Source organism: Lactuca virosa, chromosome 4, assembly GCF_052849685.1.
Source record: "Lactuca virosa cultivar CGN04683 chromosome 4, Lactuca_virosa_CGN04683_v6, whole genome shotgun sequence".
Lineage (NCBI taxonomy): Eukaryota > Viridiplantae > Streptophyta > Magnoliopsida > Asterales > Asteraceae > Lactuca > Lactuca virosa.
Window position 1 is genome coordinate 267,018,520 of NC_136429.1, and position 72,089 is coordinate 267,090,608.

The 72,089-nt window shown below is 38.4% G+C and overlaps 2 protein-coding genes and 1 long non-coding RNA gene across 9 annotated transcripts; 1 reads left to right on the forward strand and 2 right to left on the reverse strand.

Moving 5' to 3' along the window:
• Positions 1 to 34,166: 34,166 nt before the first annotated feature.
• Positions 34,167 to 36,128, forward strand: LOC145108271 (putative UDP-arabinopyranose mutase 2). Its single transcript, XM_079045303.1, has 3 exons — positions 34,167 to 34,543; positions 35,107 to 35,357; positions 35,437 to 36,128. Exons 1-3 carry the CDS (start codon positions 34,223 to 34,225, stop codon positions 35,930 to 35,932), a joined length of 1,068 nt encoding a protein of 355 aa, XP_078901429.1. The 5' UTR covers positions 34,167 to 34,222; the 3' UTR covers positions 35,933 to 36,128.
• A 695-nt stretch (positions 36,129 to 36,823) lies between these two features.
• On the reverse strand, positions 36,824 to 38,516 carry LOC145168827 (squamosa promoter-binding-like protein 6). Of its 3 annotated transcripts, none has more exons than XM_079087506.1 (4): positions 37,890 to 38,503; positions 37,646 to 37,767; positions 37,410 to 37,556; positions 36,824 to 37,331 (listed from the first exon to the last, which is right to left on the reverse strand). In XM_079087506.1, the coding sequence occupies exons 1-4, from the start codon at positions 38,360 to 38,362 to the stop codon at positions 37,045 to 37,047; spliced, it is 1,029 nt and encodes a 342-aa protein (XP_078943632.1). In that variant the 5' UTR covers positions 38,363 to 38,503; the 3' UTR covers positions 36,824 to 37,044. The 3 variants fall into 3 exon arrangements, with proteins under 3 accessions (XP_078943632.1, XP_078943630.1, XP_078943629.1); XM_079087504.1 differs by having other exon boundaries at positions 36,825 to 37,322; positions 37,410 to 37,565; positions 37,890 to 38,516; XM_079087503.1 differs by having other exon boundaries at positions 36,827 to 37,331; positions 37,410 to 37,565; positions 37,890 to 38,516.
• Positions 38,517 to 63,005: 24,489 nt separating this feature from the next.
• Positions 63,006 to 65,191, reverse strand: LOC145108272 (uncharacterized). Of its 5 annotated transcripts, none has more exons than XR_013708156.1 (4): positions 64,717 to 65,191; positions 63,974 to 64,514; positions 63,392 to 63,502; positions 63,006 to 63,282 (listed from the first exon to the last, which is right to left on the reverse strand). It is a non-coding gene; the product is annotated as an uncharacterized LOC145108272 (long non-coding RNA). The 5 variants fall into 5 exon arrangements; XR_013708155.1 differs by having other exon boundaries at positions 64,656 to 65,191; XR_013708157.1 differs by having other exon boundaries at positions 63,974 to 64,103; positions 64,215 to 65,191.
• Positions 65,192 to 72,089: the final 6,898 nt, after the last annotated feature.

Genomic DNA, 72,089 nt, shown 5'->3' on the forward strand with positions numbered 1-72,089 from the left:
ACTGTAGTGTTGTATTAAGTAACTACTGTCGTACTAATTACTTTAAACCAATTGTTATTTAAAGTACCATGTGATCGGCCTGTATCCTGCTACCGACTCTATAGAAAAACGACGATGTAAGACGTCGTAAGAAATGGCGTTTGGCACCCGTAGACTTGCAAGTCCCACTGTAGCGAGCAGCAAGGTGTAGGATAGTCAATCCAGTATAGATCTATACACAAAATCATACGCTCCCCAATAAAGGAGATTCTGGATACAAAACGGGTCATGACAGGTAGTGTCATGCCCCCGTTAAGTGGCTCACATAACTGTAAGTAATGTATATGTATATGTATATGTATCTGCTAGCTGTATTGTGTGTTCTTTCTCTGTCTAGCCTGTATGTTTTGTTTCTCATCACTGTGTATTATGTTTGTTTCTCATCACTATGTATTATGTTTGTTTCTCATCACTATGTATTATGTTTGTTTCTCATCACTATGTATTATGTTTGTTTCTCATCACTATGTATTACCCATGAATGAACTGACTCATTGTATGTTTCATTGTTCTAGTAATAGTATCTTCCAAAACTATACCTATTATAGTTTACTAGTAATGTTGTTTGTGTATATGAACATGTTTGTACACCTTTGCTACCCAAAGGCATTGAACTGAATGAAAGAAGTAACCTTTTATATCTACACACATATACATGATATATAACTAGGATTCAAACGACCTTCGGACAAATAACCTGAATACCCTAAGTCTACAACCAAACATGGAACAGGAAGTAAGGTGAGCTATCAGTCCTAAGTCCTTTCAATCCTACTTATATAACTATATCTATATAGATACACAGAATATAAGTTAAAAGAGTTTAAGTAAAAGTATTTAACATCTAAAAGAGTTTGATAAAAGCATTTGGTATGTAAAAGAGTTTGTAAGACAGTTTGAAGTAAAACAGTTTGGTAACACGGTTTGAAAAGTAAGAAATCCACTTGTTTGGTAGTTATTAATCACATGTGATTGATATAATAACTATAATTGTTCAACTTGTATTCCCCCCATAAAAGCATTTAAAAACATTTAAAAGGTTAATTAAGGGGTATGAACTCACCTGTAGTGAGTGGTTTGGATGAACTAATGATATAGGATTGCTAGGTGTCAAGTGAAGACTTGTACACTCACAATGATCCTAATTAACATATAATAACACATATATATGTATCCAATTAGTCTTTAAAAAACTAATTAACAAAGTTAAGACATCCTAGGACATGTAAAACACCTTATTTAAGTGTTATAAGTCCTAAGGATTGCATCTAAGTGTTGTAGGACATTGCTATTGAGTTTAGGGTTCAAGGGGACCCTTTATTGGAGTTTACGGTTTTGTGACCATAACTCATTGAGTTTACGGTCGTAAACCCATGAGTTTACGGCCGTAAACTCATGTTTCTTTGACCATTTTGTGTTTTGAAGCCTTAAAGATCACAAGAAGCATTCCTACTTCATGTTTAAGCCTTAGGAAGAGATTAGGGCACCATTTCACTCCTTTTAGGAGTTTACGGTCCTTGGACCATTTCCCTTTAGGTTTACGGCCGTAAACCCAAATGGTTTATGGTATTTTGATGTTTTCAAGTACTAAGCACATCACGGAAGGGATCTAGGCTAGTTTCCAAGGCTTAGAAGGGACTAGGGCACACTTTGGCACCCTTTTTGGGGTTTACGGTCCAAGAACATCTTGGACCGTAAACACCTTTGATCCTTGGTTTCTTGCGTGTTTTCTTGATGTTTAGAAGTGTAACAAGCTCTATAATACTCTAGGATAGAAGTACTTATTAGGTAGAAGCTTGAAAAGGTGCTAAAAGTCCAAGAACACTAGTGTGTGTTCTTGGTGTTCTTGGTGAAACTTGAAGATCTACACTTTTGGAATGATTTCATGGATGAAATCATGTTAGATCACTAGATTAAGGTATATATCAACTTATTAGGGTAACAAACACTTACAAGTTGAAGATCTTGAAGAAATGTTAGATGATACTCGAGAGAGAATTGAGATTTGGATCTTGAAAATGTGAAATATGGTAAAATATGACTAAGTGTCATATTTATACCCCCTTTTAGGGTTTACGGCCGTAAACACCTTTGTTTAGGCCGTAAACTCCAAACTCTTGGAGTTTTGGAATAATATTGTTGCACAATAAACCCTAGGGCATCCTCTCTCCTGTTATCTCCTGAAGTACTAATCTTAAAATACTCAAACTTATTCCAAAAAGCTTGAAAATTAGCAGAAACAGTTTTGACTCCTATTGAAGTGAATGGTTGTACAGAATAGAAATTTCGGGTTGTCACATCATCCCCCCGTTAGAAGGAATTTCGTCCCGAAATTAGAGTTTAAGCAAATAAGTAGTTACAAATAACTAAGTAAAAAGAAGAGGATATTTCAGTTTCATCTAATCCTCTCGCTCCCAAGTGAATTCAGGTCCTCGCTTGGCGTTCCATCGAACCTTCACTATCGGGATACGGCTTTGTTTTGTTTGCTTGACCTCCCGGTACATGATCTCTACTGGTTCTTCCACGAAGTTGAGGCTCTCGTTGATCTCGATCTCGTCGAGTGGGATTACAAGAGTCTCGTCGGACAGACACTTTTTCAAGTTTGAGACGTGGAAAGTAGAATGTACTTTACTGAGTTCGCGTGGTAAGTTAAGTTTGTAAGCTACAGGGCCGATTCTGGCAAGAATCTCGAAAGGCCCTATGTACCTTGGATTTAGCTTTCCACGCTTTCCAAAACGTATCAAGCCCTTCCAGGGTGAGACCTTCAATAGAACACGGTCGCCCACCTGGAATTCCAACGGTTTCCTTTGTTTATCAGCGTAGCTTTTCTGTCGATCTCTAGAAGCTTTCAATCGTTCACGAATCTGAACGATCTTCTCTGTCGTTTCCCGAATGATCTCCGGACCTGTGAGAGTGCTTTCAGGAACTCGTCCTTTACCTAACTGGGTATCACCCACCTCAACCCATCACATAAGGGATCTGCACTATCGGCCATATAAGGCCTCGAATGGAGCAGCCTTTATGCTCGTGTGATAACTGTTGTTGTAGGAAAATTCGACAAGGGGTAAATGAGTATCCCATGATTTCCCAAAGTCAATCACACAGGCTCGCAACATATCTTCCAAGTTTTGGATAGTCCTCTCACTTTTCCCGTCTGTCTGTGGATGGTAGGGTGTACTCATGTCTAGCCTAGTTCCTAGGGAACTTTGTAGTGACTGCTAGAACCTCGAAGTGAATCTACTATCTCTGTCTGAGATAATGGATATGGGAACACCGTGCAGTCGTACAATCTCCCTAATGTAAGTTCTTGTAAGCTTCTCCATCTTCTCTGTTTCCTTGATAGGCAGGAAGTGTGTGGACTTGGTCAACCTGTCGACGATGACCCATATGGTATCAAGTCCACCCGTTGTCATGGGCAACTTGGTTATGAAATCCAAAGTGATCCACTCCCACTTCCATTCCGGTATCTCTGGCTGTTGTTGTAGACCGGAGGGTTTCTGGTATTCGACCTTGACCTTGGCGTAAGTAAGGCATTTACTCACGAAGGTAGCAATCTCTACTTTCCTGTTAGGCCACCAGTAAAACTTTTTAAGATCCAGATACATCTTATCTGAACCTGGTTGGACGGAATAACGAGTGTTGTGCGCCTCGTTCATGACCAAGTCTCTGAAACCACCAAGTTTCGGGGTCCAGATATGATCCATGAAATAATCAGCTCCGCCACCCTTAACCTCCAAGTTCTTATCCATCCCTCTCAAGGATTCACCCGCCACATTTTCAGGTTTCAAAGCGTCGAGCTGAGCCTCCTTAATTTGTGTGGACAAGTGCGAATGGATAGTCATAGTCAATGATTTGACTCTACGACCAGAATATTCTTTCCGACTTAGGGCGTCAGCTACTACATTGGCTTTACCCGGATGATAACGAATTTCGCATTCGTAATCACAGAGTAGCTCGACCCACCGTCGTTGTCTCATGTTGAGCTCCTTCTGGTAGAATATGTGTTGCAGGCTTTTGTGGTCTGTAAAGATTGTGCTCTTTGTACCGTACAGGTAGTGTCTCCAGATCTTCAGAGAAAACACAACTGCTCCTAGCTCAAGATTGTGGGTAGTGTAGTTGACCTCATGTGTCTTTAGTTGTCTTGAGGCATAGGCGATGACCTTACCTCGTTGCATCAGAACACATCCGAGTCCTTGATTTGACGCATCGCAATAGACAACGAAGTCTTCTATCCCTTCGGGGAGGGATAGTATTGGTGCCGTGCACAAGGCTCGCTTGAGCGTTTGGAACGCTCTCTCTTGCTTCTCTTCCCAGTCAAATGCCACGCCTTTCTGGGTCAGTGTCGTAAGAGGTTTCGCAATGCGGGAGAAGTTCTGAATGAACCTGCGATAGTAGCCAGCGAGACCTAGAAATTGACGAATTTCTGTAGGCGTCTTCGGTGCTGACCAGTTCTCAATGGCTTTAATTTTGGAAGGGTCCACGTGTATTCCCTCTTCGCTAACCACGTGCCCTAAGAATTCGACTCGTCGGATCCAAAATTCGCATTTCGAGAACTTCGCATAGAGCTTCTCCGAACGAAGGGTTTCTAAGACTAGTCGCAGATGTTGACTATGCTCCTCCTCACTATGAGAGTAGATAAGTATGTCATCGATGAAGAAGATGACGAACTGATCCAAGTAAGGACGACACACCCTATTCATTAAGTCCATGAATACAGCAGGTGCGTTTGTTAATCCGAACGGCATCACTACGAATTCGTAGTGCCCATAACGAGTTCGGAAGGCTGTCTTCGAAACATCGTCCCCTAGCACTCGTAGTTGGTGATATCCGGACCTTAAGTCGATTTTTGAAAAGCAGTTCGCCCCTTGAAATTGATCGAATAAATCGTCAATTCGAGGCAAAGGATAACGATTTTTGATGGTCAGTTTGTTGAGCTCCCTGTAGTCGATGCACATACGAAATGATCCGTCTTTCTTCTTGACGACCAAGACTGGAGCTCCCCAGGGTGAGAAGCTTGGTCTTATAAAGCCCTTGCTGAGAAGTTTGTTAAGTTGACAGGACAATTCTTACATCTCTGCAGGTGCTAGGCGATAGGGCGATTTGGCTACGGGAGTAGCCCCTGGAACAAAGTCGATTCGGAGTTCTTCCGGAAAGATGTCGAGAAAGTCGCGTACTACTGGAATGTTCTGACTGTCTTTCGTTTCTTGGCTCACGTCGACAACATGAGCAAGGAATGCGCGACATTCCTTTCGCAAGAATTTCTGAGCTTGAATGCTCGAGATGATACGAAGGTTCGTGTCGGGTTTGTCGCCATAAACTACTAGAGTTTCTCCAGACGACAGATTAAGGCGTACAGCCTTTTCGTAACACATGATGTCGGCACGATGAAGACTCAACCAATCTATGCCGATAATGACGTCGAAACTTTTAATTGAGACCGGCATGAGATCGATTGAAAATGAATGGCTATCTAGTGTTAGGGTACACCCTATGAATATACTGCTAGTGCTCTCTGTCTTTCCATTAGCCATTTCTAAAGTGAACGGTTCTTTAAGTGCTCGTGATTTTTGCTTAAGTAAATGAGCAAATTTTTGGTTCATGAAACTCCTCTCCGCTCCACTATCAAACAGTATGCATGCATAAGAGTTATCGAGGAGAAACGTACCAGTGACCACTGTGGGGTCGGCAACCGCTTCCTCGTGGCCTATGGCCAGAACTCTTGCCACTCCACTGGCATTCCCTGCCTTCGGGCAGTTTCTTTTGTAGTGGCCTACCTCGCCACAACCGTAGCAAGCTTGGCCCACTCCTGTGCCGGGGACTTGGTTGATTGGCCTAGCCGGAGCTTTGCAGAAACGGGCAGTGTGCCCCTTCCTGTTGCAGTTCAAACACTGCATTTCCCGGCAGGCTCCTACGTGGTGGAAGTTGCACTTGTTGCACTTGGGCAAACTTCCAGCGTACTGCTTTACTAGAGCAGCAGCAGTGGTAGGGGCTATCGCACTATGAACTGCCACGATCTGCTGCTTTTTGGCAGCCTTCTTCTTTTTCTTGTCATCCCATAATTTCCGCTTGGAATCAGCGGTTCTGGCGGGTTCCGAGATGGCCAGGGTTGTTGTTGCGGCCGGGGTACGAACCCCATGGTCTATAAGCCGATGTGCCAATCGCTTGGCACTATCGAATGTAGTGGGGTTTGAAGCCAAAACATTTCCCTGGAATGGAGGCACCAGCCCCCATATGTATCTTTCAATCTTCTTCCCCTCTGTATGAACCATGTTAGGACAGAGGGCCACCAGTTCATAGAACCTGGCGGTGTACGAGACTATGTTGGAGCCCTTCATGGTTAGGCTCCACAATTCTTCCTCTAGCTTTTGGATTTCGCCCCTCGGACAGTACTCCTCAACCATTAGCTCTCTCAGAGCTTCCCAGCCCATAGCATTTGCCACTATAAGGGATAGTGACTTGACATGGCTATTCCACCATGTTAGGGCTTTTGCCTCGAAGGTGCAAGCAGCAAACTTGACCTTGCTCCCTTCTGGACAGGAGCAGATTTCGAAAACCAATTCGGTCTTCTCGAACCATTGCGAGAGGGCAATGACTCCGCCAGTCCCTTTGAAGGACAATGGTTTGCAGTTTGTGAAGTCCTTGTACGAGCACTCTCTGGACCGCACAGGGATTTCACCATGAGTAGATAGGACAGGGGTTCCTCCTCCAGTGGAACCAGAAGAATGATATTGTGCCATGGCTGTAGCCACAGCCGCAGCTACATCAGCATTTAGAGCTGCCGTATCGAATTGAGGAGCAGGTGGTGTTGGTGCAGGAGGATCGCGTCTTGTCGATCGACGTGGAGGCATCTTTCAACTATAAGTTTACAAAGACGAAGATATTGATAAGAATTTAAAAGGGAAATTGATGAAAATGACTCATGGACTAACTCTCCATAGCCCAACAGCACAATTGAATAGCACGATTGAATAGTATGATTGAATGAAGATCAAGTACTAACAGATGATAGCAATTGGATATTGATTTCCATAAGATTAGATATCTGTCAATAATACTGGAATTACAGATGTAATGACTTCTGGAAAAATGACCTAGAAGTAGCTCTTACATCAACGAAGATGGAAAATTTTGACAGACTACTACCTAATCAAGACCTAACGGGTCTAAGCTTTACAAAGATAGGAAATTAGACTAGAGTTTTTTTTTTACACTAACTAGGTTACATCCAAAAGAGAAGTCGATGAGACTCTAACGGCGACGAGAACTACTAGAGTGAGTTCTTGAATCCGACAGTAGACGTTCTATGTCCCTCATACGCCTTTCAGACCTTGCCTGCTGAGCTCGAAGTTCCCTGACTTCAGCATGGGTTTCAGCAAGTTCCCTCTGTAGAACTGCATTACGGACCTGATTCCTTTGATGAGCAGACTCTAGTTGGTGAATGCGGACTGTGTTAATGCCAGAGTTGGCGTCAATCTCCACGACTCGGTCGATAACTGCTCGACCTTGCTCAGTGTTCCGAGCAATCCTACGGACCATTATGGGTAGGACCCTGTCAGCTGAACCTCCCTCGGTGAGGTTGTAGAAGCTTCTGTCTCCATTGTAGGGTATGGGTTGACCCTGTTCCTGACTCCATCTGTTCCAGTTTGTGGCACACAGAGGTGTGGGTCCTTGAAATGATGGACGAGGATTCAGGTTTGGGTCTTGAGCAGCTGGGGGTAGGTTGTTCACTTCAGGCTCTGAGTCAGAACCATCAGAAAAGCCTTCAGCTTCATGATCATCCAAAGGGATTGGGTGATCATCTTCTGGCTCTTCTCCCAGCCATCCTGCATTGCCGTGGTTGGGATAGTACGGGTCTCCGGGGATATGGAATCCAGCCATGAAATCTACGCGAGAAAAGGGATAAAGAAATAATTAATAGACGAACTAACTAGATAATTATAAGATGATCTTTATCAGTTACTCCAACATTTGCGTAGCGCATACCAGTCATATGTAACCTAGACAGGATATACCTTCGAATAAGTGACCCTAAGTCTAAGCCCACAACCAAACAAGGAACAGGAAGTAGAGCAAAGATCACAGATTCTAAGTCTATTCCATCCTAGTTACCTATAACCTTAATGTATCCACCCCGCAACTATTGACATACTAATAAAGACCCTTTTAGTTCTCAGATAAGTAATTAATAGTCACACAAAATACTCCTATAGTATTTTAAGTTTATGTTATGTTCTACTGTTCTCATTGTAGTAGTGTTGGTAAGTTTTTATACTTGTTGCAACCTCACAACCATACTTAGGCACATGCTAATCACTCCTTGGATAATGTAGTTGATCAGGCTACATCTTCCCAGGGTTGACCATATGTCTCTAAGTCTACTTGTGCTGTCCAACAATCGTAATACTTTTGTTCTGTCCTAGTGACACTGATTTTAGTATGAATGCAGGTATGTATACTTAGTTGAATATTTTATTATTTAAAAGTATAAACTCTTTATCATAGTATTTTAATCCCGCTGTGTTTATAGTTCGTATATCTTTTATGGGTTGATACACTCGATTCACTATAAACAATGCTCTGATACCAATCTATCACACCCCAAAACTGGAACGGCGGAAACATTCGGGGGTGGAGGACGTCATGTTCAGTATCACAACAATGCAAAGTAGTAAACAAGCAACAACATCATCCATTGCATTAATAATATAATTTCATACAAGTGTGTTCTATTAAGTTATATAGACACTAAAAATATACATCAAAAATAAAAGATGAGTCTTGAACGACCTCCATCTTCTCAAAACCTGGGACCGGTACCTGTCTACTGGTGACCTGAGAATACAAGTTATTTTGAAAGAGTTTATCAGCTTTAAAGTTGGTGAGTTCATAAGTATATTAGTGTTTGTATTTGTATGAAAGTGTTTGTAAGTCTATAATGTATAGGTTTTGTAAAAGTTTGTAATTGTTTGAACTCTCCTAGAAAACCCTATGCTTCCTACTAAAAGTAGCCTTCTACTAAGGCATCTAGTATCTGTGTGTGTGTCTCTTGTAAGAGTGTGTATTTTCCCAAATATGACTATCATTAACCAAAAATATAGTTTTTACATTATTTTTTATTGTGTGAATATCACAAAGTAAATGTAAAGGGAAAATTTCTATTCTGTACAACCATTCACTTCAATAGGAGTCAAAACTGTTTCTGCTAATTTTCAAGCGTTTTGGAATAAGTTTGAGTATTTTAAGATTAGTACTTCAGGAGATAACAGGAGAGAGGATGCCCTAGGGTTTATTGTGCAACAATATTATTCCAAAACTCCAAGAGTTTGGAGTTTACGGCCTAAACAAAGGTGTTTACGGCCGTAAACCCTAAAAGGGGCTATAAATATGACACTTAGTCATATTTTACCATTTTTCACATTTTCACGATCCAAATCTCAATTCTCTCTCAAATATCATCCAACATTTCTTCAAGATCTTCAACTTGTAAGTGTTTCTTACCCTAATAAGTTGATATATACCTTAATCTAGTGATCTAACATGATTCCATCCGTGAAATCATTCCAAAAGTGTAGATCTTCAAGTTTCACCAAGAACACCAAGAACACACACTAGTGTTCTTGGACTTTTAGCACCTTTTCAAGCTTCTACCTAGTAAGTACTTCTATCCTAGAGTATTATAGAGCTTGTTACACTTCTAAACATCAAGAAAACACCCAAGAAACCAAGGATCAAAGGTGTTTACGGTCCAAGATGTTCTTGGACCGTAAACCCCAAAAAGGGTGCCAAAGTGTGCCCTAGTCCCTTCTAAGCCTTGGAAACTAGCCTAGATCCCTTCCGTGATGTGCTTAGTACTTGAAAACATCAAAAGACCATAAACCATTTGGGTTTACGGCCGTAAACCCAAAGGGAAATGGTCCAAGGACCGTAAACTCCTAAAAGGAGTGAAATGGTGCCCTAATCTCTTCCTAAGGCTTAAACATGAGGTAGGAATGCTTCTTGTGATCTTTAAGGCTTCAAAACACAAAATGGTCAAAGAAACATGGGTTTACGGCCGTAAACTCATGGGTTTACGGCCGTAAACTCATGGGTTTACGACTGTAAACTCAATGAGTTATGGTCACAAAACCGTAAACTCCAATAAAGGTGAATGGTAAACAAGTAAATGTTCCTTGTTTTGGAATAATATTGTTGCACAATAAACCCTAGGGCATCCTCTCTCCTGTTATCGCCTGAAGTAATAATCTTAAAATACTCAAACGTATTCCAAAAATCTTGAAAATTAGCAGAAACAGTTTTGACTCCTATTGAAGTGAATGGTTGTACAAAATAGAAATTTTCCCTTTACATTTACTTTGTGATATTCACACAATAAACAATAATGTAAGAACTATATTTTTGGTTAATGATAGTCAGATTTGGGAAAATACACACTCTTACAAGAGGCACACACACAGATACTAGATGCCTTGGTAGAAGGCTACTTTTAGTAGGAAACATAGGGTTTTCTAGGAGAGTTCAAACAATTACAAACTTTTACAAAACTTATACATTACAGACTTACAAACGCTTTCATACAAATACAAACACTAATATACTTATGATCTCACCAGCTTTAAAGCTGATAAACTCTTTCAAAATAACTTGTATTCTCAGGTCACCAGTAGACACGTACCGGTGCCAGGTTCTGAGAAGATGGAGCTCGTTCAAGAATCATCTTTTATTTTTAATGTATATTTTTGGTGTCTATATAACTTGACAGAACACACTTATATGAAATTATATTATTAATGCAATGGATGATGTTGTTGCTTGTTTACTACTTTGCATTGTTGTGATACTGAACATGACGTCCTCCACCCCCGAACGTTTCCGTCGTTCCGGTTTTGGGGTGTGACAGATTGGTATCTGAGCATTGTTTATCGTGAATCAAGTGTATCAACCCATAAAAGATATACGAACTATAAACACAGCGGGATTAAAATACTCTGATAAAGAGTTTATACTTTTAAATAATAAAATATTTAACCAAGTATACACACCTGCATTCACACTAAAATCAGTGTCACTAGGACAAAACAAAAGTATTACGATTGTTGGACAGCACAAGTAGACTTAGAGACATATGGTCAACCCTGGGAAGATGTGGCCTGATCAACTACATTATCCGAGGAGTGATTAGCAAGTGCCTAAGTATGGTTGTGAGGTTGCAACAAGTCTAAAAACTTACCAACACTACTACAACGAGAACAGTAGAACAGAGCATAAACTTAAAATACTATAGGAGTATTTTGTGTGACTATTAATTACTTATCTGAGAACTAAAAAGGTCTTTATTGGTATGTCAATAGTTGTGGGGTGGATACATTAAGGTTATAGGTAACTAGGATGGCATAGACTTAGAATCTGTGATATTTGCTCTACTTCCTGTTCCTTGTTTGGTTGTGGGCTTAGAGTTAGGGTCACTTATTCAAAGGTCTATCCTGTCTAGGTTACCTATGACTGGTATGCACTACGCAAATGTTGGAGTAACTGATAAAGATCATCTTATAATTATCTAGTTAGTTCGTCTATTGATTATTTCCTTATCCCTTTTCTCGCGTAGATATAATGGCTGGATTCCATTTTCTCGGAGACCCGTACTATCCCAACAACGGCAATGCAGGATGGCTGGGAGAAGAGCCAGAAGATGATCACCCAATCCCTTTGGATGATCACGAAGCTGAAGGCTTTTCTGATGGTTCTGACTCTGAGCCTGAAGTCAACAACCTACCCCCAACTGCTCAAGACCCAAACCTGAACCCTCGTCCAGCATTTCAACGACCCACTCCTCTGTGGGCCACAAACTTGAACAGATGGAGTCAGGAACAGGGTCAACCCATACCCTACAATGGAGACAAAAGCTTCTACAACCTCACTGAGGGAAGTTCAGCTTATAGGGTCCTACCCATAATGGTCCGTAGGATTGCTCGGAACACCGAGCAAGGTCGAGCAGCTATCGACCGAGTAGTGGAGATTGACGCCAACTCTGGCGTTAACACTGTCCGCATTCGCCAACTAGAGTCTGCTCATGAAAGGACTCAGGTCCGCAATGCAGTTCTACAGAGGGAACTTGCTGAAACCCAAGCTGAAGTCAGGGAACTTCGAGCTCAGCAAGCAAGATCTGATAGGCGCGTGAGAAACATAGAACGTCTACTGTCGGATTCAAGAACTCACTCTAGTAGTTCTCGTCGCCGTTAGAGTCTCATCGACTTCTCTTTTGGATGTAACCTAGTTAGTGTAAAAACTTTAGTCTAATTTCCTATCTTTGTAAATCTTAGACCCGTTAGGTCTTGATTTGGTAGTAGTCTGTCAAAATTTTCCATCTTGGTTGATGTAAGACCTACTTCTAGGTAATTTTCCCGAACTCATTACATCTGTAATCCCAGTATTTTTGACAGATATCTAATCTCATGGAAATTATATCCAAATGCTTTCGTTTACAATCAATCGTGTTATTCATTTGTGCTGTTGGACTATGGAGAGTTAGTCCATGAGTCATTCTTATCTACTTCCTATTAAATTCTTATCAATATCTTCATCTTTCTAAACTTATAGTTAAAAGATGCCTCCACGTAAATCGACAAGACGCGATCCTCCCGCACCGACACCACCTGCTCCTCAATTCGACACGGCAGCCCTGAATGCTGCTGTAGCTGCAGCTGTGGCTACAGCCATGGCTCAATATCATTCTTCGGGTTCCACTGGGGAAGGAACTCCTGTCCGATCTACTCATGGTGAAATTCCTGTGCGCTCCAGAGAGTGCTCCTACAAGGACTTCACAAACTGCAAACCATTGTCCTTTAAAGGGACTGGCGGAGTCATTGCCCTGTCGCAATGGTTCGAAAAGACAGAGTCGGTCTTTGAGATCTGCTCATGCCCGGAGGGAAGTAAGGTCAAGTTTGCTGCTTGCACCTTCGAGTCAAAAGCCCTGGCATGGTGGAATAGCCATGTCAAGTCACTATCCCTTATAGTGGCAAATATTATGGGCTGGGAAGCTCTGAGAGAGCTAATGGTTGAGGAGTACTGCCCGAGGGGCAAAATCCAAAAGCTAGAGGAAGAACTGTGGAGCCTAACCATGAAGGGCTCCAACATAGTCTCCTACACCGCCAGGTTCTGTGAACTAGTGGCCCTCTGTCCCAACATGGTTCATACAGAGGGGAAGAAGATTGAAAGATACATATGGGGGCTGGTGCCTCCATTCCAGGGAAATTTTTTGGCTTCAAACCCCACTACATTTGATAGTGCCAAGCGATTGGCACAGCGGCTCATAGACCATGGGGTTCGTACCCCGGCCGCAACAACAACCCTGGCCATCTCAGAACTCGTCAGAACCGCTGATTCTAAGCGGAAATTTTGGGATGACAAGAGAAAGACAAAGGCTGCCAAAAAGCAGCAGGTCGTGGCAGTTCATGCTGCGATAGCACCAGCCGCTGCTACTCCAGTAAAGCAGTACGCTGGAAGTTTGCTCAAGTGCAACAAGTGCAACTTCCACCACGTAGGAGCCTGCCAGGAAATGCAGTGTTTGAACTGCAACAGGAAGGGGCACACTGCCCGTTTCTGCAAAGCTCCGGCGAGGCCAATCATCCAAGTCCCCGGCGCTGGTGTGAGCCAAACTTTCTACGGTTGTGGCGAGGTGGGCCACTACAAAAGGAACTGCCCGAAGGCAGGGAATGTCGGTGGAGTGGCAAGAGTTCTGGCCATAGGCCATGAGGAAGCGCTTGTCGACCGCACAGTGGTCACTGGTACGTTTCTCCTCGATAACTCTTATGCGTGCATTCTGTTTGATAGTGGAGCGGAGAGGAGTTTCGTGAATCAAAAATTTGCTCATTTACTTAAGCAAAAATCACGAGCACTTAAAGAATCGTTCACTATAGAAATGGCTAATGGAAAGACAAAGAGCTCTAGCAATATATTCATAGGGTGTACCCTAACACTTGATAGCCATTCATTTTCGATCGACCTCATGCCGGTTTCTATTAAACGTTTCGACGTCATTATCGGCATGGATTGGTTGAGTCATCATCGTGCCAACATCATGGGTTACGAAAAGGCTGTACGCCTTAATCTGTCGTCTGGCGAAACTCTAGTAGTATATGGCGACAAACCCGGCATGAACCTTCGTATTATCTCGAGCATTCAAGCTCAGAAATTCTTGCGAAAGGAATGTCACGCATTCCTTGCTCATGTGGTCGATGTGAGCCAAGAAACGAAAGACATTCAGAACATTCCAGTAGTACGCGACTTTCCCGACATCTTTCCAGAAGAACTCCCAGGATTACCTCCACAACGTCAAGTCGAGTTTCAAATCGACTTAGTTCCAGGGGCTACTCCCGTAGCCAAATCGCCCTATCGTCTAGCACCTGCAGAGATGCAAGAACTGTCCTGTCAACTTAACGAACTGCTCAGCAAGGGCTTTATAAGACCAAGATTCTCACCCTGGGGAGCTCCAGTCTTGTTCGTCAAGAAGAAAGACGGATCGTTTCGTATGTGCATCGACTACAGGGAGCTCAACAAACTGACCATCAAAAATTGTTATCCTTTGCCTCGGATTGACGATTTATTCGATCAACTTCAAGGGGCGAACTTCTTTTCAAAAATCGACTTAAGGTCCGGATATCACCAACTACGAGTCCTAGGGGAGGATGTTCCGAAGACAGCCTTCCGAACTCGTTATGGGCACTACGAATTCGTATTGATGCCGTTCGGATTAACAAACGCACCTGCAGTATTCATAGACTTAATGAATAGGGTGTGTCGTCCTTACTTGGATCAGTTCGTCATCGTCTTCATCGATGACATACTTATCTACTCTCGTAGTAAGGAGGAGCATATTCAACAACTACGACTAGTCTTAGAAACCCTACGTTCTGAGAAGCTCTATACGAAGTTCTCGAAATGCGAATTTTGGATCCGACGAGTCGAATTCTTAGGGCACGTGGTTAGCGAAGAGGGAATACACGTGGACCCTTCCAAAATTAAAGCCATTGAGAAATGGTCAGCACCGAAGACGCCTACAAAAATTCGTTAATTTCTAGGCCTCGCTGGCTACTATCGCAGGTTCATTCAGAACTTCTCCCGCATTGCGAAACCTCTTACAACACTGACCCAGAAGGGCGTGGCCTTTGACTGGGAAGAGAAGCAGGAGAGAGCGTTCCAAACGCTCAAAAGAGCCTTGTGCACCGCACCAATCCTATCCCTCCCCAAAGGGATAGAAGACTTCATTGTCTATTGCGATGCGTCGAATCAAGGGCTCGGATGTGTTCTGATGCAGCGAGGTAAGGTCATCGCCTATGCCTCGAGACAGCTAAAGACACATGAGGTCAACTACACTACCCACGATCTTGAGCTAGGAGCAGTTGTGTTTGCTCTGAAGATCTGGAGACACTACCTGTACGGTACAAAGAGCACAATCTTTACAGACCACAAGAGCCTACAACATATATTCGACCAGAAAGAGCTCAACATGAGACAACGACGGTGGGTCGAGCTACTCAGTGATTACGAATGTGAAATTCGTTATCATCCGGGTAAAGCCAACGTAGTAGCTGACGCCCTAAGTCGGAAAGAATATTCTGGTCGTAGAGTCAAATCATTGACTATGACTATCCATTCACACTTGTCCACGCAAATTAAGGAGGCTCAGCTCGACGCTTTGAAACCTGAAAATGTAGCGGGTGAATCCCTGAGAGGGATGGATAAGAACTTGGAGGTTAAGGGTGGCGGAGCTTATTTTCTCATGGATCGGATCTGGACCCTGAAACGCGGTGGTTTCAGAGACTTGGTCATGAACGAGGCGCACAACACTCGTTATTCCGTCCACCCGGGTTCAGATAAGTTGTATCTGGATCTTAAAAAGTTATACTGGTGGCCTAACATGAAAGCAGAGATTGCTACCTTCGTGAGTAAATGCCTTACTTGCGTAAAGGTAAAGGTCGAATACCAGAAACCCTCCGGTCTACTACAACAGCCAGAGATACCGGAATGGAAGTGGGAGCGGATTACTATGGACTTCATAACCAAGTTGCCCAAGACAACGAGTGGACATGATACCATATGGGTCATTGTCGACAGATTGACCAAGTCCGCACACTTCCTACCTATCAAGGAAACAGACAAGATGGAGAAACTTACAAGAACTTACATTAGGGAGATTGTACGAATGCATGGTGTTCCCATATCCATTATCTCAGACAGAGATAGTAGATTCACTTCGAGGTTCTGGCAGTCGTTACAAAGTTCCCTAGGAACTAGGCTGGACATGAGTACAGCCTACCATCCACAGACAGACGGGCAAAGTGAGAGAACTATCCAAACCTTGGAAGATATGTTGCGAGCCTATGTGATCGACTTTGGGAAATCATGGGATACTCATTTACCCCTTGTCGAATTTTCCTACAACAACAGTTATCACACGAGCATAAAGGCTGCTCCATTCGAGGCCCTATATGGCCGAAAGTGCAGATCCCCTCTGTGATGCGCTGAGGTGGGTGATACCCAGTTAGGTAAAGGACGAGTTCCTAAAAGCACACTCACAGGTCCGGAGATCATTCGGGAAACGACAGAGAAGATCGTTCAAATTCGTGAACGATTGAAAGCCTCTAGAGACCGACAGAAAATCTACGCTGATAAACAAAGGAAACCGTTGGAATTCCAGGTGGGCGACCGTGTTCTATTGAAGGTCTCACCCTGGAAGGGCTTGATACGTTTTGGAAAGCGTGGAAAGCTAAATCCAAGGTACATAGGGCCTTTTGAGATTCTTGCCAGAATCGGCCCTGTAGCTTACAAACTTAACTTACCACGCGAACTCAGTAACGTACATTCTACTTTCCACGTCTCGAACTTGAAAAAGTGTCTGTCCGACGAGACTCTTGTAATCCCACTCGACGAGATCGAGATCAACGAGAGCCTCAACTTCGTGGAAGAACCAGTAGAGATTATGGACCGGGAGGTCAAGCAAACGAAACAAAGCCGTATCCCGATAGTGAAGGTTCGCTGGAACGCCAAGCGAGGACCTGAATTCACTTGGGAGCGAGAGGATCAGATGAAACAGAAATATCCTCTTCTTTTTACTTAGTTATTTGTAACTACTTATTTTTTTAAACTTTAATTTCGGGACGAAATTCCTTCTAACGGGGGGATGATGTGACAACCCAAAATTTCTATTCTGTACAACCATTCACTTCAATAGGAGTCAAAACTGTTTCTGCTAATTTTCAAGCTTTTTGGAATAAGTTTGAGTATTTTAAGATTTGTACTTCAGGAGATAACATGAGAGAGGATGCCCTAGGGTTTATTGTGCAACAATATTATTCCAAAACTCCAAGAGTTTGGAGTTTACAGCCTAAACAAAGGTGTTTACGGCCGTTAACCCTAAAAGAGGGTATAAATATGACACTTAGTCATTATTTATCACTTTTCACAATTTTAAGATCCAAATCTCAATTCTCTCTCAAGTATCATCGACTCTTCTTCTTGATCTTCAACATTGTAAGTGTTTCTAGCCCTAAAAAGTTAATATCTTACTTAATCTAGTGATCTAACATGATTCCATCCGTGAAATCATTCCAAAAGTGTAGATCTTCAAGTTTCACCAAGAACACCAAGAACACACACTAGTGTTCTTGGACTTTTAGCAGCTTTTCAAGCTTCTACCTAGTAAGTACTTCTATCCTAGAGTATTATAGAGCTTGTTACACTTCTAAACATCAAGAAAACACCCAAGAAACCAAGGATCAAAGGTGTTTACGGCCCAAGATGTTCTTGGACCGTAAACCCCAAAAAGGGTGCCAAAGTGTGCCCTAGTCCCTTCTAAGCCTTGGAAACTAGCCTAGATCCCTTCCTTGATGTGCTTAGTACTTGAAAATATCATAAAACCATAAACCATTTGGGTTTACGGCAGTAAACCCAGAGGGAAATGGTCCAGGGACCGTAAACTCCTAAAAGGAGTGAAATGGTGCCCTAATCTCTTCCTAAGGCTTAAACATGAAGTAGGAATGCTTCTTGTGATCTTTCAGGCTTCAAAACGCAAAATAGTCAACAAACATGAGTTTACGGCCGTAAACTCATGGGTTTACGACCGTAAACTCAATGAGTTATGGTCACAAAACCGTCAACTCAAATAAAGGGTTCCCTTGAACCCTAAACTCAATAGCAATGTCCTACAACACTTAGATGCAATCCTTAGGACTTATAGCACTTATATAAGGTGTTTTACATGTCCTAGGATGTCTTAACTTTGTTAATTAGTTGTTTAAAGACTAATTGGATACATATATGTGATATTATATGTTAACTAGGATCATCGTGTGTGTACAAGTCTTCACTTGACACCTAGCATCCTATACATTTCGTTCATCCAAACCACTCACTACAGGTGAGTTCATACCCCTTAATTAACCTTTTAAATGTTTTTAAATGCTTTTATGGGGGGATACAAGTTGAACTATTATAGTTATTATATCAATCACATGTGATTAATAACTACCAAACAAGTGGATTTCTTACTTTTCAAACTGTGTTATCAAACTGTTTTACTTCAAACTGTTTTACAAACTGTTTTACTTATCAAATACTTTTATTAAACTCTTTTAACTTATATTCAGTGTATCTATATGGATATAATTATATAAGTAGGATTGGAAGGACTTAGGACTGATAGCTCACCTTACTTCATGTTCCTTGTTTGGTTGTGGACTTAGGGTATTCGGGTTATTTGTCCGAAGGTCGTTTGAATCCTAGTTATATATCATGTATATGTGTGTAGATATTAAAGGTTACTTCTTTCCTTCAGTTCAATGCCTTTGGGTAGCAAAGGTATACAAACATGTTCATATACACAAACAACATTACTAGTAAACTATAATAGGTATAGTTTAGGAAGATACTATTACTAGAACAATGAAACATACAATGAGTCAGTTCATTCATGAGTAATACATAGTGATGAGAAACAAACATAATACATAGTGATGAGAAACAAACATAATACATAGTGATGAGAAACAAACATAATACATAGTGATGAGAAACAAACATAATACACAGTGATGAGAAACAAAACATACAAGCTAGACAAAGAAAGAACACACAATACAGCTAGCACATACATATACATATACATATACATTACTTACAGTTATGTGAGCCACTTAACGGGGGCATGGCACTACCTGTCATGACCCCTTTTGTATCCAGAATCTCCTTTATTGGGGAGCGTATGAGTTTGTGTATAGATCTATACTGGATTGACTATCCTACACCTTGCTGCTCGCTACAGTGGGACTTGCAAGTCTACAGGTGCCAAACGTCATTTCTTACGACGTCTTACATCGTAGTTTTTCTATAGAGTCGGTAGCAGGATACATGCCGATCACATGGTACTTTAAATAACAATTGGTTTAAAGTAATTAGTACGGCAGTAGTTACTTAATACAACACTACAGTACTATTTCATTTTCCCTTTACATTTACTTTGTGATATTCACACAATAAACTATAATGTAAAAACTATATTTTTGGTTAATGATAGTCAGATTTGGGAAAATACACACTCTTACAAGAGACACACACACAGATACTAGATGCCTTGGTAGAAGGCTACTTTTAGTAGGAAACATAGGGTTTTCTAGGAGAGTTCAAACAATTACACACTTTTACAAAACTTATACATTACAGACTTACAAACACTTTCATACAAATACAGACACTAATATACTTATGAGCTCACCAGCTTTAAAGCTGATAAACTCTTTCAAAATAACTTGTATTCTTAGGTCACCAGTAGACAGGTACCGGTGCCAGGTTTTGAGAAGATGGAGCTCGTTCAAGACTCATCTTTTATTTTTGATGTATATTTTTGGTGTCTATATAACTTGACAGAACACACTTGTATGAAATTATATTATTAATGCAATGGATGATGTTGTTGCTTGTTTACTACTTTGCATTGTTGTGATACTGAACATGACGTCCTCCACCCCCGAACGTTTCCGCCGTTCCGGTTTTGGGGTGTGACAGAATAGGTCATCGATTCGGGGTAGGGGGTATCGGTTTTTGATAGTGAGTTTGTTCAACTCGTGGTAATCGATGCACATGTGAAACGATCCGTCTTTCTTCTTAATGAACATAATTGGTGTTCCCCAAGGTGAGAAGCTTGGTTGGATAAATCCTTTAATTAATAGTTCGTTTAGTTCACTAGATAATTCATGCATTTCGGTCGGAGCCAATCGACATGGGGACTTGGCGAACGGGGTGGCTCCAGGAATTAAGTCGATGCGAAATTCTACTTGTCGTGCAGGAGTTACTCCCGAAAGGTCTTCTGGGAACACATAGGGAAAGTTACATACTTCTGGAATATCTTTGATATCCTTTAGCTCCTTCTTCTTTTCAACAACATGTGCTAGGAATGCATGATAATTCTTGCGCAGATAGGTTTGAGCCTTAATGCAAGCGATGATTTTTAGACTCGAACTAGGTTTGTCGCCATAGATGACGAGGGTCTCGTTATTTGGTAAATTGATTCAGAATGCTTTTTCGTAACATAAGATATCGACTTGGTGAGGACTTAGCCAATCCATACCAACGATGACGTCGAAACTCCTTATTGTAACCGACATTAAATCGATTCGAAATGAATGATTGTTTAGAGTTAACGTGCACCCGATGTACACGTATTTAGTACTTTCAGTTTTACCATTTTCCATTTCTATGGTAAATATTTCGTTGAGTGTTTGTGGTTTTTGGTTGAGTATGTTTTTAAATTTGTGGCTTACGAAACTCCTCTCCACACCACTATCAAAGAGTGTGCATGCATAAGAGTTATTGAGAAGGAACGTACTGGTAACAACCATGGGATCCTTCAGGGCTTCCTCGTGCCCTAATGTCAGAACTCTTCATGTACCCCCAACATTCCTGTTATTGGCCTTTGGTCATTCCCTCCTGAAGTGCCTCGTTTCTCCGCACCCGTAGCATGTTCGGACTATTCTGGTAGTTGTGGTTGGGGATGTCTCTTTACAGAAACGGACAATGTGTCCTTTATTGTTGCAATTTGTGCAGTGCATTTCCCTACAAGCTCCAACATGGTGAAAGTTGCACTTGTTACATTTAGGCAAGGTTCCAACATATTGCTTTGTTGGTGCTGGAGCAGCCGGGACAATGACATCGTGCACTGCCACTAGTTGATTTGCCCTTCCTTTTTTCCAGGGTCTTCTCTTGTTGTCGCTTTCTTTCGCTGCTTCGGGAATGGGCGTCATAAAACCCTGGCGGACTCCGTGATCTACAAGCGTTCGTGCCAAACTTTTTGCACTATCAAAGGTAGAGGGTTTTGAAGTTATTACATTCCCTTGCATCTGGGGCGATAGTCCCCAGAGGTAACATTCCACCTTTTTGCTTTCCGGGGTGATCATCCCGGGATAAAGTACTGCCAAGTCACTGAACCTCGTGGCGTATGCTGTTATATCAGAACCTTCCATCGTGAGGCTCCAGAGCTCTTGCTCCAATTTTTGTATTTCGCCCCTTGGGCAATATTCTGCTAGCATCATGATTTTTAGGTCCTCCCAGCTCAATGCGTTAGCCACGGGGAGTGTTAGAGATTTGACCTGGCCGTAACACCAAGAGAGGGCCCCATCGGTGAAAGTGCAGGCATCGAATTTGACTTTATTCTCCTTCGGACAAGCACATATTTCAAATACCGACTCAGTCTTCTCGAACCACCTTGTTAGGGCGATGACACCTCCGTTGCCATAGAATGCTTTGAGTTTGCACTTCAAGAAGTCTTTATAGGAGCATCCTCTTGGTCGACCATGGTTGTCGCCTTGGTTAGAACTATTATTACCAATTCCATCTCCAGAGGCACCGTTGGAGCTAATCTGTGCTATAGCAGCCGTCACAGTAGCTTGAAAGACAACAATATCCAACTGAGGTGGTGGGGTGGTGGCGGTGGTGGTGGTGGCGTTGTTGTTGTGTTGATGAAACATCTGGTTGATTTTCATGGAGGCATACTTCTGCCATAAAGATCAAAGATGGAATATGATAAGTTTTCAATAGTGATTACGAGTCGAGTGCTAACAGACTAGATTATTTTAGTTCCATTTGTCGTATGTTTCAAATTTAATATATTGTGCAAGCAACTCGTGACGGAAGTCTACGATAGTAAATTGAGTGATTAAAATACATGAATTTAATAGTGACATTCCAATGAAATAAAACGCTTGTCAATTTCATCGATATATTTTAATACATAGTGTTAGGAAAATTTGACCTTTTAAGCAAGTCTACAATACATCAATGTAATGGAAAATTTTGACAGCATACCGACTCCCAAGAATAGTGTAATCACTTACTAGTAGGGTCGTAGTTACATACAAAAAGAAAGACACCTAATATATAACAAAACATGAGTAGTATAGGAAACTACTCGTGGCGGCTGGTCTTTCGTGGGTCCTGAGATGAAGTTATGAAGGTCTGCATTTCCTTCATTCGGTGTTCAGCCTCAAATACACGCCTCTCCATTATGGCCTGATGTTCCCGATATTCTCTCATCTCATCCCGAGTCGCGATAACTTCCCTCTGAAGGGCCTCAGTATGATCCCGTGTCCGATCATGATCTTCGTCCAGACGACGAAGACGAACTGCAGTAACTTCGGTAGTAGCACCAACTTCCATGATATGGTTAGCGAACGCTCTTTCTTGCTCGCCATGATGGGCGATGTTACGAATCATGACAGGAAGAGCCATGTCTGCTGAACACCCTCGAGCGAGGTTGTAGAACCCTCGTTCCATACCATAGGGTGGGCGATGTATGTGCTTTTGGCTCCATCTTCTTAAATCTATTGCCCATCGAGGCGTCGGACCATGGAAGTTCTGTCTGGCGTTTTGGACGACTTGTGGGGGGTTGTACACTTCGGGTTCCGAGTCGGTTTCTTCCTCGACTTCTTCTTCGTCCTCTTCTTCTTCTTTTGAAATCTCTTCAGAATCCTCCTCTAGATCTTCCACTATCCAACCGTTGTTTCCCTGATTAGGGAAATAGAGATCTTCGAGTAGATGGAATCCTAACATAGAGTCTATTCGAGAATAGGGGTAAGGGGTACATAAAGAATTTAAGTGTGTGGTTTTATCGTATTACAAAATACTCCTATAGTATTTTAAGTTTTAGAGGTTCTTTGTATGGTTTGTTGGTAAGTTTAGACTCGTTGTTCACTACGACCATTCCTCAGCATACATTAGTCGCATCCTGGATAAATATAGGTGATATGCAATATTCATCACAGATCTAATTACATACCCCGAGACCTACTCGTAGTGTTCAACTTATCTTAATACTTTTTGTTTTCTTACTGTTATGACACCGAACTAGTAAGTATGATTGTACTTATACTTTTATAAAAATATCATAATATTTTAATGTATACTTGTATGAAAATGTTACGTCAGAGAGTTTTTGTGCCATTGTATTTGTAGTTTGTATATCTTATGTGGTTCGATATACTTAGTTCACTATAAACAATGCTCTGATACCAATCTGTCACACCCCCAAACCAGGATGGCGGAAACGTCCGGGGGTGGATGAATTTTATGTATTGTATCATAACAGTTGAATAATAGTAAAGAAAGCAAACATGACCATCATATATATAATTGGAAAAGTTACATCATTATAAATGTTACATGTTTCAAAAGCCAATTACAATATAATGACAAAATGACTTGTTTGACACCTTAGCGCCCCATAAGAGTTTATATGAAAATTGTAAGCCTTTCCATGAAAAGATATCGTGTTTGTTTCCAGAAAATCCGGTATTTTGTTTTAAATGATATGTAGGCCGTTTACTTGTAAAATGATGGTGTTTATTCCAGAAAATCCAATATTTTCCGTAGAAATGAGTTGTAGTCTTCAAGGTTCCAAGACCAAAATGCACTAGTGTTTTCTGTACTTAAAGTAGTAATATGTAGTTTTATTCATGTATAAAACTATTTAAAGAAAAGGGTTTTCGTGTAAAATGTACGTATAGTCGTTTCCCCATGTGAGTTTTCATAACCGTGCTTTTAAGATGTAGTGCATGCCTCATCATTCTTTAGGCGTCGAGTTATTTATGACATTTGTCACCCATAACCTACCGGTCTGACTGTAGCTAGTAGTCAGGGTGTAGGATCATCAGTCCCGTATATATCTATACACAAGTATCACGCTCTCGTATCGGAGATTCCGGTTATAAATATAGGACTTTCTGTATACCTCAGTTAGGTACGATGAAGACAATGTCTCACAAATTCATTCAACGAGTGTACGTGTTTTTGAAATGAAAACGTTTGTAACTGATGTTATCCCATATTTCCAGGATAGCGTCGAAAGTGTCGTAAAACAGCGATATATGTATTTTATATCGTTTTTACCCTTTGCTCAACGGGTTACAAAGGGGTAAAGTTTCGTAAACTTTAACCGTAAAGTTTCGATAAAATGAACGTTTTGTATCTGAGATCTATATAGTTATATATATTTTTGTACGAATAATGTAATGATTATCAAAATGTTGTTCGTGAAATCACACACGATTGATAGTAAAACCATTTCGTGTTTTTAACGCTTTTCGTAAAATAGTATAGTAATGTATCTAAAATGTTCGTGTTATAACGAAAATATTATTGTGTGTTACTTGTATCCCCCCCCCCCTAAAAACATAGAAAAAGTCTTGAGAATGTAGGGGTATGAACTCACCTTATGTGTAGTTGCGGTTTGATAACGAGCTGACGATGATGATCTTTACCTTAGAATATTCGGAAATGATTGAACTCCTAATCGTTTTAACACATGCAAATGTGTAATTAAAATGAACTAATCATAAGAAGAATGCATAACACTATGATATTAAGAGGACTTACCAAAATGCTAAGGAATGAGTCTCAAAAATGAAGCTCCAGGGAAGTTTGATTCTTGAGTTTTGAGAGGAAATGAATGTTCGATACTTGAGAGAGAATTGGAACTGAATGGTGTTTAACTGAGAAGTGTTTGAAGGAAGCCTTCGACGTGAATTTATATGGTAAATAAGAGGGTAAGGTGAATTGACAGTGAAATGATATTTATCAAGTGATAACAGGAAATCTCAGTCTGCGTAACGTACCAAAATTAAATTGTCTATGCTCTGTGTTCGATGCGTTGGTAGGCACGAAAGATTCTAAATGGACTTGACTAGGCAGAGTTGAACTTAAGGAATTCATAGACTTGACAAATCTTGACCTAGTTAAATCCGTTTAGCCTGACAATACGACACTTGGATAGGTTGAGCAGGGAGATATATATGGGAATCTACTGGTCACGTTAAAAGAACTCGTATCTGGAAATGTGGATTAACTTTTCCTCGATGTGCGGATTCTGTCCTTAATTCCGGTATTGATGGGGTGACTGGTGAATTCCGATAAATTAGGTCTATAGAAAATTGTTTTCTCTCTATCTGTCTGTTAGTCATATGTTGCTTCCTCTGTGTGATCGAGAGATCCGACCTGGACTGTAACATATGCAACTCTATTTCTCTGCATCTTCTATCTATGCAATTCTTTCTATCTGTTAGCCATATATTGTCTCCTTTGCGTGACTTACAATCCGACCTGGTACACGGTATATGCATCCTACTTTTTCTCAATCCCTCTAAAACTTCAGTTAGTCATATGTTTCACCCTCTGTGTGATTGGAAGAGATCTGACCTGGGTGTATAGCATCTGCATTCTAAATCTATATTCTCTCTTAATAATTGTCTGCTCACCCGATGTAAGGAGTATTCTGGAAGTCCTTGATTACTGGAGCATATCAGGAAGCGAGAAACATGTTCTAGTACAATTAAAATTGAACACTTACAGATTGTCTGTAGATCTCGCTGGTCAATTTAGGTGGACAACAATATCCGTGGTCGTCGTTAGCTAAACGGTCCCTAGGAAATTTTATCAAGAATTAAGGATCGAAATGGCTTGTCCTACTTATAGATTGTCCAAATTTATTATAAAACTTTCGTGTTTAAGTGGACCATAATACCGGCGATCGACCAGACAAAGATGTGAAGATAAAGGTACCGACAAGTGGATTAAGGTTGTCTAACAACTTTGATCCCAGTGTCACAAAAATTATTTTCAGTGATTTTTGAGATAAATTTTAGTCTGCATTTATTTTATCTCATTTTATTTTTATTTTATTTTATTTTATTTTTATAATTGTCAAAAATTTAAATTTTTAAATTAAATTCTTAAATTTTAGAAATTATTTTATTTTTTAGTTTATTTTATTTTATTTTATTTTATTTTTAAATCCACAAAAAGTTTTATTTTTGATAAATCATCTGGGATTTGGACTGTGCCTTATACTGTGTGGGAGACAGGTAAATTTTGAACAGGTATAAAAGGTGGAGTTTACAGCTGGAAACCCTTCCCACCTCATTTTCATCCTTCCGGCCGTAAACTCTCTCCACTCTCTCTCATCTCGAAATTTTTTTTGTGTTTTTGCAAAATCGTTTAGTCCACATCAAAGGTATGCTAAAACCGACCGTGGGAATGTAGTTTGTTCATCGATTCGACTGATTTTGGGGGTTTAATCGAAGTTTTACTGTTTGTCGGCGTTTACGGTTGAAGCTTACGGCTCAGGAGCTTACGGCCGTAAACTCCGTTTACGGCCAGGAGCTTACTGCCATGGGTTTACGGTCGTAAACCCAATCTGGACTGTAAACCCCATTTTGACCATATTTGACCGTAAACTCCATTTACGGCTTGAGCTTACGGTCAAGGAGCTTACGACCGTAAACCCAAATTTGACCGTAAACCCTATTTTGACCATGTTTGACCGTAAACTCCAAATTTTAGTCAAAAAAAAATTTTTTTAAGGCCAAAATGAAATTGATTAACTAAGAAAACTTAAAGCTTTAACTGCTCAAATATTTTTGTTTTCTTACTTGGCCTGTTTCAGTGCAGATCAATGGCAAGTTTGAAGTTTGCTGACATGCATAACTTGGCTATTGTACTGGCTGATCCTCCTGCTGCTAATGGAGATTTCAGGTCGATGATCCACAGGCTGAGAGAATGCTGCCTAGCCTCTGCCATTACTGTGAACCCAGTCGTCTATCAGAGAATTGTCAGGGAGTTCTGGCAGACTGCTAAGATGACAAGAGACAACAATGGAGCAGTTACTGTTGAAGCTGTTGTGAAAGGATGTAAGATTATGATCACTAAGCAGTTCATCAGAGAAACATTGCTGATTGATGATCAACCTGATTTTCCTACTGAGATCGGGATTGAAGATGTGCAAAAGATTCCAAGAAGATGGGGTACGAAGGCATCTATCCTCCCACTGTGAAAAAGGTTCTGCCACCCTACTGGAGATTTTTGGCTCATGTATTTGTGAGCTGTATCTCGGGCAGAAGGTCAGGTGCTGATGAGATCTCGTTGAGGAACACAGGGGCAATTGTTTCACTAGCTGCAGGAATCAACTTCAACTTCTCAAAGTTTATATTGGATGAGTTCATAGTAAACATCAATGCTATAAACCGGGATACCAGAGTTTCTTTCTTGATGTATCCTAGGTTCATCCAGTTTTTCATTAACACTCAATTTCCGGAGATGGTCAAAGAGGGAGAAACCCTAGATATGAAGTCGTTAGGTCCCCACACTGTTGGGCTTATCAAGCAGAATCGAAAGGGCAAAGTTGTTTTCCAAGGATTGCACCCCCTTGTGAAGTTAGTAATATTTGCTGAGCTGAATGAGTCATCCGAGTCTCATGGAACGTCCGATAAAGCATCCTCTGAGCCTTCTTCTTCAGAGAGGATTATTTCTGAAGATGTCATCACAGTGTCGGATCATGATGAAGAAGAAAATGCTCCAGCTCCTAATGCACAAGTAGCTGAGGAACATGATCTGACATCTGTTCAGGTCCAAAGTGATTATAATGAGGGGTCTTCAAAAAGCGGAACGGAGACTGATTTGTATGAAGACCTCGATCTTACTGGGTTCGATAAGGATGAAATTCCTTTAAATTTTGGTAGTAATGAAGACTTCATGACCGGTGAAAACCTCAACACGCTATTTGACAATATCAATGAAGTTGCTCATCCAGCAACGGAGATAAGGGAGACTGAAGACGTTCTTGAAACCACGCCTCCTTCTACCAATCAAGTGGCGAAAACAACAATTCCTATGGTGACAGTATCAGGGATTCCTCCCCTTGATGTTGTTTCACCTACATCAGAGCCACTTGAAAGTGATCGCACAACAACACAAACCTCTCAAACTCCCATAAAAAGAAGAAGACTTGACCCAAGACAGGGAATTCTTATTCCTGGCCCACTTCAAGGCTTTTCAATTCCACCAACAACCACTCCTACTATCGTCTCATCAGAACCTTTCAGTAAAGGTCCTAGCACCTTTTATGAAGCTGGTGATTCTTCTTTCCCCACGGGATTCTCTCCTCCCAGGCCAGATCATGATGTTGCTTCTGTGAGGCTAGCCGTGCACTTGGCTGAAGAACAATTCACAAGGCCTCCCTCACGTGGTAAAGGAATATCTATTGGGGATGGCAGCTCTGGAGAAGAGAATCCTACAATCCTTGGACTTCAGAAGGAGATCGGTGTGCTGAATCAGAAAAATATAGAGCTTGATATCAGGGTGACAGACCTTCAAACTGAAAATGCCAAGCTCAATATCCAAGTTGCTGATCTTTTTGAAGACAAAGCTCTAAAGGCAAATCAGATCACTGATCTTCAGACGCATTTTGGTTTGTTGACCGCCAGCTACTACGATCTAAAGAAGAAGTTGGAAGAAGAATTTGGCGACAAATTCAAGTCATCTGTCGATGAGCCAAAGATCTATCTTCCCAATCAAGATGCTCCCATAGCTCCACCACCTACAAGAACAACCACTGTTGTAGATCGTTTTGACAAAGAACCAGCACAGGCTCCGAATGTCGTGGCGTTAAAACGTGCTAAACTGGCCAAGTCTGCTGAGAAGGGTCAGTTTTTGTTCAAAAGGAGCTCGGATCAGAATGCTCCCGGGGATCAACCAAACATCACCTTTACAGATCTTGGAGAGAATCGCTTCAGGGACGTATATGGCGATAGGTCAGGGATCATCTCATGGGGATTCCACGACACTCTAAATATGTGGATCGTGAGAAGAAAGAGTGGCAATACTGAACTGTATAAAGATGCTCATGACTTCCACTATTGGACCAGGATTGACCTTATAGAGTTATCTAAGGCTCCTTTTGCAAATCCTTCCAATGATCCCAAGGCGATACATTTCAAGTTATTTTTGGAAGGTCAAGTGGCAAAGGGCTTTCCCTCAATGAAGACTGCAGAGTCTATTATCAAGATATACCCAAGTGTCATTGATCCCAAAACCAATCAGCCTCTTTGGTCTGTGATGTGGCCCGCTACTGCTCAAGTGAAGCAAATTCCTATCCTTCAGAACCATCCAGATGGATCTTTAAAATCCATGCAATACTGGGTGTTTGATGAAACTACAGCTTCCGCTGTCATCAAGCTTGAGCATGGATGTATTCGCCTATATGACAAGAGGGATCTGCTACAGTTCGGAAAGTGGGATATACATCAGCTCTCTCATCATCAGATCAAGGTTGCTGAAGACATTTTGAGTCCGTTGCTAAGGAGTACACTGCCATGGTTGCTGACATTATCAAAAAAGAAATGTGGTATGGAGCTATGGGAAAGTCAGACGTGCTGGTGGTTGATAAAGACTAAGTCCAAGCTAGCACCAAACCAAGGGGGAGATTGAAGGGTCCAGTTTATGGTTTAGTCTAGGCCTTCATTGTAATAGTTCATTTTGAGTCTTTAGTATGTTTTGGTGAGTTGTTTAGTAGTTTACGGCCATGGAGTGAGTTTACGGCCGTAAACCATGTTTGCGGCCCAAGTCCACTATATATAGAGGTTGTCTAGTTCATTGTTAGGTTGTCGATGCCACAGAGTTCACGGTCCACTGTATCGAGTTGTACCATACGTTTTACTGCAATAAACATGTGCAAGCTTGATTGATCTTCTTCTTCTACTCTTATTATGATTGCTCTTGATTGTTTTTTTGCTTGATCATTGGTAAAGATTCGTTTTAGGACCTTACACTTCCCTTTACATAGGTTGAAATCAAAGAAGCTATTTGGTGTTGCGGTAATGATAAAGCTCCGGGTACCAATGGCTTCACTTTCGGTTTTTTGAAGCATTATTAGGAGTTGATAAAATCGGAAGTTATGTTGTTTATGAAAGATTTTGAGGACTATAGGTCATTGGCATGAGGATGCAATTCCTCATTTATTTCTTTAATTCCAAAATCAAGATACCTACTAAGTCTGAAAGATTATAGACCTGTTAATCTTGTTGGATGTTTATATAAGATTATTTTGAAAGTTCTGTCCATTCGCCTCAAAAAAGTGTTGAACAAGGTTATTAGTCTGGAGAAATCAAATTATGTTGAAGGGAAATGCATCTTAGATGGTCTACTTTTACTAAATGAAATCATATTGTGGTGTAAAAAGGTGAAGAATTATTCGTTAACTTTCAAAGTTGATTTCGAAAAAACATTTGACTCTTTAAATTGGGACTTTTGGATTCATTTATGGAGCAAATAGATTTTAGGTGGAAGTGGATGAGGTGGATCAAGGGCTGTCTTAGTTCTAGTGGAGCTTCTATCTTAATTAACGGTGCACCGACGAAAGAATTCGATATCATAAGATGAGTGAGGCAAGGAGATCCATTAACACATTTCTCTTTATTATAGCCATGGAAGGTCTCCATGTTTCTATGGAAGCCGCTTGCGATCTTCATCACGTCCATGAACTTTCGCTACCTAACAATGGAATCTCCATTTCGCATTTTATGTATGCTGATGATGCTATCTTCATTATCGAGTGGTCGGATGTGAATTTTGTTAACCTTAATCGTTTGCTGCGTGTTTTGTTTATTGCTTCAGGATTGAAGGTGAATTTGCATAAAAGCAAGGTGTTTGGAGTGGGTGTCAATGACTTAGATGTGCATAGACTCACTAGCATTCTCAAGTGTGAGCCGACCACTTTTCCGTTAATGTATCTTGGCTTACCGGTGGGGGCTTACATGAGGCTTGCTAAAAATTGGAGTCCAGTGGTAGAAAAATTTAGACCCAAACTTTCAAAGGGGAAGGCGAAGCCCCTTTCGTTTGGGAGAAGATTAACGCTTGTTAACTCGGTGCTTAATAGTATTCCTCTTTACTTTTTTTTCCTTATTTTCGGGCCCCTAAAAAGATTCTTAATCTTCTCGAGAGGATTCGGAGGAGATTTTATGGGGTGGTGATGTTGATAAAAAGATAATTAATTGGGTTGCATGGGAGGTGGTTACCAAGAGGAAGTTGGATGGTCTTGGCGTTGGTAGGTTGGAGTCGGCAAATTTTGCTCTCCTACCTAAGTGGTGGTGGCGACTTAAAAATGATGGTAAATCACTTTGGTTATCATGAATTAAATCTATTCACAATCTTAGTCTTGTTGACAGGAAATCTCTCGCCAAAAGTTCTTTGAAAGGTGTTTGGTATAGTATTGTTAGCATCGAAGGTGACTTATTATAGAATGGCATTTATCTTAATAATATGTTTGTGTCTGTGGTTGGCAATGGAGATAGTACTTACTTCTGGAAGGATAAGGGGTGTAGTGATGCTCCATTAAAAGATCTATGCCCAAATTTATATGTGGTTGAGGAGAAAAAGGATTGTCTAGTTAGTGACAAGGTTGTTTTTGAAAATGGTGTGTTAATACAGTGGAATTGGGATTGGATAAGGCAACTGCGAAGGGGTAGATAGGCTGCTCAGTTTTCGCTAATGTCTAATATGTTCAAAGATTTCTCTTTTGTTCAGGGGAGAGATAGATGGCGCCAGAGTAAAGATTCCAATGGCAATTTCTCGGTTAAAAACTTCGTAAGCTTGATTGATGCGAGTGATGATGATATTGTGAGTAAGTTTGTCCGGGTAAAGTGGATCCCTTTAAAAATTAATTGCTTTGTTTGAAGGTTATTACAAGATAGAATTCCGACTTATATTAATCTGGCGAAGCGTAGGCTTAATATCCCTTCCACTCGTTGTCCTTTATGTCATAATATAGAGGAGAGCTCGGAGCATCTATTCTTCTTATGTGATTATGCTAAAGACATTTGGAGATGGTTTATTGGATGGTCTAATATTTGGAGTGATATTCCTTCTTCTTGCTCTAATCTTGTGGCTAGGCTCAACTCTTAGAGGTGTGGGAAAAGGTTTGAAGAAATTGTTCCTGTCGCTTGTTTACTCGCTGTTATGGATGATTTGGAAGACGCGAAATGAGTTAGTTTTTGTACTTGTTTATTCGCTGTCATGGATGATTTGGATGGCACTAAATGAGTTAGGTGTTGTTTGTTTTTCTGAAGCAAAAATTCAAAAAGTCTGCAGACCACCTCTGCAAACCTCTGCAGCAGAAGAGGTGGACCAAACGGCTGCAGACTGTAATAAGAAGCGTGTTTGTTTTTGTTAACATCTGCAGACAATAAAAATTTAAAATAAACTAATTTAAAAAACAACATTAAAATGAATTAACTTATTTAAATTAAATAGGAGAAAACAGTTAAAGGGATATAAATTTAATGTATTAAATGTTAAAGGGATGAAAATAAAATATAGTAAATAAGTAAATGACCATAAATGTAATATTAAATATACTTTATGGACCATAAACGTAATATCTAAAAAACAACATATGGTCGTTCTTAGCTTTTTGGAAAAAAAAAAGGGGCCGATTGTATTTTGGTTGGATTTTTTTAAGTTTAGGTTTGAAGGGGTGAGAAGAGGTGAGAAGAGGTACAACAAGTGCTTCCCCAAGAAGCACACGGGCAGAGGTTTTAAGCCCGAAAGACTTCCGAAAAACAAACTGCTGCGGGACAAAAAATGTTGCGCGTGTGCTGCGCCGCACAGCAATAAGAGTTTTGAAGAGGTTTTTAAGAAAAACAAATAACACCTTAGTTTTCAGAAATAAAAGACGAGCTATATTGAACGTGGCGGACGATATATGTGTTAGCACTTTTAATTGGATTAAGTATAGATCCAAATTTTCTAATCTTGTTTGGTTTGTTTGGTTCTGTTGTTAAACTTTTCTTGTATCGAGACTTGAGCTTCTCGTTTAAGCTTTTTGCATGTTAATGCAAATTTTTGCTTGCCGTTCAGAAAATAAAAAATAAAAAATCCACGGTTTAATAAAAATACATAGTTTTTATTAAATGTTTAGGCTCCAAGTAATTGTCAATTCCCCAGTTTTATTCCTCTGTTGTTGTTTTTTTTTTTTTTTTTTCCTCCACTGTTCTCATTTTGTTCCTGTGATATGAGCAAGTTTGTAGCACACTTGCAAACTTACAACTGTCCTATATATTAGAATCGTTGGGAAGAGTATCAATGATAGACAATCTTGTTATGTGTTTGTACAACCGCGATATATGGAACTCAAGGAACCATACAAGTTTCAATGGATAGTTTTCATGTTGGAAGACACTCGTTCGAATAATCAAATTAAAGATTTTTCTTTTGGACATCTATTGCTATTGCTATGATAGTTCCATATGTGGCTATGCCAAACGTGGATATAATATATTTGATGCTTATTTAAATCTTTCATTTTCATAAATTTATAATTTACAATAGGTATCATTTTGTGGTTAAGTATCAAGGTCAACTAGACTCGATCTTGTTGGGTCATTTTATATGGGATTGATGAAGATTTTTTTTCCCAAATGTGTTATAATATGAAAAATAATGTGTTTGACATTCACTAACCAGAACAAAAGTTGATCACCAACTTTGTTTATATTAAGTACACATAATACTTTTGTATTTAACAACCTTTTCAACACAATGACATGTTATAAATTTTGTAACGCATATACTCCCAAAATTTTCAAACTAGGAGTTTGAAAATCCTCTCACGAGTTTCATATACTTTTCAACTGTTATACTTATAATAACTTATAACTAAGGACTCTAAGTTATCCTTTTTAACTTTTTAGCCCCCTAACTTTTCTTCTCTATTTCGTCGACGTCAAGTCCAAAAAGTATCTCCTTATTTATACCTTTAACTGTCGCCTGCTTCTACTCGCACAAAACCTACTCGGTTTCTTCTCTTTCAACAACAATGGCTTCCCCTGTAACCCCAACACCAATTTTGAAAGATGAACTCGATATCGTCATACCCACGATTCGAAACCTAGATTTCCTAGAGATGTGGAGGCCATTCTTTCAACCTTACCATCTAATCATCGTACAAGATGGCGATCCTTCAAAGGTCATCAAAGTCCCAGAAGGCTTCGATTACGAGCTCTATAACCGTAACGATATCAACAGAATCCTGGGTCCTAAAGCTTCTTGTATCTCCTTCAAGGATTCTGCTTGTCGTTGCTTCGGTTACATGGTGTCGAAGAAGAAGTACATCTTCACCATTGACGACGATTGCTTTGTAAGTCTATCGTATTTCTCTTTGAAATTTAAAACATACTTCGAAATTATCCGCGTCTTGTCTTAAGATCGTATGATTTGCGGAAATTTTCCTGAATTTTGAATTTAACATCGAAATTAACTTCAATGATGTTTGATTCTTGTTGTTTCCATTGATATTTCCACGGATCTGGGGTTTTGACTAGGTCTGTTAGCGTGTTTGACTTGGATCTGGCTTTTCCGTTTCTAAGTAACAGAGTCACCCTGTGAAAAAGGGAATACCCCTGATTATGACATGAAATCCATCTCTAATAATTGCGTGGGTATGTGGACATGGACCCTTAAAAAAAAAATAACTTTGAGATCTATTCCTTCGAGTATGGATCTTGATTTTGAAATCTGACCCTTTTCCAGTTGGTTACCTCTAAGCAATGCACGCATGCATCTCAAATTAAAAAAACTTGCTAGATCTAATTTACAATTCTGATTTTGATCAATAACTTGATCTCGTTACGTCACGCACACCAAGTGTTCGATAAATTGCTTTCTCTTCCATACTCTTACAAAACTCACCTTCTTCATCAGGTTGCTAAAGACCCATCTGGAAACGACATCAACGCACTTGAACAACACATCAAGAACCTCCTCTCTCCATCAACCCCTTTCTTCTTCAACACCCTCTACGATCCATACAGAGAAGGCACAGATTTCGTCCGTGGGTACCCCTTCAGCCTCCGTGAAGGTGTCCCCACCGCAGTCTCCCATGGCCTCTGGCTCAACATCCCAGATTACGACGCCCCAACTCAACTAGTCAAACCCCGCGAAAGAAACACCAGGTAACTAAAAAAATCAAACAACCAAAAATCTTCATTTCTTCCTTCTTTTCAAGATCTCATTTTTATTCTCGATCTTCAGGTTTGTAGACGCAGTTTTGACAATTCCAAAAGGAACCCTTTTCCCGATGTGTGGAATGAACCTTGCATTTGATCGAGAACTCATAGGCCCTGCAATGTACTTTGGTCTAATGGGCGATGGTCAACCAATTGGTCGCTATGATGACATGTGGGCAGGGTGGTGTATGAAGGTGATCTGTGATCATATGGGGTGGGGGGTGAAGACTGGTTTACCCTACATTTGGCATAGTAAAGCTAGCAACCCTTTTGTGAACTTGAAAAAAGAATACAAAGGGATTTACTGGCAGGAGGAGTTGATCCCATTTTTTCAGGCGACCACCCTACCAAAAGAGTGCACCACCGTGCAAAGCTGCTACAAGGAGCTGTCAAAGCAGGTGAAAGCTAAGCTTGGGAAGGTTGATGACTATTTCAACAAACTTGCTGATGCTATGCTGACGTGGATTGAAGCTTGGGATGAGCTTAATCCATCTGGTCAACAAGTTGTTAATGGGAAGTGAAGTTTAGGGTTTGAGTTTTGAAACTTTGAATTTGATCCATAGTTGAATTATTTGGTAGTAATGCATTAGGCTTATTAATGAATTATTTATATTTGAGTTACTTTTGTAAGGTATTTGAGCATTTGAATTTTTTGGAGTATGGAGGGTTATGATGAGGATCTTTATTATATACACCTTTTGGGATTGATTTTGTTCATGTGCTTTTGTTTACTTATTAAAACTAAATTTGAAATCTTGAAATGATGGTGAAGACATTGAAATCATTGTTGTGTGGGACCCACTTGGAAATTTGAGTAAATTTTTTACTTTTTGGCGGAGTCCCCACGTTTTTATCACAAGAATCGACTATTTGTGCCCCTCATTAAGAGAGTGGTCCTTTTGCAGGTTTGAATTTTTATAATCTATGATAACTTTGTTGTACATGAGTCATAAGTCATGAGGTGAAAGGTATGGGACTATGGGTAAAAATGTCAAAGATTTGTGATTTGGAATTTACAATTGGGGTAAAGATAGATATTGTTTTGTACAATGTATTTATTAATTAAGTTGTTTCAAGAATTATTTTTCTAACATATGGTTGTAGTTTGATAAAAATCTATTATATGATTATTTATATCTTCGAAAATGTCGATAGAAATTTTGACTTATAGGAAACAGCTTGCAACCTTTGTTTTCTACCTTCTTTTTCTTTTGTTAGTCGCTTTCATGTCCGGCTGTATATTTAAATCAAATACGAGAATAAGCTAAATTACAATATTGTATAGGAATATATAATCAAATCAGTCGTTGTAGTATAGTGGTAAGTATTCCTGCCTGTCACGCGGGTGACCCAGGTTCGATCCCCGACAACGGCGTTGTTTTTTTCTTAAATTTCTACCATAACAACTAACAACTCAAATGGTGAAAATGAAGCTTTCTGCAGATTCAATCGCTACAATATAACCATCTTAAATTTCTACCATAACAACTAACAACTCAAATGGTGAAAATGAAGCTTTCTGCAGATTCAATCGCTACAATATAACCATATTTATTTATGAAGCTCCACTGGCTCAAGCTGTGATGATAGGTGAAGCAAGTCGACAGTAGACACCTCTACAATATAACCATATTTATTTATGAAGCTCCACTCGCTCAAGCTGTGATGATAGGTGAAGCAAGTCGACAGTAGACACCTCATCACACCATAGCCGATTCTCAGAGTTTATATATTCAGAACCCACCATTAATGGGTTCATGTTATTTAACACTCCAGACGCTAGATGGGTATTCTGATTCAGTGCGTGTGTCCATGATGTTGGGTTTCTTGATGAATGACATGAAGAAGAACCATGTGATTGAGATGACAGAGGAGAGAGAACACACGTTGAATCCATGGTAATGAAGTCCTCTTCACCACCTAAAAAGTTTAATAATCACTGCAATTTCTCAACGAAAATTTAGAAAAAAGAACGAGTTGTTCATCCTTGTTCCTCACCTGATTGATCCTTATTAACAAACGGAAATAAATGGGAATTTGATGCTTGTATGTATTCATCATTATCGACATAAACTGATGGGTGCTGATCTACATCTATTATAGATGATCTTGCCCTTGTTTTTGTGGATCTTTTAACCTTGGTGCCTGTTGGATCTTGAAAATTATTTGAATTATTAAGAAAAACGAACTCAAAAGAAACACAAAATTTTGAGAGAGTGGTGTCAAGATCTTACGATATGGTGGAAGCAATCTCCCATGGCGACTAGAATGAGGTTTCCTTCGCCGCTCATTATGATCAGCTAGACGTTTCCTGCAACTCCTCTTTCCATCATCAAATTCTTTCAACAAATGAAACCTAGAATCAAGAAACAAGCTTAGAAATGGTGCGTAAATCAGTTTGAAAGATGCTTCATTGATACAAATAGGGATATGAAACTTGAAAAGATTTGAATTTAGTTAATGGGTATGAAAAATTACCTGCTACACTGCTGACAAAACCTTTGTTCGACTCCATGCACGATGACTTTAGCTGTTTTTGAGTGTAATTCACACACTTTATGTCTCTTATGGTAATCTTTACAAGAGACAAGGCTCTTGTTGCAGCCATGAACTTTGCATAATGGTGACAAAGAATTGAAAACCATGGTTCGTTTCTGTTTAGATGCCACGTGTGTAGTAAGATCAAGTAGTTGATTTGACTCGACAACAGAACTCAACAGCTCAGAACTTGATTCATGTTCTTCAAGAAATTTATTGTGAGTGGCACCCATAATAGGACTCGACAATGAGTTCCCGACGATTTGAGGGAAACAAATCTCTCCAAATCCTTGATTCTCAATGCACATTGCGTTATTTGAAAAAACCATATTGTTCTCAAAGATAAATGGAGATTTGGATTCCCAATCCAAGGACCCCATTTTAGCTTTAGAATCGAAGGTCCAAGACTCCATCTCCAAAATCTAGAAACTGAAAAACATGATTATAAGACTCTATTTCTTGAAATGATTCAAAACGCAACTCATGTAAAGAATAAAGAATAACGAAGATCAAGAAAAGTAAAAATGTAAGCCTTATGAGGAAAGTTTAATCAAAATAAGGTAAATTTGGTGTTGGAAGGATGCTTTAATGGGAAGACGATGTGTAATACTGAGGGAAAGAAGCAAGAAGTGTATTTAGTTGACAAGGGACCATGAAAACGACTATGAAAGGTTGAACCCATTCGATTTAAGTATGATGGAGATAGGTAATAAGGTTAGAAGGGGGCCATGGGGTGGGTGGTGACTATTATGGTCGTAAATTGATGGAGACAGTACATAGCTTGCGCGTCCCAACTCCCAACTCCATGGAAGAAGGTCTGGGAAATTCGTAATAAATTCAAGAAAGAGTTATTTTGTATTATGTAATAGACACGGTTTGCGTACTACAAAATCATGTGACAATCTTAAACCAGAGACTTGTTAACAAGGGAGGAGGGAGTCGTTCCCTCCCAACCCTCCGAACCCACTCCCACATCATTTTTTCTCTTTTATTTTACTTCATCTTTTCGAACCCACAACACACGAAAATCCTATCTTTTTGAACCCACTCAACCCACTCAATTAAAAAGAATACAAAACAACTAAGGTACAAGTTTTAAAACACATGGTACAAGAGAAAATAAGAAAGAGAAAGTAGAGAAAAATGATGAAGTGGCTTAGTGAAACCAATCAACCCACTCGTTGAATCGGGAGTGGTACCGCCGATAACTCTATTGCTAATTAAGATTTTACATTTGATTGTTTTGTATTTTTTTTAATTGAGTGGGTTGAGTCGGTTCAAAAAGATATGATTTCCGTATGTTGTGGGTTCGGAAAGATAAAAAAAAACAAAAGAGAAAAAGTGATGTGGCAGTGGGTTCAGTGGGTTGGGAGGGAATGACTCCCTCCTCCCTAAGATGTTTTGTTAAGTTAAACTTCGTGCTAAATTATAATTGGATAATATATAGGAAGTGGGGCTTGATTACAAAATCAGGTTGTAAGCCTACCAAAACTCTTCTTGAGTGGTTTGTTAGAAAATGGAGTAGAAAATAATGGTTGTTAATTTTAATGAATTTGGATATACAACGATCATTTTCACTTTTCGTATTGATATTTCTTCCGGTAATATATGATATTTCTTCCGGTAACGTTTGGGTTACTTTGAAATTCAATTCATGATAATCACGTGAGAAACACTTAAAGTTCTAGACACCAAAAAACGATTTTGTTTTTAGAGAGCATATAAATTGTTAGATTTCGTAAGAGCGTTCCAATAAGTGAAATATGAGTACATATACATTTCTATCCGAAAATTGGATAAGGTTGACGAAAAATACAGAATCTTCAGTTGAAAACGGTTTCTGAAAAAAACTATACACACAAATCAAGCTACCTTATTGGAACTACCATAGGTAGCTTGAGTCCCCCTGAGTCGCATTTGAGCATACCCAAAATCTTATTCTTTATTCAAGTTCCCAAAATTTCTTGTTGTTATGCAGCATGAGGAAGCTCCGTTGGACCCTATAAGTGCACTACCCCTTCATCTCTGCTCTTCATCATGTTTGGGGTCAAATTTTCCTTCTATATTAATGTGCACTTTGCACCTCCTACTTATATTAGATAAAATGGCCGATTATACTAAAATCACCAACAATCTTCCACCATTTTAGTGTAATCCACGTATTAACTTAGTAAATTAAACATACTAAAACATATAGCTAAATAAAAAGATTGAATCGATTGAATTTTCATGTTTGCGTTGTACATATTCTAGATGAGAGAATCATGGTTTTAACTTATCAACACATCTGGATACTTGAGATAAAATACATAGAAATTTATATACTCCCCTAGAAAATAAAACCTTGACATATTCTAGGTACGAGAATCATGGTTTTAATACGTTCCGTGAATATAAAGATCATCGAAATCGGAGTTATAACGAAGAAGTTATGACCGTTTGAAGTTAGGACGATTTTGGGTTAGTCGCGTATGTTGGGCGTACGGGAGTACACTGGGCGTACTAGGCATCACTGGTACACTGGGCGTACCAGGAGTAGGTTGGGCATACGCAATCAGAACCCAAACCTTATTTTCGTGGTTTGAGCCCTATTTAAGCTCCTTAACTTCCCCAAACTCATTTCATTCTCAGCCTCCACCCCTTCAACGTCCTCCCTTGAAACCCTAACCCTAGTTTGATCCTTGTGAGAAAAAATAAGGTTTTTTAAGTGCTTTGGAGTGTTCTTGGTTCATCTTGGAGAAGAAGGAGCTCACTGGAGAAGTGTTGATTGCATTGTAGCTTGTAGATCCATACCTTGTTCACTTGGTTCTTTCTTATGGAGGTATAAAGTTTGAATCTTGATGATTCATTTGTTAGATCTAGCTAGTTTTGGGTGTTATGAGCTTTTGGTCACTTTAGTGCATAACGTTTTGATGTTGAAAGTTTGTGACCTTGTTATGGATAAAGTTGGAAACTTTATCCATCTAAACATCATATTGATTCAGATCTGGAGGTTGGAGATTTGGACTTAATGGATTAAGTTGGAAAAGATGCACTTTTGGTCCCTTTGAGACTTAAAGACTAGATCTTGTTTGTTGGGACCATTCTAATGGATAAAGTTGGAAACTTTATCCATTGTGAAGCTATTAGGAACCATAAAAATGTGATCTTGGTCCTTCTATCCCTTCCATGCAAGAGTTATAATGTCTTAATGGATTAATAAGTTAGGGGTTTAGATTTTGGACCTTTTCTAGCCGTAGAAAGTCATAAAGGTGGAAACTTTATGACTGAAGTCGATGTTTTGAGTCTAGATCTGAGTTCTAGACAAAAGGTCTTAAGTGATAAAGTACTTAAGGGAGAAATAAGATCAAGCCGTGTACGCTGGGCGTACGCAGCTGCCATGGACTTTGAATTTGTTGACTTTCGTTGACCTTTGACTTTTGACGTCAAACTTGATAGTTTTGGACTGTTGATTAAGGTCTTACTTGGTTTTTGGTGAATAGAGGATTCGCGGGAGCACGCAATGCAGAAAGGGAAACACGTCTCAGTTTTTCGGGTTTCTTCATTTCAGGTGAGTTTTGCCTCATTGTACCCGTGGGTCGAAGGTACTAATGCCGACCCACTAGTTTTCGTTATCTTTTAGTATATGGATGTCATAGGGACTGTATATAGTCATGTAGGATAGACTGAGGACTCTTGATTTAGGCTTTCTTTCATGTTCCTCATTTGGTTGTGGCTCTAGAGTAGGATCACCTATTCGGGTGTCAATCTCACATCTGAGTATATACGGTCATGTGTTCCACGGATTGTTGGTACTTAGTATGTTGCTATGTTGTAGTGATCTGTTAGATTTGTATTCTAGTATATAGGATGTTACTATATTGTAGTGATCTGTTAGAACTGTATCGTAGTATATAGGATGTTGCTATGCTGTAGTGATATGTTAGATCTTTATCCTGGTATATAGGATGTTGCTATGATGTAGTGATTTGTTAGATCTATGTGTCTATCTGTAACTGGTTATCATCTAGTGGAGTGCCTTAGGGACTATATGTAGTCATGTAGGATAGCCTGAGAATTCTTGATCTAGGCTTTTGTGACAACCGTCAAATTTCGGTCAATTCAAAGTCAAACAAAGTCAACAAGTCAAACCGGTCAACTCCAATAACCCTTGTATGTTAGGGTTTACGTTATGTAATCACTATACAATTCGCTATTTTTAATGAGAAATCATCATTTGGAAAGTTCATGTGTTTGATTTTCCTTAGCCTTAACAGTGCTAAACAACGAACCAAAGCGATAAAACACTATTGCACAATCATCGGGATTGTGTACGACACTAAAACACGGTTTAACGGGGTTTACGAACCTTGCGTGGTGAAGCCGGACACTCAAATTAATCACAAACGAAACCTCTCTAAATCGTTTTTACTCTATCTCTTTCTATTTGAAATCTCTCCCAAATCTCTCCCAAATCTCTCTCAAAAGTTACTTTAACTTTTTGTAATCATTTGGGTCATCTCGACCCTTAACCGGGTCAAAAACCACTTGAAACAGGGTAAAAACGGGTAAAATAGCCTTAAGGACCCAAAACCGAAGCTTCAGGACCGAAGCCTCGGACCGAAGCTTCAGGTCCGAAGCCTCAGGTCCGAACCTCGGCCCAGGACCAAGCAACTTCGCAGATTCAGCCTTTTTTCCCGGTTTTCGACTACGACTTCGTTTTAACTCCGTTTTTCATTATTTTAACGTGGGATTTTCACCTAAAACTTTATTTTATAAACTAAGGCCCCAAAATATATAAATCTCCAGGGTTTTTATAAAATATATTAAAAGAATTAGTGGTTGAACTAATTATTGAGGGAATATTTGCTTTTCCTTAATTTATGGCAAAAGCAAACCACCACCACCTCACTCTATGATTAGCCACTCTTTCCCACTACCACTTGTCTCCTTAGTGGACCTTTACACCCAATCTCCAGCTCTTCCCATGTTCTAAGAGCTGGATGATTGATCCTCTCTCCTCATTCTCCATAAAATTCTTTCATTCTACACTTAGCAACCAAGAACACTCTCCAAAATTCTCTCATCTTTTCTCTCAACTTCAAGAACTTCAAGGCTTTCTCCAGGGATTTCTTTCTTCAATTAGTAAGTATCTTCATCATTCACATAATTATTAAACTCCATTCTACTCAAATCATTGATATCTTACACAAGTTCCATCTTATTCGGTGTTAGATTCTCGAATCATCAAGACATCTTCTTAGTGTTCTTGGGTTGAACACTTCCTCTCTCTCACTTTCATCTACTGAAACCACATAAGGTGAGTTCATACCCCTACATTTACATGTTTTTCTTAAGTTTTAAGGGGGGAATACAAGTAAAATCATCAAGAACACAATTAAACTTTTTTAACAGATTACATCAGAAAAGATGGACTTTAATCACGGACTGTTTTGGTCAACTTAAATATTTTAGTTTTCAAAACTGTTCCAGGTGCAAGTAGTTAAAACTCTTAGCTTTGAAATGGCTACTTGCACATCTCCATATGATTTTTCTACAATTTATGGTGATTTTTACAAAACTACCTGTCATTTCAGAGGCAAACCCGGACCAGTCTGTGATTATGAACATTTTCACCTCTGTTAGACATCACTAAAAATCATGATAAAATTTACGAACAAACTAGACTCATATTCCAAACTCTCAAAATTTGCAGATTTGGATTTAGAGCTTTGATGATTTTTCTATAAATTTTCTAAGAACAGTAACAGAAACTGTATTCAACGAAAAGTTGCTGTTAATTTCATTTCACCTTGTAACATGTTGAGCAAGGTGTATATCTTTATGTGATTATATGTTATTGCAATATATGACATTTTATCTTAATATTTAGACACACATCAGTTTACAAATGGATTTGGACATATAAAATATAAAGAATAACAAGTGATTATAATCAAAGTACAACCGATACATTCAAACATTTAATAAACTATTTTGAATATAGTTTGCATACATTACTACGTACTACCCTTGGTTGATAAACTATAATAGGTATAGTTTATGATACATTACATAACACATACATTTAAAAAGGGTACATTTATACAAAGGATATTTTCATTAAGCAAGGTACGGCCATACGGTACCAAGTTTTCATAACACGTAATTCCGTTAATGACTTTGTGAGACATTTACTTCAAATTACCATTAAGTCCTGTATTGTAACCAGAGTCTCCTTGAGGGAGAGCGTGATACTTGTGTATAGATCTATATTGGGTTTGACAAACCCACACCTAAACTGCATGCAACAGTTAGACCGATAGGTCTGGGGTGACAAATGTCATAACATTTCCGACGCCTGAAGAACGTCGTTTTAGGCAACCTTGGTCATAGTATGGTTATAATAAACTCACATAAAGTATTAATAAACATTGGAATTTACGGGAACTTCATTAAAATTTAACGAGTTTATGTCGATTTAAACTTGCATTGTTTTACTATAAATATGACAAATTACTTGTACATTTCGGTCTTTGGGTTTTAAGACTACATTTACACATTAAGGAAAATATTGGATTTTCTAACACAAATACTACTTTTACAAACGAAAGGCTTTTAATAATACCAAACAAAAGCTTGTGAACTCACCAACCTTTGTGTTGACACTTTTTCAAACAACTTGTATTCTCAGGAAATCATTAAACATGTAATCAAGTGCTTTTGAGGATGGGACGCTAAGGCGTCTACTATTTCATATTTTATCAACATATTGTAATTGATTCGTAAACATGTAATTCATACAATGATGTAACTTTTTCAATTATATATATGTTGGTTGTGTTTGCTTGAATTACTATTACAATTGTTGTTATGATACTATACATGAAGTCCTCAACCCCCGGACGTTTCCGCCATCCTTGGTTTGGGGGTGTGACAGCTTTGTTGCATGTTCCTCATTTGGTTGTGGCTCTAGAGTATGATCATCTGATCGGGTGGCTATATCACCTCCAGGTACTTACGGTTATGCATTTCATGGAGGTTAGCTGGTAGCGGAACTGTGTGCTGCGAGAGGAATAGTAGGCGGTAGTGAGCTGTATGATTGTTGTTTACATGTATTATGTGCCCACTTGATCCTGATTGTTTATATGTCTACATATGGTAGTAGTGGGTTGAGGCGGTCCTGCTTTGTGTTGTAGGCCAAGATACCCGGTGCGAGCCGGATGTAAGCCGTAGGCACGAAGGCTCAGGAAGAGCTGTTGGGTTGAGGTGGTAGGCCAACAAACCTTGGGTATTCCAGTCCGATGGCTGATTGGACCCGTTGCATGTTGGCATTCTAGCCCAATGATTGATTGGGCTTGGGCATTCCGACAGGGAGGTTGTGGGCCGTTATGAATGCTTGTATGTTTATCGTATGGGGTATTTTGGGGGAAAATCACAAAGCTTTATGCTTACCCAGTTGTTTATTGTTTTAGGTATCATCGGTGGCTATGGGAAGGCGAAGGCAGGACTGTACACACTCATCAGCAACAATGATGATTTTGTGTTCATTATAATACTCAGATTTTTAATAATTGTAATCGGGAATAGATGGTTTTCTTAAAATGGTTTTATAATTGAGAAGTTTTACTTAAAATAAAATGGAAAAAAAATTTGGTTGTGAAAATGGGATATTACATGAGTTGAAGCCACTGTAAAACGCACATAAACAACAATAGACCAAACCCAAGAATCCTGTTTCTCCATAATATTAACGTCCCAGTAAAGTATATTGGAGCATCTCCTCACCTCCCCTATGAGACCTTCTAAAACCTGAGAGCCAATTAGATAACCTAAGCCTCTCAGAAACCAAACAAGATTTTTCCAAATCATGTGCAAAGACCCTCCAAAAGTGAGCTTTTAAAGCGAGATCACTAGACCAAACATCATTCCTGTTGGATTTGGTGTCTAAGCCCATAACTATAACTGGTATCTACTTGACCCGATAGTAGCATGGTCCTTTTGGGTTGCCTTCACCAGTGCAATTTCATAGGAGGGACTTTTGAGAATAAGGTTATTGGTGATTTATTAATATATTATAAGTACAATATATTAATTGAGAAATCATATTATTTAATTAGTATTGGTCAAGAATTAATTTGGAATTAATTTAGTGATCAAAAGAGACTAATTAAATATAAGGGGTTGATTATGTAAATCAATAATTCTTGTAGTGTGGGCCAATGATCCATTAGGATGGGCTAAATAGTTCATGGATAGTCCATGAAGCTTTAACCCATGGAGCCTAAGGGATATGGAAGTGATGGGTTTTAAGCAAAAGAACATTCCTATGTGCACATGCAAAACCCTAAAGCTTTGGATCTAGGTTTCTCTATTGTACATGCAAATTTATCCAAAGCTTACAAACCCTAGATCTAGCATATCAAATTCGAAATAACATATAAAACAGGTTTAGATGTTTACCTCTTGATTGTTGCAAGAATCTTCAAGCTTTGAGGGCCTAGTATCACAAGTGTAGTACCTCTAATGGCTTACAAACACCAAGGCAAGAAGATGATCTAGAAGAGAGGGAATGGAGGCACAATTTCGACTATATGAACTCTAGGGTTTCTTTTGGTAACCGAAATATGCAGCCCTAGGGGTCCTTAAATAGCTGAGCTGCTAAGGTTTCAGTCAAAACCCTAATTGGATAACTTAGGCCTTAAGCAGTCCAAGGAACCTTCTAGAATAAGGCTTGGACGATTTCAATGTGGGCTTCCACCATAATTTCGCCCCCTCATATCCATAAGGATCCACGACCCAAAACTCAATTATCTTATAATTGCAATTCCAGTCCCCTTAGTTCAATTAATCTCTTTTGATCACAGAATTAATTTCTTAATTAATTCTTGATCAATATTAATTAAACAATATGATTTCTCTTTTAATATATTACTCATATAATATATTAATAAACCATAATATCCTCTCTCTCCAAAAATCATCCTGTCCAGTTTCTTTGGTGAAGGCAACCCAAAAGGACCATGCTACAACCGGGTCAAGTACATACCAAATATAGTTATGGACTTAGATACTAATCCAACAGTCTCCCACTTGGATACGCCTAATAACTATAAATGCAAGTACGACTTCAAGATCCGATTAGCAATCGTAGCTCTCAAAAAGCCGTTGTCGAACTCTGACTCGTCCTTTAGACAAGGGATCATATAATCCTCCGTTCTCAAGATATCATGCGGACAAATACATGGAACATAGTCATACTTATTGTCCAGCAATTTGTTTCTCAATCTCTGATGCGTCTAACATAGAACTTAATTGAACACATCAATCCAGTCCTGACCGGGCCCGAAACATAAGTCAAACCAAATCATCGAGGGTCCTAGATATCGCTTTTAGCCTCATAGGATAAAAGGAACATATAAACTTCAACTAATATGCATTTACTATTCACTCATCAAATCATGCACAATAATGCATTTTATAACATCAAGTTACTGATGCGTTTACACATTATCAATGCACAACCAACTTGCAAACAATAAACCATATATCTAGGTTTAAAAATTATATGATATTATCGTCTTGCGATCACTCGTGATAAATTCCATGAAGTGATGCCAGCAAGCGTGGGTTTAATCCAATGCTCAAATCTTAATTCATAAGCACTCATGAACGTTGTAGCAAACTTTTGCTATGTCTAATACACTTTAGACAGTCTACAAACCAATTCATGACAGTCTTCTTTCATACCTACTTCCAAAGTATGTGGACTGTTCGAATAATCTTATTATCCAGGAAGTCAAAACATGCAAAGTGAAACAATAGGTAAATGATTAACACAAGACAGTAACTTTACTTATAAATAATACTCTTTTATTTAATCATCAAATGTTAATACAATTTATCTATTACACATTTCGAAACTATCTAATCTAAACTAATATCGTCCTTCAGCCCAATGCTCCTAGCGTGCTGCAAGTGTTTAACCCTACTCAGTCCCTTCGTGAGGGGATCTGCTGGGTTATCCTCTGACGATACCCTCTTCACTACGATGAGTCCCTTTTCCACCCGATGTCTAATAAAGTAATATTTCCTGTCGATATGTCGGGATCTGCCGTGATCCCTCGGTTCCTTGGTCAAGGCAACCACTCTTTTATTATCATAGAATATCTCCATAGGCTCCTTTATGGCTTGCACAACTCCAAGGTCTCCAATGAAGTTCTTCAACCATATCGCCTCCTTTGACGCTTCGCTTACCGCTATGTATTCTGATTTGCATGTTGAATCAACTACGGTCTCTTGGTTGGAACTTTTCCAAGTCACTGCTCCTCCATTTACGGTAAAGACCCAGCCTGACTGAGATCGATAATTATCTCGGTCTGTCTGAAAACTGGCGTCACTATACCCTCACACCCTTAATTCATCACTCCCACCGAGGACTAGAAACCATTCCTTGGTCCTCCGAAGGTACTTAAGAATATTCTTGACTGCGGTCCAATGTGCTCTGCCAGGGGTCCCTTGATATCTGCTGACCATGCTCAAAGCGAAGGCCACATCAGGGAAAGTACAAGTCATATCATACATGATTGAGCCATCTGCAAAAGCGTAAGGTATTCGGCTCATCTCTGCTATCTCGGTCTCTATACTCGGGCTCTGAGTCTTAATCAGTTTGGCGTTGCTTTGGATTGGTAACTCCCCTTTCTTGGAATTCTCCATACTAAAACGTTTTAGTACTTTATCCAAGTTAGTATTCTGACTAAGTCCTATTAGTCTTTTACTCTTGTTTCTCACTATCCTTATTCCCAGAATATAGGTAGCCTCTCTGAGGTCCTTCATAGCGAAACACTTCCCAAGCCAGGACTTAACTTCCTGCAAGGTCGGAATGTCGTTTCCTATGAGTAGTATGTCATCGACATACAATACGAGGAAACTAACTATACTCCCACTGGCTTTGATATATACACATGACTCAGCCTCGCTTCGCAGGAAGCCAAACTCTTTGACTTTCTCATCGAAACAAAGATTCCATCTGCGAGATGCTTGTTTCAATCCATAAATGGATTTATCAAGCTTACACACTCTATTAGGATGCTTTGCATCGACAACACCCTCTGGATGACTCATGTAAACATCCTCGGCCAACTTCCCATTAAGGAAAGTGATTTTAACATCCGTTTGCCATATTTCATAGTCATGAAAGGCAGCAATGGCTAGCATCACCCTAATAGACTTTATCTTCGCAACTGTCGAGAAGTTCTCATCATAGTCAACTCCTAGAGTTTGTGTAAAGCCCTTCGCAACCAATCGCACCTTATAAGTGTGCACCTTCCCATCCATGTCGGTCTTCTTCTTGAAGATCCACTTGCACCCGACCGTCTTACAACCTGGCACATTGTCAACCAAATTCCAAACTTGGTTGTCATACATGGACTAAATCTCGCTGTCCATAGCCTCTTTCCATTTTGCAGATTCCGAGCCTGCCATGGCTTCCTTGTAGCTGTTAGGTTCATCCAAATTTATTAGTGTACTGTCACTAATAAACGTATCACCTTCACTTGTTATATGAAAACCATATAATACATGCGGAACACTAAATCTACTGGAACGTCTAAGAGGTAAGGACTCATCAATCGGTTCAACAGGAGTTTCCTCCTCAGGTTGAGCGCCAGTGTTAGAGGTTCCTTCATCGTTCGATTCTTGAAGCTCCTCAAGATCGATTTGCCTCCCACTGTCTCCTTGGCTTATGATTTCTCGCTCTCGGAAAACCCCTCTCCTCGCAATGAAGACTGTTGGGTTTTGAGCATTCTAACACTCCTAAGTGTACATGCAACCCTAAATCCGTTGGATCTATGTTTTCTCTATTATACATGCAAATATGAACTCTCCAAGGTATTCATCCTAACTAGCATAATAACATTGATTCATATGAATATATCAAGTTAGAATTACATACCTCTTTTGATGTAGAATGACTTCATGAAGCTTGAGTGCCTAGTGCCCCAAGTGTGACACCTCAAATGGTTCACACAACACCAAATACACTTGGAATAACTTGAGAGAATTGGAACACTTCATCAAATCGGCTAGCCCTTTCTATCACACATAGTCGCCGATTTTCTCCAAGAATAAGATCATCATATAGTTAGGGTTACACCATGTAAACCCTAATTGTCATGGCCTTTCATTTCCATGATCCATGGGTACAAATACACCATGGAGCATCTTATGGGTTTTAGCCCAACTTGACAATCCATGGAGCATTAGCCCACTATATAAGTATGGATGATTTACACAATCAACCCATATATTTAATTAGTCTTCTTTTGATCACTTAATTAATACTAGATTAATTCTTGATCAATACTAATTAAATAATCTTATTAATATATTATAACTTATAATATATTAACAAACCTTAAGTGTTATTTCTCTCATTATAGTCTATCCAAATGCATGATTCCATGCAACCCAAATGGACCATGCCGGGTCGGGTCAAGTCTTACCAATTATAGTTATGGACTTAGACATTAATCCAACAGTCTCCCACTTGGATAAGTCTAAAACTATTATTGCGTATAATTTCAAGAACCGACTGGCAATCGTAGCTCTCAAAAGCTTCCGTCGAACTATGACCTTGCCGATGATCTATGACCTCTGTCAATGACTTGTCCATTAGATAAGTGATCATATATTCCTCCATTCTAGATATCATATGGATTGAGACATGGATTATAAATCATTCTCTCTGTCCATTTGTTGTTTTCTGATTTTCGATTTATGATGATTGACTGATTGAACAAATCAAATCAGTCCTGGCTTGGCCAAGCACTCACATGTGTCATCGCTAAATCATCGAGGGGCCCACATATATCGCTTTTATCCCGAAGATAAAAGGAATGGATAAACTTCGACTCATATGGCTTGTTCTACTACTTGTTGAATCATACACAAAGGCACGTTTTATAACATCGAGTTACCAATGCGTTTTCGTGCAATCAATGTATAACCAACTCATAGTAAGAACTCATATCTCTAGGTTTGAAGAATATAAGATATTATCGTCTCATGATCACTCGTGATAAAATCCATGAAGTGATTCAAATGAGCGTGGGTTGAATCCAATACTCAGAACTTATGAGCACTCATGAGAGTTGTAGCACCACTTTGTCCCACCAACTTGGACCTCTACAAGCCAACTCATGACAGTCTTGATTCATATCTACTTCCAACATATGACCGACTGTGGATGGTTTGAATAACTTAATCATTCAGGAAGAGCGACTTAGTTATTCTGGAAGTCAAAACATGCAAAGAGAAACACAAGAATAAATGAATCAAATATGGTATCAAACCCTATGAATATAAATAAACACTTTTATTTATCACCATACTGATTACTCATTATTCATTGTTTCGGTTTTATCAACTTTATACTTGAATTAAAAACACTAGTTGTTCCATGCTCCAAGCATGTACACTATGTTTTTCTTAAACAATAGCTTTGCCATACACCAAGTATGCACTCTATGTTTGTCTATGATGCGTACTTTGTGAACTAGATCGAGTGAACATACTTTCAATGATTCTCTTTTCACACTCCCAAATCCTTATCAAAAAATGTAAGAATTCCAAATTCCTATCATTTATTGAAATTTGTTTAGATTTTAAACTTATATGCACTGACCTCTTGTAATGAAAGTGTACAAAGTTACAAAGACTTGTCAGCAGTCATTATAAGGTATTCCAATGGAGTTCAACTCCATGGAAACTAAGTCTCATATTCAAAGTACATTGCTTTGAACATGCTTCTTGCATTAAGTTTTCTAATCTTACACATATAACTTCCACCTATGGAGACAACTCCATATTCTCATTTTGACTATCACTTCTGAACAAGAGATGCCTCTTTTTTCAGAATATGTCAATATGGTCCTTCCAAAATTAGCACTATACTTCCAACTGTCCCTGAGCAACCAATCTTTGGTAAACCTTAGATTATCCTCGGCAATTGCTTAATCCTTTTAGTCATATCCAATTCTAGACCTTTTCCCTTCTTAATGCCTCTGGGCATTTGAAAAATTTAGAAAGGACAAATACTATATCACATGCAATCGATCCTGTACCCAAAGCAAATGGGACACGATTCATGATGTCTCACATAAAGACATGATTCTAGACCAGTCTTTTGCTACAAAAATTTTTATTTTCCATGTTCTCTAAATTTGACTATGAAGAGGGACGTCGTAATCATAATCGAATTTTGAGAACGCAATATATGGAATTTCCTTAAGTTGAACCAATCCAACATGAAATTCATATATATATTCTTGACTAAAGATGATTAAGGTCTCAATCTAAGCCTTTAGAACTGAAATGAAGTATATCCTCTCCCTTAATTATAGCAAAACAACTTCTTCAACCCCTGCAACTTTACGAAGTGAAACTTTTGTTTTTTATAATTAACATTGCTAACTTGCAATACTTATCATAATTATCATGCTCCCACTAACATGATGATTATTAGCATAACACTTATTCTCCCACTAGCTTTGACATGTACTCAGAAATCAGCTGGACTTCTAGAAATCAATACTTTATTGACTTTCTTACCAAAGTTCAGACTTCTGATACGAGATTGCTTTGATAAAACTTTATCAAAATCATACACCTTTCCTTAGATAACATACATTTGTGTCTAAACAATTTCAGAACTATGAAAAGGGATGCCGTAATCATAGTCTCAATTGTTTAGACCTTTTGCCATCTGCTTCAAATCTACTTGGTGGAAGTGTTTCCTCACCATCATTTTCATGAATCGGAGAGAAACCTTATGACTCTTAGATTTTATGGTGTATGTGTTCTTATCCATGTGAATCGTCAAAACCATAGTCACAAGACACAGTTAATGACAAATCCAAACTCATATGGACTGAACTCAATCTGAATTTCTTGCCACCTGGCAGCTCAAGGGCCTGCCATTGCTTCCAAATTGTTATGCAACCAATTGAGAACTCTAAGAACTCATATGAAAAGCCAACTTTAACTGGAATGGGCACATAAATAGAATTATGTCAACACGATAGGTTATAAACCTCACGTTGTGTGCTAGTCTTAAACTACAGGTTATTATTCTTGATTAGACCTTGAAGCTTTCAGAATCTCTAAGACTCCCACTGTCCTCTTGACATATAAGACTATCTTGTCAAATATTCAAGAGATAGTGCAGCTTCTTTATCAAGACAAACACTTCACACACTTGGCCTAAGTTGGTCTTTGTTTAACCCAAAACATCACAACTTACCAATTTCTAATGTACAAGAGTAGGACACTTTTACTCTTACATTTGACAAGTGTTTTGAACCTTTCTTTAAGATATGTCACTCAACTTACAGTCTTGGAGTATGACTCTAAGACTTGTTTTGAAACGAAGTATGACTCATCTTCTCGATTTAACCATTTCAACAATTCATGACTCCTCTTCTTAGTCATAAGAATGCACGAAGATGTCCTTAGAAGACCAATTGTGATGTGGTTCTTTAATCATTAAGATGATCACAAAACATGATACTAAAGTACTCTCCCATATTTTCAGATTTGAGAAACTTTTATCTTTCTGCCTAATTTGATTCTTCTCATTCGTTCTGCCATACATCGAGACTTTTCCAATGCTTCAGAATTATACTTAAACTTATAAGTATAACCATATTTACTAAACTTTAGTAAATCATGACGAATAGTCTTACCGAGCTTTTGTGGAGGACTTGGTCAGTGCACAAGAGTTGGTACTCGATCCCTTAGTCCTTCACTTGACTCACATATACATGTGAACAAGGAATTAGTCTTAATTTTTTCCAAAGCTGAAAGTTCTCATTCATCATACTATTCAACTTGCATGATTCCAAGTTTCTATCCAACTGAAGTCTTGGGAATGAGAATCTTTCCTTATTAGGTAAATTATGACACTACCACAAACGAAAAAATCAAGTCCATTTTTTTCCAAATATTGCTATCAATGGAATCATATAAACAACCATTTTTCACAAATGCCACTTGTAAGGATATTTAAAATAAATATAAAATTAAAACATTTTATTTTATTTCAAAACTTTGCGGAAAAAACTTATCGTTACAGTGCAAATGCATATGAAAAACTTGTTATCTATTCCTAAGCAATATATCATAACTCCTAAGTAACAGCTTCAAAAATTTTGATGACCAAACCATGCGATCGAAATCCATCTTCGTGATCAGAATCAGCATGTACTTCCTTTAAGTTTCTTCACTTTTCTTTGATTCTTAAAGCATCAACATGTGACCCAGTCACATCATGTAATGAGAATCTCAGAATAGAAACTTAACAGAGTTAGATAGTGGACTTTACCTAAAGTAGAGTCAAACTTCTTGGCTTGATCAACCTTATGATCTTTCAGGTAAATAGGCAGCTTCACAATCAATGCCCCTTCCTTTGACAAGATAAACATATGGACTCTTTGGTAATGGGACTATCTCAGACTTAGCCTTTCTCTTTACCATTTGGTCAACCTAGTTGACTATGGTCAAACCCTTTCTTTGGGATGAGAAGGTTTTTCTAGATATTCAATGTTACCATTGGCAATGTCCATTGGGAAGTTGATCTCCTAATCAATTTGCTTTACTAGTCCTCAAATCATTGCTGACCAAGCAAATAGATAAGATCATTAAGGGTCATGTCATAGTCTATTTCATAGTAGTCCCAAAGGAACTCACTATGTGACTCAGAAAGTGATTGAACATCCAACTTTCTCAAGACTTTGACACCCAACTCTCCCGACTTGTCAATATGTGACTTCATCTCTAAGATGTGATCACACCTAAACCTTGCCTTTCCATTAGGGCTTGAGTGACCTTGAACTTGTGGGTTAGGGAGAATAATTAGAGGAGGTTGAGGAAGTGAAGTTCCAAGAGATTTGGGAAGATCATAGATGTCTGAGCTAGACATCTTTTGGGAGATATTCAAGATAGTTGATTTAAAGTCCTTAATATAACACCCAATATGAAATATTAAGGCTAGGACCCAGCAAACTATTTTATATCTTGGAAGAGGGATGCCGTAATCCAAGCTATAAAATATTTGAAGGTAGGTGAATGACGATTCACCAATTTCCACCATGAAAATGAAATAATTTAATTAGGTTTTACTTGGCTTTGAAACTCCTAGATCTTTTGAGATTCATTGAACTGTTCAATGACATGTTTCAATCTCGAGTGTGCCCTTCAGGTTTTGTGACTGGGATGCCGAGGATCACAAAAAAAGGTGTGAATAACCATGTAAATATACTTGGTACCCTTAATATTTACCCCTCAATCGATGTGCTGGTTAACCACACACGCTCCACCGATACTATGATAAATATTAAGTTACCCTTTGCCTACCTTGTTAAACCCAGGTTAGAGTGTCGATTAACCACACACGCTCCACTAACGGTTTAAACAAAGTGAAAAGTGTAATTTCATGGATTAGCACCTTATTCACATTTTCCTAAGTAACTAAGATTGGGAATTAATAAGTGTTTAGTTACTTAGTATTTATCATTAATACTTTTAATGAAGGAAGAATTATAGTCCTTGTCCTACCTGTTCGGCTAACGACCCTCCACCAGTCAAGGAAGCGGTGGGTGGGAGTGGACACCCATTAAGCTGCCATTTTATAGGCAACAACCTTATACCCCCTTATAGACCGGTTTCGTGAATGAGGCCTACTAATGGTAAGACTAACTTGCTCTTATACATATATATATATATATATATATATATATATATTATTAACTTATAATATTATAAAGTACAAGGATTGAATTTTAACTTTTAAAATTCTAAGGGCTTAACTTGGAATTAAAGTATTCATAAGGGAAAACTTTTCAAATTCCAAAACTTGAGGGCAAGTTTTGAAACTATTCAAAACTATTCAATTCCATAACTTATGTGTTTAAAGTAGTTTTAATTAAAAAACTCTTCAATTTCCATAACTTGAGGAAAAGTTATGGAAGACTTTAAACTAATAAAAGAATGTAACTTTTCTTTATTTTTGTAACTTATGGAACTAATTAAGGTTACACATTTTATTACTTAATGAAGTGACTCTTGAACCTCCATAACTTGAGGACAAGTTATGGAGTCATAAAACCATTCAATGAAGACAAGACTCTTCATTTTGTAACATTTGCCAACTTTTATGAGTTTTAAGAAACTTTAATGTGACTTTTCATGTAACTTGAGGACAAGTTACACAAACACATTTTAGAATCATCTCTTAGATTAAAATGGATTGAAAACAACAATTTCTAATAATTTTTCTATTAATCTAAGCAACTCATAAGAACAAGATAATTTAATCAAACTTTTTCATGTAATTAGACTAACCATTAAACTAATACAAAACATGAATCTATTGACAATTATCTTTGAAATTGGATTAGAATGAACATTACCACATCAAAAACAGGTTTATAGGTACAAAAACAGCTTATGGTAATGTTCCTAGTCCATTTCTAGCCAAAAACATCAAACAGCAAGCTGTCAGCACCCAAAACTCGTCGAGTTCCTTGAGGAACTCGTCGAGTTCATGCCCAAAATGATGAACTCGTCGAGTTTTTTGCATAAAATCGTCGAGTTTTATGGTCTGGACAGTTTCAGCTTTGAAAAAACAAGTTTGCATCAAGTATAAGTGAAAACAAGACTAGGCTCTGACACCACTGTTGGGTTTTGAGCATTCTAACACTTCTAAGTGTACATGCAACCCTAAATACCTTGGACCTATGTTTTCTCTATTATACATGCAAATATGAACTTTCCAAGGTGTTCATCCTAACTAGCATAATAACATTGATTCATATGAATATATCAAGTTAGAATTACATACCTCTTTTGATGTAGAATGACTTCATGAAGCTTGAGTGCCTAGTGCCCCAAGTGTGACACCTCAAATGGTTCACACAACACCAAATACACTTGGAATAACTTGAGAGAATTGGAACACTTCATCAAATCGGCTAGCCCTTTCTATCACACATAGTCGCCGATTTTCTCCAAGAATAAGATCATCATATAGTTAGGGTTACACCATGTAAACCCTAATTGTCATGGCCTTTCATTTCCATGATCCATGGGTACAAATACACCATGGAGCATCTTATGGGTTTTAGCCCAACTTGACAATCCATGGAGCATTAGCCCACTATATAAGTATGGATGATTTACACAATCAACCCATATATTTAATTAGTCTTCTTTTGATCACTTAATTAATACTAGATTAATTCTTGATCAATACTAATTAAATAATCTTATTAATATATTATAACTTATAATATATTAACAAACCTTAAGTGTTATTTCTCTCATTATAGTCTATCCAAATGCATGATTCCATGCAACCCAAATGGACCATGCCGGGTCGGGTCAAGTCTTACCAATTATAGTTATGGACTTAGACATTAATCCAACAAAGACAACATTGTCACTCGGTCTATATAATAGATAACCAAAGGAATTCCGTGGGTAGCCGATGAAAATACACCGCTCACTATGAGGTTTGAGCTTGTCGTGAGTCTCTCGTCTTACAAAGCCTCGCAACTCGAAACCTTGATATGTGCCAACGAGGGAGATTTCCCTGTCCACATCTCGTGAGGTGTTTTGGCAACCTTCTTTGTAGGGACTAGGTTAAGGATATGGGCAGAAGTCTCTAAGGCATACCCCCATAATGAGATAGGTAGCAAAGCACGACTCATCATGGAACGAACCATGTCCAACAAGGTTCGATTACGCCTCTCTGCTACACCATTCAACTGTGGTGTCCTGGGTGGCGTCAATTGCGAAACTATTCCGCATTCCTTGATGTAGTCTTGAAACTCAAGACTAAGGTACTCCCCACCTCGATCGGATTGAAGCATGTTGATTTTCCTGCCCAACTGATTCTCCACTTCCTGCTTAAACTCTTTAAACTTTTCAAAGGTTTCTGACTTGTGTTTGAGTAAGTAGATATAGCCATATCTTCTATAATCATCAGTGGAAGTCACATAGAAGCGACCTGCATCCCTTGTGGTGGATCTAAATGGCCCACACACATCTGTGTGTATGAGATCCAATAAACCCTCACCCCTTTCACAAGAAGCAGTGAAGGGTGACTTGGTCATCTTTCCATGTAAACAAGACTCGCACACGTCATCGTCCCTAAGGTCGAATGACTCCAACACTCCATCCTTTTGGAGTTGGGCTATGCGTTTCTTGTTGACATTGTTGGATTAGGTGTCTAAGCCCATAACTATTTTGGTATGTACTTGACCCGATTACGAGCATGGTCCTTTTGGGTTGCCTTCACCATAGCAACTGATAGGATGAACCAAGGAGAAAGAGGATTAATTATGATTTATTAATATATTATATGAATAATATATTAAAAGAGAAATCATATTGTTTAATTAATATTAGTCAAGAATTAATTTTGTGGCTAAAAGAGATTAATTAAATAAAGGGGACTGATATTGCAATTATATGATAATTGCAAATTGGGCTATGGATTCCAATGGAAAGGGCATTGGACGAAATCTATGGGAAGCCCATATGATTTCCGTCCAAGGGCTTTCTAGAGGGACTCCATGGGTTGCTTAAGGCCTAAGCAGAGAATTAGGGTTTCACCTGAAACCCTAGCAGCCCTCACAACTATATAACGACCCCTAAGGCTCCCAAAAACATGTCCAACCTTCTAAGAGAAACCCTAGGACGTTTTGGGTGCCTCCTCCCTCTCTCCTTGTTCATCTTGTTGCTTATGGTGTTTGTGACTCCATTAGAGGTGCAACACTTGAGGCACTAAGCTTTCAGAAGTCGAGATCTAGAAGGTTTGTGATTGTTGTTGCTACATAACAATCAAGGTAATGATTCTAACCCTAATCATATGTCAATTTGAGATTTGTTTGCTAGTCAATTAGAGTTTTTTGCTTTGGTATTCAATGTTGTATGCTTACTTATAAAAACCTAGATCAAAGCAATTAGGGTTGCATGAACACCATAGGAATGATGTTATGCTCATAACCCATCAGTGGTATCAGAGACTAGGTCGTTTTTCTAGTGAATAGATGCAAAAGTGAACCACCAAAGATCTTGAAAATCGAAAATTTTGCATTCTGACTGGCAGACTCGCCGAGTCCATGTATGGACTCGATGAGTCCAGACCTCTGGTGCTGGGATTTTCGATTTTTCTGCCAGATTTTGTTGAGGATAATTGCTAAAACTCGTTTTTCTTGCCAAAATCTGATTTTTTAAGTTTGGAATGGTTATCTTCATCAAAATTGATGGATTTGGTTAAATATGGATAATATAGGATTCTTATTAGTCAAATATTTAACCTAGTAATTTGTAAAAGTTTCAAATTGCACCCTATCGGTTTTATAGTTTAAATTTGAACTTAAAAGTTTTAGTTTTTGAAATTTAAATAGTTAAACCCTAATCTTTTGAAAGGTTTCAAAACTTGTCCTCAAGTTTTGGAATTTAATTTAATTAAAAAGTATTAATTTTGAAATATTAAATTCTAAAACCCTAAAGTTTTGAAAAGTTCAATTTACAACCTTATGGTTTATTAATTTAAGAGTTTAATTGAAAGAGATAATTAATAAATCATAATTATATGGTTTAAGATTAATCAAATTAAAGGTCTAATTTATTAATAAGTTAAAACCACTTAGTATTTTAAAAGTATAAAATACACCTTATACTATATAACATTTAAAGGTTTAACATATTATATATGTATAAGTAAAGAGTCAGTCTTACCGTTAGTAGGCCTCATTCACGAAGCTGGTCTCTAAGGGGTGTTTAAGGAAATTGCCTATAAAATGACGATTGAATGGGTATCCACTCTTACCCACCGCACTCTTGACCGGCGAAGGGTCGTTAGCCAAACGGGTAGGATAGGGCACAACTTTCCATTATAAGTATAATGTAATGCAAGTAACTAAACCTTTTATAAATTCCCAAATCTTAGTTACTTTAGGAAAAATGTGGAATTGATGCTATTCCATGAAATTACACTTTGTACCCTTGCCAAGACGTTAGTGGAGCGTGTGTGGTTAACCGGCAGAGTAACTTGAGTCTAGCGAAGGGGGCAAAGGGTGACTCGATGTTTGTCATAGATCAATGGAGCGTGTGTGGCTAACCGGCACATTGATTAGGTGACTGTAACATTGGGGGTACCAAGTATATTTGCATGGTTATCCATACCTTGTTTGTGATCCTCGGCATCCCAGTCACAAACATGAAGGGCATAATTGAGATTAAACATGCCATTGATAAGTTCAATGAATCTCAAAAGATCTAGGAGTTTCAATTCATTTAAAACCTAATTTTCACTTTTCGTTTTTCATGGTGGAAATTGGTAAATCGTCATTTACCTACCTTCAAATGTTCTGCAATTTGGATTATGACATCCCTTTTCCAAATTGTAGAATATTGTGTTGGATCCTATCCTGAATATTTCATTTGGGTGCTATATTGAGGATTTTATCAACTAACTTGAATTTCTCCCATTTTGTAGATGTAAAAATCTAACAACTATGGTCTTCCTGAATCCTTTAGAAAAAGTTTTCCACAAGAAGATGATGTTCCACGATTGGATTGTGGAAATGAAAATCATGCTTCACTTCCTCCACCTCCTCCAATAATGTTACCTGACCCACGTGTTCGAAGACTTGATGTCACACCCCAAAACCGGAACGGCAGAAACGTTCTGGGGTGGAGGACGTCATGTCAAGTATCACAACACATGCATTATAGTAATCAAAGTACAACAACCATTTAATTAATAGTATAAGTTTTTACATAGGTTACATTTAGCAACAACATCAAAAATAGATATAGAGAATAACATAAGATGCAGCCCGGTACAAGGCTGACTTCGCAAAAGCTCCCGGAGTGTACCTGTCTATTGGCGACCTGAGAATACAAGTTATTTTGAAAGAGAGGATCAGCATTTTAATGCTGGTGAGTTCATAAGTATTTTAATGACATTGATATAAATACATATTTTTCCTCATAGTAATCTCATTAGATGATGGTGATAAGAGCTTATAAAGTATTTGAATTCCTTCCAGAAAATCCTATATTTTTTAAATAAAGTAGTCTTCTACCAAGACCCGACTGTTTCATGTTTAAAAGAATGAGTTCCTTTACTAAAAGCAGTCTTCTACCAAGACCCGACTGTTTCATTTTTAAAAGAATGAGTTCCTTTACTAAAAATAGTCTTCTACCAAGACCCGACTGTTTCATGTTTAAAAGAATGAGTTCCTTTACTAAAAGCAGTCTTCTACCAAGACCCGACTGTTTCATGTTTAAAAGAATGAGTTCCTTTACTAAAAGCAGTCTTCTACCAAGACCCGACTGTTTCATGTTTAAAAGAATGAGTTCCTTTACTAAAAGCAATCTTCTACCAAGACCCGACTGTTTCATGTTTAAAAGAATGAGTTTCTTTACTAAAAGCAGTCTTCTACCAAGACCCGACTGTTTCGTGTTTAAAGAGCATTTTCCCAAATATTACTATCATTATCATAATATAGTTTTACATTATCGTTTTATATCAAAAACGTTCTAAGTTTAATGTATTAAGGAAAGTATTATAGTACCGTAGTTTTATATGTAGAAACTATCGTGGTACTAATTACCTTAAGGCCATGAATTATAAGGTAAATGTGAAGATACTCGTAACCATACTGATTGACGGATGTAAACACGACGATCTGCTGGCGTCGAAATAAATGTGACATTTGTCACCCCTTGGCTTGGTCGGCCGGGACTGTAGCTAGCAGTCAGGATGTCAGATGGTCTGTCCCGTATAGATCTATACACACAATGCCCGCTCTCCCTCCAGGAGACTCTGGTTACCAACTTGACAACGGCGAAATCCGCTTCGTGAGGATGTATCTCATGCTCTGATTGCTATATATGTTTCTTTTTACTAAAAGTACATGTTTTAGAATATTGATATAGCTAGTTTCTTCTCATAAAAGTTATTGTTGGTTTCTAAACTATACCTACTATAGTTTACTTGAGAGGTTATCTAGGTACCTTTGCTACCCAAAGGCGCTGAACTGGAGTAAGAGTTTTAACATCTAAACAGATATACATAATATATAACTAGGACTTCAACGACACTCGGACAAATAATCGGATACTCTAAGTCCACAACCAAACAAGCACTACAAGAAAAATGACTTACAGTCACACCAAAAAAGTGTGACCATATGCATATAGTGACATTTTATTTTTTCACTGAAAGTGTGACGGAAGGTGACGCCATCGTATGGGTCTTATGGTCACTTTAAAATGTAGTGTCCGAATGATATTAAACATGTGGCGGTATTATAAAAGTGTGACAAATGTGTACGGAATTTTGTTCCTTAAATATCCAATATTGTAGCGTTAAACCGTCACTAGACATATTTATTTAGTAAATGTTGTGACTGTATATCACCAACTTGCGACATTCATAATCTTTTAGTGTAGTTGTTTTCTTTTCTATTGTTATACAGTTTAAATTTTATTAAGACTATTGTGTATCTTTTGTAAACATGTAATTACGGTGAGCATGACCATGTTTGCTAAATGGCCACATGTAATTAATTCCATAAGTGGGGAATTGCTAATTATTAGTCACAAAAAACAATCAAATTTTGTGACTATAGCCTATCGTATAAGACACACAATTAAGTGAAATACAATCATAAGTATTATAAAGACACACATTTTGTTAAAATTAAGGACTATTGGGTATATTTTAGACACATATAATTACGGTGAACATGTCCATGTTCGGTAAATGGACACATATAATTAATGATGTAAGTGACGATTTGCTAGTATTTAGTCTCAAAATTTAGTCACACGTTAAAAAATGATGTAAAGTAACCATTTTATATTTTTAGAGACATTGAAAACCTATAAAACATGGCCAAATTTATATTAAAGCCACTTTAATTTACTATTTATTATTACTTTTTCTACATTGTAGACACATCAAAATTATTTAAATTAAAGTAATGAATCCCAACAATATGAAACAAAAGCAAAATTCATAATTTTATATTAGTAATAATTGAAATCCAAATCCATACATTAAATTCCTAATTAAAATAGCAAAAAAATAAAAATTGTCCTAATTTTAAGAATTTAAATAATGGTAAAAAAATCAAACACATCATAAACCAAAACCTAAACATAACTTGGCATTCATCTTATTTGTATTGCTCCTTGTCTTCTTGAGAAGGACATCAAATGATATGTAAGTTGGTTTCCTTTTCGTTGAGTTTTGATGTGTTATAATTTTTGGTACCTATAACAACAACATTGAAAATAAAAAAATGAGTTCATCATAAACTTAGTATACTACTTTATGAAGAAAATAAAGTGTAATGCACAAAGTAGAACATAATTAAACAAACCTTTGACTCGGTTTGCACAAGGTATTTTGGCCATGGAATGACAAAGGTCATATGTATCTCTTTACCTTGGAGACATATTCTCTTTGTTTTTCTTTGCCAGGTAAATGGCGCCTTCAGCATGACATAACATAACATCAAGTTAGTTATGAAGCCTCCAAGATACACATACACTAACAAGTATACACAAAAGTAAGCAATAAAATCCACCTATGCAAATAAGATGGTGAACGGTGAAAGCCAATAGTAAATCAATATATTAACAATTATATTTCCACCAAAATACAAATAGTAAATCAATAGTAAATTCAAAAATTAATAAATTAACATTTCCATTTCCACCACATAACTTTGGAAACTAATCATATGAACACATAACAGTAAATCCATAAATCAACAATCCATTTCCATTTCAATCAAGCTGAAGCAGCAGAAGTATACAACACAATAAAGAGCTTGATAAAAAAGCACCAAATTCATCGGTTGGGTAATGATAAACCTAAAACCCAACATTGACTAATCCATAAAAATAAAATGAAATAAAAAAAAGCAAATGATAACCAAGAATGATGCATGAAACCAAACCTTGATCAGGTACTGTAAGGAATATGAAAAGAAGAGGGTGGAATTTGACTTCTAGGTTTCTGATTGGCGATGGATGCTGTAAATCCCAACATTACATCTGTAAGAAGCCACGGACCGTATAATTTGCAACCTAAATGAACTCTTTATGTTAAAAAGGGGTAGATGTTGGACAGGACCCCAAAAGCATGTGTTCTGCAATAAATAATGTACCAATGAAATAGTAAATAGCAGGAAAAAAAACCTCATTTTCATGTGGAAATTCTGCACTCCCCATGAAATGCATGTCTTCCACAATAAATCAAGTAATAAGTACCATTGAACCATTAAACAGAAGAAACCACTAAGTATCATTCTTATTTTTTGCAACATTGTCGATGGATATGATAATATGCATTAAACAAAAGTTCTGGTAAACCCTCATTTAGTCCTTCATAATGAAGCTTCCACCACCAAATATCAATTGCTTAGTGCTTAGATATCATGAACCCAAAAATATATAATTAAGAAAGCTACCCATCCCTGAGCACATTGCTGTTGCCGCCTGCAAAATAATAACAATTTCAGTCTATAAATGTAATCAGATTCAATCATAAATAGCTCCAAGGTCATTAGTTAATCTTTAACTTTCCTCATTATATGCTAAATGATCCTAAATATTTATAAGTAAAATGATAAAACCTACAAAAGAAAGCCAGAAAGAAAAAGCTATAGCTTTGTAAAATCTGAGGGGCATTGCTCATAACTGATTTTTTTTCCTTAATTCCCATCATCATCATCGTCGTCTTCTCCTGTCTTGTTCTTCTCTGTTTTCATCCTCATCATTTTTGTCATCTTCCTCATCGGCATCATTATCGCCGATTTCATCAGGCCTGGTACTTTCCGGTGGCCCGCCCATATAAATATCAGGATCATGCTCAAGCAAAGCTAAAGGTCGTTCGACAGCTGTATGTATCTGTATAACCGACTATCGTTCGACGACTTCACTACAAATTCATCTGACGAATAAGTATTACTGCCACGGCCATTGATCGATGTACACTGTACAGGCTGCAGCCGTTTACTGTGTGCTTTGGAATCAGATCTATCTCTAGGGAGAAGCTTCGATTAAACAGAAAGATGACTGGAGCGATTGAAGCTGCGATTAACCTAAGGATGACTGGTTTGAGAGAGAAGGGGTGAGAGTGACGAGAAGAGGCGGCATTTTTTTTAAGAATGAAAATAAAAAGAACCCTAAAAACGAATTAGAGGTAATCAGTATATGACTATAAGTTCTTTTTCCCTATTTTTAAAACAAATATTAAATAAAAAATAATAAAAAATACCAAAATATAAAAATTTAATATTTTTTTTTTTTGAAAAAGACGGGTACCCGTCGGTAAGGTAGGCTTCGACTAGGCTAGTAGGAATGAGCTTTAAGCTCTAAGCTATAACCCTTAAGGATTAAGCCATATGTCATCAGCCATAAGACATAAGCATTAAGCCATAAGTCAATATCATAACCCACAAGCCCTAACCATTAAATCATATGCCATATGCCTTACACCATAAGTCTAAAACCCTAAGCATTAAGCCCTAAGATATAAACCATAAATCTATTAGCCTTCAGCCATATGATAGAAGATCTAAAGCCTAAGGCATACACATTAAGAAATAAGCCAAAAGCCCTATGTCATAAACATTGGCCCTAATCCTTAAGCCATAATCCATAAGCCCTAAGTGATAAGTTATATGCTATAAGCCCTAAGCCTAAAGCTAACCATATGTCATAAATCATAATCCCTAACCCCTAAACCCTAACTCCTAAGCCATAACCCTTATTCCCTAAGCATACATCATACGTCATAAGCTATAAGCCTCAAGTATTAAAACATAAGTCTTAAGACAAATTATAAGTCATAAGCCCTAAACCCTAAAACCTAACTCCTAGTGCCTAAGCCTTAATCCCTAAGCCTCATGTATTAAGCCCTAAGTATAAACTCAAAGATATGTTAGGTGTACTTTGTTAAAAGTCGAGTGTTACATGCACCCACCCACCTACCATACACCCTAACCCTAACCCCACACCTTTATGCTCATGTTCTTACGCTTACTCACCCCATCATCTACTACACTCCATCCCTACACCCCACACCCATCACAAGCCTACCTTTACACCTAACCGCACCATTATCCCCACCCACCCTAACATCCATACCTATACATACCCCTCCCTACTCTTGCCCCACCCACCCACATACGTTGCACCCACCTAACACATGGACAACACATACATGCCCATGCTAACAAGCCTAGACCAAAGTTGACACCTACCCTACCCCACCCATACACCCCCATATAATCATCCACATCCATGTCAATAAGAATATACATATGTAAGTGGGTAAGAGTTTTAATTAATGAAAGTTTGATCATTTTCGTAGTGTTCTGCGATTGACCTTCTACATGAGTTTTGGGACGATTTTAAGTGAAATGAATTTAATAGAAAATAACAAAAATATACTCTTATAGTGTTATTATAAACACATATAATTATATTTTATTTCAAAATTTTATTTATCCTAAAGGCGGGAATACTTATTATTTCCCGCCTGAATCCTACCATATTACTTATTATTTCCCTCTTGAATCCCACCATATACTACCCTTGATTGACTAATTCGAGATGATTGAAAACCTAAAAAATATAGGAGAGAAGAAACCTACGAACATGGGAAAATCAAATCAAGATGGGCATGATTTAGGAAACAACACACATGGGAAGCGACAATACACTGAAGAGAGTAGCACCACCACCGGTCTAATGCCCCACCACCGCTCAAACAAAACTTCGCCTTTTTGTAAACCTTCACCGATCCACCTCACCTTTGTTGTCATCGATCGAGGAAGGCATCAACGGCGCATTCAATAAAAAAAAATAAGGAAAAAATTGGATTTGAATACCTAAATTGAAATCGGTTAGATCCAAATCCATTTTATTTTCTTATTAGTGATTTTTGTGGTTATAGTTGAAGCTTTATTGGGTTTCTATTTCCAGATTTTCATATTGGAATCCATTTATCCAAACAAATTAATTACATCTGGTGGTCAATTGGTACTCAGGGTATGAACTTATATTTACCATATAAATGACACTTTTTGGTGATCAATCCACACTGATGACAAAGTTCTCGTCATTGTATTTATCCAAAATAGGTGTACACTTTGAATTGTAGTCATAGGCTGGTACATCAGTGCTGTTTCACAAATTAAGAATGACACAAATTCCCTATTGGGTGCTATTATGTATAAGTCTTTTGAATGCTCCTATTATTATTATTATTACTGGTTGCTTATACTAATATTAGATCTAGTGGTTCCTTCAAGGTTGACCCACTATTCTTGCATATGATTCACTTTTAAGAGTATAATTCATATGCATAAACACGCTACACAACTTGGTTGGTGCTGTTGGATTTGGCTTTTTCATTGTATTCTTAGTATTAGAAATAATCATTGCTACTGTTGGTTCAAATATGATTGACTTTGGAGAATTCTTTGAAGTGAACTACTTGGACAAAAAATATCAAGTTTCAAATTTTCATTGACGATCTATTGGTGTCGAATTATTTTTTGGTTATGTCTATTCCACTATAATGCTAATTGTTGGTGCTGTACAAGTGTAATAGCAGTGTACTTTCACTTACATATCCAAAATTAGTTTCCTTTTCCCTTGCTATTATATTTTTCTTTTTCCACTTTATCTCTCTCTCTCTCTCTCTCTCTCTCTCAAATCTACTCCCACCAAATTAGTTATTGAGTCTTTATCAGTTCCTCCATGCTCCTTTGTCCTCTCCATAGTGTAAATCCCTACTTACTTATCATTTTTAAGGTAGCATTTGGTACGTAGCACAGGACAGAAGAGAACATACAAAATTTTTTTTTGGAAATGTTTGGCATGACTGGAACCGAAACAAAGACGAAACCGAAACAAAAAAGTGATTTCAATCGATTATGAAGGGCTAGAAGAGACAAATTTTGAACTGTAGAAAAAAAAACTTTTCATAGGTTTGATATTAGACGTCAGTTTTCCATTTCTAATTGATCAAGCTTGTGTATTTTTTTCCAATGGTGCTCAACAATAGAGGTATGATAATCTTGTGGATAGAAATGGTGCAACATTATGGATGGAGTAAACAATGGCGGCAACTGATGAGTTACAGGGCACACCTTGAAGACATGAAATAAATTTTTTTATTTTTTTAATATATAAATTATGTGTATGTATCAAATTTTTTATCCATATAGTTTTTGGATGAAAGTTTAAATATCCAATGTAATTTCTCAAAAGTAATTACTATATAGTAACAATTTCCAGTGAAAAAACACTAGTAAACAATTAAGGACAATTTGGTAATTTAAATATTTTGTTGTGTTGTTCTAGTATCACCAAACGTTATAATAATTATTTTTTCGATTCTGTCCTTTCCAGTTTACTCCAATTTCGTTCAGTATTGTACAATCTTATATCGATAAGACATTATTGTTCTTTTATAACTATATTTACATATAGACGCATATAATAGCTGTAACCATAACTAAATTCTACCTACACACAATATTTGTTTCTTCTCAAAGCCAATTCATCATATTTTGACACACATAATAAAATGTACATGACTATAAATAACCAATACTAACTTGTTTTCTTTTCTTGCGTTAACTAAGTACAACTAGTACACAACCGCCCTATGGACACACAAATATTTAGTGTGACCATATGTATCACATTTTAGCTACTTTGTCTGTTATGTGGCTAAAAAGGCACCAGGTTATAGACACACATACAACTGACTCATGTCACAATACGTTTATCTACTGTCTCTCATAAAAAGTATGACAGTCTTAATCGATACCTGTGGCTGATTGTGACCTATGGCCTCAGTGTTCGAGTGTGACTAATATTTGTCACATTTGGTATTATTAAGTGTGGTTAAAGTTTTGGTTATCTATATAATGGCCACACAAACTAATTTAAATGTATCAAAAAACAGTCTCTAAATGTTTTTAGTGACCTTTGGCCACACTTTTAATAAAAAGTGTCACAGGCCGTTTTTCGGAAAGTGTAACCGTAGGTCTTTTTTGTACTAGTGAAGGAACAGGAAATAAAGCGGGCTATTAGTCCTAAGTCCTTTAAACCCTACTTATATAACTATATCTATATAGACATGAATCTAACAAGAATATAAGTTTAAAAGACTTTGATAAAAGTTTAGTAATTTAAAAAGAGATTATAGTACTTTAAAAGAGATTTGAAAACAAGGTTTGAAAACCTTTAGCTGGATAAAACGGTTTATCATGCAAAAATCTATTTGATTGATAGTTATTAATCACATGCGATTGATATAATAACTTAGTAGTTCAACTTGTATTCCCCCCCCCCCCATAAAAGCATTTAAAATCATTTCAAAGGTTGATTAAGGGGTATGAACTCACCTGAAGCGAGTTACTCGAAAGAAAGATTGATATAGGATCGCCGGGTGTCGAATGAAGTCGTGAGCACAAATGGATCCTAGTTTAACATGTAATAACACATATATGAATACACTTAGGGTATATAACCACTAATAGACACATGGACACACCTTAGGGACATGAAAACACTTAGAATTAAGTGTTACAAACACCTATTGAAGTCCCTAAATGAGTGTAGGGCTTTAGATTTGAGTGTAAGGCCACCAAACTCGACTTTTATGTGTGTGCGGCCAGGTGTATGGCCAAGGTGTGCGGCCAGGCCTGTGTGCGGTCGTACATGGGGGTGTGCGGCCGTACAGAGTGTGTGTGCGGCCGTACACTCTTCATTCATGCCCAAAATGTCGATTTTTAGGTGTTTCAAGGCCAATACCAAGTCCAACTAGCAGATAGGGGATCAAACTCTCACTTTGGAGCATTTTTGAGGTGTGTACGGCCACCTTATGAAGGTGTGCGGCCGTACACCTTCAAGGATGAAGAACATCAAGAAACTTTGATGAATTTGGGCTTAGATTAAGAAGTCTTGCAAGCATAACGAGCTAGATGATAGAATACTCACGTTTTGAAGCCTTTGAAGGGTCCTTATGTGAAGATTCTAGAGAGAGAAAGTAGAGAGAGAAAGTAGAGTGCAACCAAAAGAAAGGAATGAGTGAAGGGGGTCACCCTATATATATAGGGATGAGTGTGCAGCTGGAAGATGGGTGTGCGGTTGGGTGTGTGCGGCTGGCTGGCCGCACACTCGGGTGTGCGGCCGCACACACCTTGCTTTGTGTGTTTGGCCCGATTTTGTGATGCTACACACATTCTAACCCTTACTAAGACTCATATCTAGGTTATTCTAAGCCTAGAACACTCATATAGACCCACAATTTCGATAAAAGATAGCAAAACGAAGGCTGACACTCGGCTGAGTTGAATAGTTGAACTTTACAAGACAAGGATTTTCGGGTTGTCACATCATCCCCTCGTTAGAGGGAATTTTGTCCCGAAATTAGAATCCTAACGAACACTCAAGGATGGATACGGAAATATGGACACTTCATGCTCTAGCTGATCCGTCCGTTCGTTTGGGGATTCAGGTCCATACTGAGTTTTAGTGAATTTTTGTTACGAGGTATAGTTTCTTCTTCGATCTCTGGGCCACACGGGATAAGGTTTCATCGATTCCCTTTAACTGAGCTAGATTTCTCCCATTTCCTTTAACAAATGTGGCTCTGGTTTCCATGGATCAAATCGAGAAAATGGTGAGAGTTTTGTAGTGGTACTACCGGTTCATTCGCTGAGACGTGGACAGGTTAGGGTGGAATTTATGGAATTCCTAAAGCAGTCTGGGTCTAACGGATACTGGACCAATTCTATCAAGAATCTCTGATGGTCCTCAGTTCTTTGGAAAATGGAACGTTTCAGTACCCAAAACATAATGTACTTCCATGGTGAGATCATCACTTGGCGTGCTCACCATTCTGAGGTTCCAAAAGTTTTCCCTTACTGGAGGTGTAGTCCTCATGATTGGTTCCTAGGAGTCTCAGGTCATATTCGGATTCGTATTTCCTACTGGTTGGCTTTCGGAGGTTTTCTGGATTATTGAAGGTGCTGACTATATGCTGGCATCTATTGGTTACGTGGCCTTTACCTCAGCCTAGTGCAGAAAGGACCAGCACTTTCGACTTATGAGGTGTTTCTAACGGAATATCTCAACGTCCGGATGATATAGGGTTTTACTAGATGATGCCTAGATAATTCCAATTTTCATCATTTCCTAATAGATGCTTTCACAGCATGATCCCTAATCGGAAGGAATCATTCTCTCACTCGGCTCGCTGTTTCATGGATAGCAGTCTCTGATCAGGGCTAGCTTCGCCCTTAGAGATTTTCTGAAGTGATTGATGTGACAACCCGAAATTTTCTTTGTATAATTTCCACAGTTAAATACGTCAAATAATATCCAGAAACATTTCAGTACATTTTTTGTTTGGGCCGTAAACACCCTTTCCCCATGCACTCATGCTTATAACATGCGTTTACCCCTTGCCCTTACTTTTTACCAGCTTCCACTCAAGAACACAAGTTTTTCTCTCAAGTATCATCATCCTCTTGTTCCAAATCCGCCCAAAAATGTAAGTTTTCTTCCTAGATCCTTTTAAACAACACTTAATCTAGTGTTTCTACACCTTCTCATCCAAAGGATTCCGATTTTTACTTAGATCTTCAAAGAATCTTCAAATCTTCAAGAACACCAAGAACACATTTGCGTTTTTGGGTCCTAAAACACCTCTACAAGCTTCCTATAAGTAAGTATACTTCATCTAACTAGTTATTGGCTTAGTATTCATGGATTAAACACCCAAAAACCCCAAGAACATGGGTTTACGGTTTTGGAACATTCCAAAACCGTAAACACCCCAAAGAAGGGTTTTGAAGCCCCAAACTCCTTCCAATGCTTGAGTAATGAACTAAGGACTTACATGCATGAACTAGGAACCCCAAAAACGTGTAAGGATGAGACAAACATGAGTTTACGGTTTGGGAAGGCCTCCCAAAACCGTAAACACCTTCTAAGAATGTTTAAGTGCCTTAAAAACCTTCCTATGCTTGTGTAAGTGACTAG

What these genes read in the sequence shown, in the direction of transcription:
- LOC145108271 (XM_079045303.1), top strand. Translation starts at nt 34,223, where the DNA reads ATGGCTTCCCCTGTAACCCCAACACCAATTTTGAAAGATGAACTCGAT. An exon ending in CCATTGACGACGATTGCTTT is followed by an intron (nt 34,544 to 35,106) that starts GTAAGTCTATCG and finishes CTTCTTCATCAG; the next exon opens with GTTGCTAAAGACCCATCTGG. An exon ending in CCCCGCGAAAGAAACACCAG is followed by an intron (nt 35,358 to 35,436) that starts GTAACTAAAAAA and finishes CTCGATCTTCAG; the next exon opens with GTTTGTAGACGCAGTTTTGA.
- LOC145168827 (XM_079087503.1), bottom strand. Translation starts at nt 38,362, where the DNA reads ATGGAGTCTTGGACCTTCGATTCTAAAGCTAAAATGGGGTCCTTGGAT. An exon ending in TTTTGTCAGCAGTGTAGCAG is followed by an intron (nt 37,768 to 37,889) that starts GTAATTTTTCAT and finishes TCTTGATTCTAG; the next exon opens with GTTTCATTTGTTGAAAGAAT. An exon ending in TGTTAATAAGGATCAATCAG is followed by an intron (nt 37,332 to 37,409) that starts GTGAGGAACAAG and finishes TAAACTTTTTAG; the next exon opens with GTGGTGAAGAGGACTTCATT.